The following is a 68,230-nucleotide window of genomic DNA, read 5'->3' on the forward strand; positions in this document are numbered from 1 at the left end:
TATGTATTAAATGAGTGACAGTTTTAATTATTATTTAATATTTCTATTTAAGAAAATGGGACACAGTCTGTCCAAAATCTCCCCTTGCTTCACCCTTGGATGCATCCTTAAAACTTGGTTTAAATTTGGTGGTGACTCTATGTTGAAACGTAAAATGAGGCAATATTGTGATCAGTGATGATCTCAATATAAATTGCTATAAAATCGATTCAGGAATTATAACACCATATTGCAGTTGATATTTAGCTGGAGGGGGGAAAAATGGGATCAGGTGGAATATGTTAGCACTTTTGTCATTGTATCAGGACCCAAAAAGTCAGACAGTGCAGGTTCTGGGAAGATAATATTCAATAAATGTCAATCTCACAGTTGATTGAAATAGCCTATAAAGTTTACAATAACTGAGGAACAAAGAAAGAAAAGAGGTAAGGAAAAGATGAAATTACAGGCACCTTGGCTACTATTTTGTTCCCTCTTCATAGATATATACGGGAACAACCAGTTCCATTGGATGTTCTGACCTGGACACCAGGTGCAGATCCAAATGTGGAAATATGACTCCCTAAAGGAAAAGTGGAAAGGACCTTACACTGTCTTGTTCCACACCCCCACTGCAATCAAAGTGAAAGGGATGAAATCATGGATTCATTACATCCACATAAAATCAGAGCCAGCAGAAGAGGAGAAACGAGATATACCATCACAAGAAGGAGAAGAGAGAGCTTTGTGGCAAGTTGAACCAACCAACTAAGGACTTGAAACTTGTGAATGTGACATGTAAGGAAATTAGACCAATACTGCTAACCACCCCTCAGCACACCACAATTAGTTTAACTCCAACCCTAGCTGTAAAAAGAGGAATTGACTCTAAAAATTTTAGTAATTGGACCAGATGTGGTCAAAATACAGCTCAGCAGCAAAATACAGCTCAGCACTTGTGGTCTCTTAAATGAGTAGAACTGTTGATGCAGGTTAATGTTTCAGCAGTCAATTCAGAAGTCCATTCCATTGCCTTGGTGTGACAATCATTACTGATTCACTAAGTCAGGCTTATTAGTATTAATGTATCAAAAATCATATTTTATTTGGGCATTAGTGTTTCAGATTAGCAAATAAAGGATTAGTCATCATTTAAATCTTTATGAAAGCCATATATGGTCAAATCAAATGGATGAGTTAGTTCTCAGCAGACTTTTATTTGCTTTTACAGACTTCCAATGGTGTCTGGCAGCTCAAACTTTCTATCTTTCTATCTTTCTATCTTTTCTATCTTTTGATTTCTTAAAATATACTTTGTTCTTTTAATTATGTAACAATTTTATGATTAATGAAATACAAGTGGAAAGATGTAATTTGTATACACTAAGAGCTCAGGAAAAAAGCAAACTGAAGTCTACTGAAGTACTGAAATATGAAAGATACCGGAGTTTTAAACTACTGAAGTACAAAATAGCTTTATCTTAAAAAAATTCAGCTTGGTGAGGGTGTAGTAACATCTGATTAGTTCACCTAAGTACTTGCATTACTCACGTCTTCTTGAACATCCCACAGCTTGAAGCATCTCCCCATGACACAGAGCCATACTAAGGAAACTGTCAATAGAAGTTAGTTGAGCCATTTACTGTTGGCTTTACTTGATATTACAGTGAGATGTTTTTTGGCCAAAAATTAACCTTGCCTGACCTCTTACAGGCTGGTTTTGAGTGTTGCATTGATCAACTTCTGGTCGGAGTTCTCAGAAGTGAAAAAAAACAACCCATGATCATTGCACAAATCTCTCTGGACATAGACACATTTGCTGCTTACAACTCTCTCCCTTCCATCTCTAAAACAACTCACATCAAGCCTGAAAGCAGGAGAAATAGTGTGCTGTATGTGGAAATCCAAAAGTTAGTGTGAGCTTATCAAACAAAATCAGACCAATGTAAAAACAATCTGGTCAAACCCTTCTTTTCTCACAGAGTATATTACAAGCTTGTGATAAATAAGCTTTTGAATATAACCATTTATAGACTACTAAAGAGCGAGCATCCTAAAGTAGAGGTATAATCACAGCAGGTAGGTTGTGATCTGGGTGGTGACTGCCTCATGCAAGCAGAATGCAAAGGGAAAAACCACAGCTGTGACTTTCACTGTTGGGAAGTTCAAGCGAGTCACTGAAAAGCTTATTATCAAAAAAAAAAGAAAAGAAAAAAAAAGCAATGACAACACCAACTTACACACACTCTCACACACATTTAAATACACAACACACAGGTTTACAACTAATAGCTTAATGCAGTTGACATCTAGGATGTGGATATTGGGGCTGGACAAGCCAAGGGGCAGCTGACCTGTGAGCCCACAGGCCAGAGCCCACAGTGGCAGCCTAACGGCCCTCCAGGCCCCAACGATCCCCCAACGGGCAGGAAGGGACACCAGGGGCTTGGGGCTGCGGCTACTCCAAGAACCCCCATGGACCTGGCCCATCCCACCCATCTGCCCATGGTCAGACCTGACGGCCAGGTTGGTGGTCACAGGGATGGTGAGCAGGGCCAAGGTGTCTCCTTGAGGCGGATGGGCTGCATGGAGGGGTTTTGTGATACATAAATTACCAGCTGAACAAAAAGCTGCTGAAGGTTACTAAATATCTACAACTTCGTGTTTAAGCGTTGTCTATGGGCCAGCTGTTGGAAGGATTGCTGTGAGGGTGTCCTAATGCTCAAGTGCTAAGGGAGATGATAACACTGATATATCTTGGATATCTTGTCTCTCCTTATCACGGCACCAAACATGCAGGTTTTCATTTAACTTACGCCTAAATTTTGACATGCTTGGATACTAAGGTGTCCACAATACAAATAGGGACTCTAATAAATCCTGTGTTTTTCTATGTTTTTTTTGAAGCAGATACACATTTTATTAGTTTCTGAACATTTGTTGCTGACAGTTGAAAAGATCACACATTTGGATTGAACATCAGCTGGATTTCAAGTACTTATATTGCTTGATCAGTTGAGTCCTTAATAAATTATTAACTCTATATTTTGACTAATGAATTTTAATCCCTGTGACAGAACAGAAGGTAGATTTTGATTTTGTTTCTGTTGAAGAAACACAAATGGTGTTTTCAGTCTTCTTCAGTTTTCTTTATTAGCTCTTCCATCTTATTATACTTTAAAAATTAAGGAAAAGAGTGAAATCAGTGGGTCATAGTTCTCTCTCTTTTTTCCCCAATGATGTTACACCTCAAGACTAGAGGAGGAGCTGGGAGGTGTTTCTGGAAGGGATCCATCCAGACCCCTAACAGGAGACTCCTAGAAGAGATGTGAGATATTGCTGCTAGGGGTAGTGATTACTTAAGCATAGCTTTTGGTAGTATGGCTGCTTCAGTATCAGTCTTTTTGGATCTATCTGTAATGGGTAAAGAGTTTACCACTACTCAGTGGGAGCTCTCCACTTCCACGGCTGAGATAATTTTGCCTGTGAACTGTACTGATCGACTCTGGTGCACAGTTAGCTCTTGCATTGGTTTGAAACATCTGTTCTGCACTAAATTTATTGAGGAACATAAATGTGATTTCTGAAAGTTTATTGATTGTGGGGATACTAGCTACTATCTGAAGGATACTAAGTGGTAAGAAAACCTCAGCACTTTGTATTCTTGGGGTGTGAATGGTTGTCCTGGGTCTAGGAAGGAGCAGTTTGGATAGGTCATGGCCATCATTTGTTTGCAGCTGCCTCAGCAACTAATTCTCAGGTCACAGCACCTCCCTGTCGAAAATGCTTTAGACTGTTAGAAACTTAGCTTATAAAGTAATACCACAAGAAGCAGCAAAGCGCCACTTCTCACCACTAGTTGATTTTATATCATTGAAAAAAAATAGTTACCAAATGTTCAGAAATAGATTAAACTTCCACATTAATATTAGACCAGTATTAGTAAACATCTTCAGCACATGCTTTACTACCTTGCATGTGGTCTTTAATTCAGTGAGCATATTGACTTGCTGCTACTGTGGATAGAGCTAGATCTAGAGAAGATTGTGTGGTTTCAGAAGAGATCTCTGCCACTGGGACAAGACAAGTCCTCCTTCTGCCCATTTCCTAGTTTTAAGATCCACTAAGTGACTGAGCCATGATGCATGGGGTGAAGGGTGTATCCCAGAGAAACTAGAGAAGAAATTGAGTTAAAGTGATCATCTGAGCTTGCAGCCTCTTAAAACTAAGTTCTAAGGTAATTGTTTTTAATGTGAACTTTCAATTCCAACACTGCGGAAGTAAATATCCGCACACCACCTGATTTCTAAGGTGCCTGCAGATCTTCTCAAGTGTGAAATTCACTCTGAGGACACAGTGGGGAAACAGTCATTACTGCAAATTTAGTTTATTTGATGTAATTTTGCTGTTAGGATGAAGGATGCCAAACCCAGATGGAAGGGCAAACCAAAACACTGAAAGAAAAATTAGTGTCTCGTCTCCGGTTTGAACCAGAGAGGACAGAGGTGCTGCTTATGGTAAAAGGCAGGTATAGCGTGTGTGAACCAGCTGGTAGAAGTAAGGAAGACAGCAGTGAGCAGGTAAGAATGGCTGTTTGCAGCAATGTTAATATTAAATCAATTTCTATAAAACCGATTTTGTTTTCTAATGCACTTTGGGGGATATTGTGGTTTGTTTTTTTTTTTCAAGACTGAAAAAGTGAGTAGTCAGGTATCCTTTGCATGGATAACCTTGTTATATATATAAGGTAGTCCTAGATTTACAATATTTTTACGTACAGCTTTTTTTTTTTTTTAATCTGGCTTTTGCCTGGGAAAATGTTATATAAAAACATGTTGATTACATGTTTTATACCTGTGAAGTCACAGGAGTGAATGTCTTCCTCCTAGGAGCTTTGTATGTAAAACATCAGACTGTCATTTATTGTGAGGCCTTTTCCTGGGGGGAGGATTTGGTATTCAGTAACCATTAAAATATGGGGATATGGCAGAAAAGTGTTTTTTTTTTTTTTTCGTTTTGTTTTGTTTTTCCTTAAAAACAATTCTATAAGTGTTGGTATAATCTGAATTTGTTCATAACTCACTACCCTCTGTCTTTCCAAAGTGGAGTTCAGAGGAAGGCTTTACATTACCAAATTACTCTTACCAAATATGCTACAGTAGTCACCATTTAAAATATCTTCTCTCTGCAGTAAGCTGTAGCTCTCAAATCTGAAGCAGAGGCGTTATGTTCTGTCTTATTTTACACTTTTATCTTTCTTATGCATTTTAAACTCTTTATTGTATTCATTCCTATGAGGTAGAAATGTTCTATTGTATGGTGATAATTGGAATAACCAAATTCAGTCCTCTATGGTTTTTATATGTGAACCTACTACTACTTCATCTATAAATCCAACTAAATGAATCTAATTTCCATGATTAATGGAAGTCTGTTCATTTAGTTAGTGTTTGCCTCAAGTGTCCTGCAAAACAACGATTCATCATTCTAAATTTAAAATTTCTTTTTCTGAAGGTTTTAACTATTTCAGTCTTAGGTTGATGGAAATGGGATTATACAAACGATGTTACAGTCCATATGAAAATACTATACATTTGTTTTAGTGCTCTGAGCACCATTATTTTTAAGTCTTTTATCAAGATTCTTTTCTATAAGTAAATTTTCATGCACATAAACTGTTGTATAATTAAAGTCGGAAATATTCTGTAATGAAAGCTGAGTTCAGCTATCAGGTGGTGCTTTTGGAAATATTTTTCATGGTTTTTAGATACATTTATTCTCTGGCTTTTTTTTTTTTTTAAGTAAAACATGTGATCTCCCCCTCTATAATTATTAAAATTAATGCCCTTCGTTCCCAGTCATCTTCACTAAAGAAGAAATACTCCATTCTTCGCACAGCAGTTTACAGACCAAGCACAGAAAAGAGAAATGAAGCAGAAACAAAAGAGGAAGGCATGTGCTTTGGTAAAATGTAGGTAAAAATATTTTTCTTCATGATAATTTTTTGTTCTTTGCTAGTTAAAACTTGATACTGCACTGGACTTCTACCAAATTATTTGACTCTTTCCCTGTGAATTCTGTGAAACCTGTTAACACTTCAGCACAAACTTTGTAATTTTGGCTGATTGCAATAGAGTTTGATTTTTTTTACATCAGTGAAAACATGGAGAAGTACTAGCAAAGTCATTGTAAAAGGAACACAGTCTAGTAACATACTATTTTTAATTCTGGTAAAATGGGGTAATTATATGCTACAGGAACCTGTGCAAATGTATTCCTGTGTACAGCGTTACTGTCACCTGCAAAAAAGTACAAAAATATGAGTGTATTTCAGATTTCATTAAAATTTAAACATTAAAAATGAACTTCAGCTATTGACGAGGTTTTGTTTAATGGAACCTCAGTTTTCCTCAGTCCCAATGCAGGCAGAAGGGTATCTTCTCAGCTGTTGGGAAGTAACTGACCAGTAAGGAACTACATTCTGGCTAGTATTGCCAGCTGCAATGCATGCTGCTTATTGTCTCATTCAATTAATAGGTGATGTGGGAGAATGCTGAGAGGAGTCCAAGCATGGGAACTGAAGCTGGAAGTATTTCTGGTGAGGGATTAGGGAGTATTAAAACACAGATTAGGAAATGCCTTGTCTTCATTAGTTTCAGTGCTCACAGTACAACCTTATATTTGTCTAATTTGCCCACATCAAATTTTAAGCTTTGTACATCTGTACAGTGTGGACAAAGACTTGTACCAAACCACTGTTGGTTGTGCAAGTAGGCAGGTGACCTGCTAGGCTGCTTCCTTCAGACTAGGATATGTCTTGGACATTATTACTGATGTTTTTGTTCTCATTTGCAAGATGCTGACTGAGAGTTTTAAGGAAGAAATCTCTTGGCATTTATATGGCCCACTTCCACTCTTCAAAACACCAGAGGCTTTAAAAAAGAAGCAGAAACTGGCTGCACCATCCAGCTCAGTGCTGTCCACCTCTCCACTCCTTTTCTAGATATTCCTGAAAATGTTCTGTAAGGAATTTTTCTCAGCTGGAATTCCTTCAGATTTTTTCCTACAATTGTTTGATTTTAGACACCCAGGAAAACATCAAGAAGAAAGAGAATTATCTGCTTGTGAGCCTACGGTAGTATCTGAGCACGAGACAATGAAGCTAAAGAGGAATATAACAGAAGTGACATCCTTAATGTCAAAGAATGAGAATTTGGAAACAAGTTCCGTTTGCAAAGCAGTTCAGCAAGTCTTTGGTTGGTACATCACCTTCTTCCGCTGTATATGGTAAAGTACTTAAAAATGATGGAAAAGTACTTAAAGTACATTTAAAGTACTTAAAATGATGGAAAGTGGAGTAATAAAAAATATGATGTTCTTTCCTCATCGCTGTGAATCCACAGGAAGAAACCTGCATAACTTCACTTTTATTTATTTTTTAATGAATTAGTGGAGATGCAACCATGACTTTAAGTCAGTATGCCAACTGCAGAGTACGTAAGAATATATGTATATTGTACTTTTTAAAAGTTACAGTTATCTATTCTATGCTTCTTCTCTGAGTAGATTTATCAGTTCAAAGTTTTTTTTAAGTGAAAAGACTGTGTAATGGGTATTTTTTAAAAATTATGATGTGAGATCAACTCTCTGAAATACAAAATCAAAGTCTTATGTATGGGGAAATAAAACTGCACACACACTTGCAGTTTGAAAGTTATTGCAAGCTTCAGACTGATTTTAGTGGGTTTCGAGCAACTCTGCAAGCTGGAGTTCTCTTTCCTCATTAATTTTTGCACTATGCTTTGTGTAAAAATTGAAGAAAGGATTTTTAATCTGAGGACCTTCTTTCCAAAAAGTGGCTGGACACCTCCCTAATGGTGGGAAGTGGTGAATGAATTCCTCTTTTTGCTTTGCTTGCACCTGCAGTTTTTGATTTTCCTACTAATTATCTACTTTTCCCTATTACTACCATCCCTGAGTCTTCTCACATTTCTCCTATTTTCTCCTCAGCCTGCAGGGGAAGGACAATGCACCCCAAGGGTTTAGCTTGATACATATCACTAATTATTTCTTACATGATTTGCTGAGCAGGAGTCCTAAAGGAAATCTTAATTGATTACTTCTGTATGAAGTAGGGGAAGAAGGAACATAATACTTGGAGGTCTGAACCTGCTTTATTAAAATTAAATGGTCAACTGACATGTAAATGTGATATAAGAGGAATGCAAAAGGAATGCTAAATATTTTTATTTTTTTTTTTTCCCCCAGAGAATCACAGAATCAAAGAATGGCTGAGGTTGTAAAGAACCTCTGTAGGTCATTTGGTCAAACCTCCCTGTTCATGCAGGACCAGCGAATGGATTAAATAGATAAAATTTCAGAATGGATAAAAAGGTTTTCTAGTAATGAACAAGGATAATAATCCCTTGCTGTAAAACAAATGACAAAAATGAATATTAGTCTCTAAATCTCATGGAATACACAGGAAATAAGTGTTACATTTATTATGCAACCGTTCTGAAGTACGTGATGCCAATTTATACAATTTTTAATGTATTGTCAACAACAAGTAATAGTATCTTGTGTGTGTTTGTGTGTGCATGCCTCTAAAATCATCAGAATGCATTTTGAGAAGTAGAAGTTACAGAAATGTAAACCTGTAGAAGTTCAACTTGAATTAGAAAATGATTGTGCATAGTAATCTGCTTTAAATGAGTAATATTTTCCTTTTTAATGTTTTGGTTGTAGATAGTAGTAGAAGGACTGAAATACAAATGCCTGTGTTTGAACCGAGTTGTCATAAAAATATTTGTGAGCAACCAAAAGCTGAAGGATCTCCTAAAAAGCCCATGAAAACAAAAGTTTATTCATATGATAAAATGGGTAGGTAGTCGTAGCACCATAGGGAAGACTGTGTTCTTAGTTATACATCTACAGCTATTTGTGTCAGATTTACAATGATATTATACTACTCAGCTGCTACTCTTTTTCTTCTTCCCTCTCCTGCTTTAGAGTAAGAGTATATGTTAGGGAAATGCTGACAACTTTATCTTCCATATTCACCTTATGATGGTTTGTTTTTTAATACCTGTCTCATACCAAAATTTACTTTCATACATAATTTGAATAATTGTTTTAAAGTTGTTTGTATCTTATAGTTAGCTACAATTCCTTTTTCTTTTAAATAGTTTCTTAAACAGTAGGTATGTTTTCCTTCTTATCTTCCAGGATTAGTGTGGGGAAAAATAGATTTTGATCATCATTTCTTCATTAAAAATATCCGTGGCTGAGCATGAAAACTGGGAGGGACTCCTATCACAATTGGATTCTGATTTCTTTCTTTCTTTCTTTTCTTTTTCTCTTTTTTTTTTTTTTTTTTTTTTACCAATTTTTTTTTATTAATGAACTTCTTAATAGGGATTTAAAAGTATGGGAACATATTTTCAGTGTTTTCTAGGATTTCTCAAATTGTTTTCCATAACATTACTGAGTCTTTTGTTCAACTGGAGTGTTCTTCTCCTATGCAAGATTAGATTGGTCTGGTTTCTAAATGAACACTGTTTTAATGGATTTTTAAAAAAATATTTTCAATATTACTATTAAAATTATTATTGCTACTCTTTTATTTTTCAACTTCCTTTTTGTTTACTTGAGAATTTTCCAGTCTTCTTTCTTATTTTTTTGGTCTCTAGCACTTGAGAAAGCCTTTGGGCAGTAATTTATGTTTTTTTCTAGTGAGTACTTTGAATTTTGCTATGTACATTACACCAACTGTCAGAGTAAAATCACTGGAAAATTAGATGACTTTTAAGTCAATTGAGCCACTGTTCTTCAATTACAGCAAAATACATCTGGAATATATGATGGTTCATTATTTTTGAGAAGGACTTTCTAATATATGTTTTCAGCATCTTCCAACATGGTATAAATCCTCCTACACCAATTCTCCATACTTACAAAGGCTTATGCAATAAATCAAAAGACTTTATGTTTAAGGATGACAAAAAAAATTCCAATAAAAATACGATTCTTTTTTCTTTTCTTGATGTACCAGAACCAATTGATGATGTTATAATGCATATTTTGAGGCTTCGAGGCAAACTTGGCTGGCAAACGGTGTTACCGTCGTGTGAATGTTTAGCTAGAGAGGCTGCTATGGCCAGACTTCAGAAATATGCACTTACGGTGATTTTCACTTTCCCTTCTCCACATCCTGTGTAGTTGAATATTCTAGAAATGACATTGGTTACAAATCTAAAATACTTATTTTCTGGAAGTTTTTGCCTCTGAAAATGATAGATTTTCCTTTAGAACATCTGGATGCATAGCAGTCACTGTAAATTAGCACTTAGCCAGTGCTTCCCATAGCTGAGGTTTTCTAGAATTAAGCAGAATTGTGACCATTTCTGTCCTGATCAGACATACCAAGTACAAAGCTGGTATTCACTGTGATTACTGCTGGGCAGTCTGATCTTGATGGAGCCAAACAGGACACCTCCTGCATTCTCTTGCTCTTTTGGTGCATTCAAAGACAGACAGATAACTGGTTTCATTGTAATTTTGCATATACATTTTCATGACTTAAATAAATAAATAAAATGTTTCTTTCAGTATGCAAAATGTTGTGATATATTGTGGATACACAATAAAAATAATATCTCTGTCATTTGTCATTTGGGACTTTTGATTTCATACACGGTTGCAAAATTTTTAAGAAACATTCCAGTTGTTCACAAAACTAAGTTATCTTCCAGTAGTAATGAAGTATTTCCAAAATAACTAGATACCACCCGTATATACAGTGCTAGATCTAAAAATCTGGGAACTGTTAGGTATTTGTTACTTCATGGTGTTTTTTAAGCTTAACAATGCTTACCATAGTATTTATAGATGTAGAAAGATAATATGGAGAAATGTAACTACTGAAAAGTTGGTTGTTTGTATTAAAAAGTTGTAATAGGCTAATAGGGTTACATGAAACTTCTCAACAAGAAAGTAATATTTAACTTGCTGTTGGTAGAACTGAAAAATAATTAGTTAGAGTCGAGATAATAGAACTGAGGAACTTGATAATAAAATAATAGTTTTCTGGTCAATTCAGAGTTGTTACTTTTTAAGCTTATTATTAGAAGATTCGGGTACTTTTAATATTTCTTCTCATGGTAAAATCTGTAGACATATAACTTGCAATCATGAAAAATAAATTATACATCTACATATAAATATTTTCTTCTTTTCACAGAAACCTTTATTGCTAAAAGATAGTGGGGAACATATATATGGTCTTCAAAGAAACAAGAACAATCTTAAAGTTCCCTACAACCCATATGATTTACAGGCTGTCTCTACAAATACAGCTATGCACAGTGAAGAATATTGGACTGTTACAGCTTCATTCGTGTCTAAGGTAGTATACTGTACAAAACACAGACAACATGAACTTGGAGATTTCCATAGGAAGAACAATTTGCTCTTCACTTATTATCATGTCCCATTCCCATTGCAATTATGTTACCTTCTTCACTAAAGAGTTTACGGGTCCCTTCTAAAGATGAGTCCCCTGCTGGCTTTGACCATAACAACTCAGCCTTTTGCTCAGGCATTTGTTTGGATATTGAACTGTAGTGTACTATGTGTATCAGAAGACTTAAAGCTTATCTTTAAGTTTAACTTAAAGTTTAGCATCTTTGTAATCCACTAAATATCTGCATTTCCAGGCTTAACAATGCATATCAGGGAACAAACACACAGCCTGTATTTCACAGAAGGGTGGAACAAACACACAGCCTGTACTTCACAGAAGGGCATACCCTCTGCTGATGGTTGTATATGGAAATCTCTAATGTTCATGCCTTATCTTTGATTTTTGTGCTCTTTTATTCTTTGTGTTGCAAATAGGTAAGATATCAGCGACTTACTGGTTATCCTTTCTTCCATCTTACCAATATTTCCTTTAAAAAAATAATCCTAAAAACAACAAACAAGAAAACAAAAAGCAAACCTGGAACTTTGTTCTCTACGTCGGAATGAGCATTCATGGTTGATTTAAACCTGTGTAAGGCTGCTGAGAGCCTGTCTCTAAGCCACCCTCTACATTGTTGGTTTCATGGTCAGTATGTTGATCATTTCACTCAGCTGAAAATGAAGTAAAATACTTTATATGTGTATTTATTTTATTGCCAGATTAATTTCCGGTCATAATGGAGAGCTAATTATATCACCAGTAGCACATACTACTGATACACCTAATAGAAGTACTAAAAACAATACCTTTTAGGAATATGAGCACCACATTGCATTATGTTTCATCAGTTCTTTAATGTTTTTGCAAAGACTGGATTTTTTCCTCAATTTTTGAATTCCTTGTTCTCCTTGGTATCAGTAAAGTTTAGCACTAGTATGACTTTTGCATGGAAGAAGTGATAATTGCAAAATTTGCATAATATACATAATTGAATTGTTGCTGGATGCTAAACTTTTTGCTGATACATGATTTGAATGTCAGACAGTTATAGGTATAGCTTAGAAACTGATGTAATTACTTACATTAAAATGGAGGAGATGTGTTTGCTACCAGTGGAGGTACTAAGCTTTTATAAAACCAGTTTGGAAGAAGAGTATAAATGTTGGAACCTAACTGGGAAAAATGGCTGCAACCTCGTTCCTTTGCCTTCAAGATGCCTGCACTAGTACATACATTTGAAATATGTTCTTGATTTAAATCCAAATTGACTTGTTCCAAAAAGTCTATAATAAAAGATCTATTGCTTGCTTTGTATAAACCACAGAATGATTCATTCAAAACAATTTGTTAGTGCTTAGCAGCTAATTTCTATCTCTTATACTCCTATAATGAAGTTATGTGCTCTGTAATGAAGATAATAAGGATTCATATTTAACTGGCATCTGTCCATTGCCAGTTTGCTGTATTCTTGACAGTCAGATTCTAATTCACATTTTGAAAATAAATTATGCTAATTTTCAATTTGGAATGTTTATATCCTTCCACACAGGAAATAACATTCTCTTTGAACAATTAAAATCTATTTGCTTAAAATGTTATTAATTTGGGTATAAGATGTGGCTATTTGCTTAACATGTTATTAATTTGAATATAAGGTGTGGCTTTCCTATCTGAAAGATATGGCAGAGGTTAAAGTAAAGGTATTTTGGAATTTGTTGCCAAAAAGTGGTATGATGAGCACCCACCAGGTGGACATGGCTTTCCACAGTGTATTGGAAATCTTTCCACAAGGTTAATTCTATTTTACTCTTATTCAGTAATGAGTATTTTACATCCACTGAGGTATCAGTACTTACATTTTTGGTCTTTGATAGTAAGGATTCAGAAAACATTGAATTCTTTTAACAGACAGTTGTAAAATGTATCTGTTCATTTTTTTTCCCCTAGTTTCCTGCAAATCAGAAATTAGGAGAAATGGAAGCAACATCAGTACCACAATGGCTGCGTGAAAGACATCTGTATTACCGGTTACTTAACTTGAATTTGTTTTCCAATTTCAGGTAAGGGAATAAGAAAAAAATAACTGAAGTCTACCAATTACAGTAATAATTTTCCCTGTCTTTGTATGATAAAATGCCACCTTAATATTGTGTTAATTCCTGCATTAGTATTTTCAAGAATTACAATATTTGAAGATTACTCAAAATCTTTTTGTTTTCCTATCTAAATCATTAAGAGAATCAGAAGTCCCCTCCCCTCCCCTCCCCTCCCCTCCCCTCCCCTCCCCTTCCCTTCCCTTCCCTTCCCTTCCCTTCCCTTCCCTTCCCTTCCCTTCCCTTCCCTTCCCTTCCCTTCCCTTCCCTTCCCTTCCCTTCCCTTCCCTTCCCTTCCCTTCCCTTCCCTTCCCTTCCCTTCCCTTCCCTTCCCTTCCCTTCCCTTCCCTTCCCTTCCCTTCCCTTCCCTTCCCTTCCCTTCCCTTCCCTTCCCTTCCCTTCCCTTCCCTTCCCTTCCCTTCCCTTCTATTCTTTCTCCCCCCTTCTTTGTTTGTTTTTTTTTTTTTTGATTATTTAACCTTAGAAAAAAGTATGAATATCTCTAGTAACATCTTCATACACACTATATTTTAAGAGGTGAACTAATTCTGTCACTCTTCTCTCTCACATTATATAGAATGTATGAAAAACCAAGTACCGTTCACCTTATATAGAATGCATTAAAGCAAATTATATAGTGTGAAGTAGAATAAATTATTTAGTGGTAAAGTAGTCAAATTCTTCTGGTTGGCTGTTATGGAAACTTATAAAAAAACATGGCAACTTAAGTTTAACTTCTTGCAAAACTAATATTAAATATCCACTTCTTACATGTTTGTCTCAATATTTTACCTTTATTTTATTTATATGGGATATATTGTTTCTGATTTAATTTTGGCTTTCATCTAGACAATTCAGTGATTCAGTTTTGTTTGTTTTGTTTGACTCTGCATCTTATATGGGATTTGTGTGAAGTTTTTGTGTGTATGCAACAATCACTGCAATGACAGCATCACAAATTTCACACCTGTTTTGAAACTGCCTTTTATGTTTGTGTCACATTTGACATTTAAAAATTAATGAAAGTAGTCATGGCAGTCATCGTTTCATTACATATATATCAACTGGCAAATTAAGGATTGCTACAATGGGAATATTTAGAAGACTGATAAGAAGATTTAAAACCTGTCCACCAAGAGAAGCTGAAACTATAGTGAATATGTCCTGCCTCTTTGCCTACCATAAGCCAAATGGGGATCCTGCCCTTTTACTAAATGTTCTGTGTGTCTGGACACTTGCCCTCTCCTTCTGGGCTAGGTGCTGCAAGATTTTAATGTGTGCTTTCCCCACTAAAATCCCACAGGCTGCAGCAGGTTCATTGTCCTGTAGCTTGTCTCCCAACAACATAAGTACTGTTAATGAGCTGTAGTGACAGCAGGTGTGACAGTCAATTTCACATACTTAAATAATTATTTTTCTTGCTTCTAGAATGAAGAAATTCTTTCTGCTCTGGAAAATCAATGCTAGAAGAAGTAAGACAAAAAAGAGCAAGTCAGTCTGAATGTGAAAATAAATAAAGAATCTTCTGGTGTGCACTGGAGAATAGTCATACGACTTAGTGTCACTGACAAACACCACCCTTGTGCAAAGGGGGGAGCTGAGCAGCTTGATTTCACTTCTCTTGTACAAGCTTTGTGGATGGAGGTCCACAAGCTGTGTGTGAGAGGTTGCCGAAGAAGGGAGTCATTTAGTGTTAGCATTAGTTAGACAAAGTGACAGAAAAGTTAGGAAAAGAAGAGTGAGGAGAGAAAAAAGAAATTGGAAAGCTAGAAGAGGCATTCGATGGGCCGTGCTCTTTCTCCTCCACCAAGACAGGGATGCCTTCATGATAAAATTCACCTACACTTTTTGGTGAGGAATATCCAGGATAGGCTTTTGCTAGAACTATTATCATTTATTAACTCCCTATAACGTAACAACACTTCATCAATATATCTTATTTTCCTTAAATATTTTATGAGGCAACAAAGAATATTATAAAATGCTAGATTACCTGTTGTTTACAGCATCACAGACTTACTCTAATAAATTTTTAATGCGACTTTTATCTTGCTGTGAAGGAGCCTAGGATTTTAATATGGAAAAACCTGAGCTTCAATGTAATATTTGTACAAGTTCAGTAGGGTCCTCATCCATGATAGGGATTTTCAACTATAGATAGGATTAAAATAAGTATTTTTTTTCTATTGTGAAATGAGAGTGGCTACACTGAATCCAGGCTGAATATGGAGTGAATAATGGAATTCAGTCTGTATATTAAAGTGAGTGAACAAAATCCTGTCACATTTCACCTTTTCCCATTAAAGTGTTCCTTACTGAAAAACTGCTTTACTGTGAGGGTGACAGAGCACTGGAACAGGTTGCCCAGAAGGTCTATGGAGTTCCCTTCTCTGGAGATATTCAAAACCCGCCTGGATGTGATCCTGTGCAACATGCTCTAGGTGACCCTGCATAAATGATCTCCAGAGGTCCCTTCCAAAATCAACCATTCTGTGATTTTTCTAATTTGGTGATACTGTGACACTGGTGTGTAAATAATATTTGTATTGTATAGGTTAGATGATGAAAAAGACCTTATTAACTTTTCACAATAAATTTGTTTTCCCCTTTTTATGAAAATGTATCCTATATTCAGGATTATTCCTGCAGATCTTTAATTAGCCCTTGTGTTAGAAAGAGACTTCTAAGTGCTTAGCATTGTGCTAAGAGAATATGGATTAGGACCTGTGAAAAGATTATGTCCATTCTATTCCGTTTGAACAGACAAACAGAAAAGGTATAGATTGTCAAGTAATTCTGTGTCAAATTTTAAAGTTACTGAAACAAGAAAGGTATTAGAGTAAATACGGAGGTTAAAAGCATAAAATCTGAAAGCTGTCATTTATGAAATTAATCATTAAAACAATATATGATGAGTCAACTTCTGAAAAAGAAAAATCATTTATGCTTTGCATTAGTCAGAGATAAGTTTGTTAATTCATACATTAATGCTGACATGTAGCACTTTCCCTAAAAGAAGAATTTTTGTAGGTGGCAAGTTCATCAACATTCAGTTGGTGCACTTTAAATGACCTAACAATGGAATATTCTTAGATATTTTTTTTTTCAAAATCAGATTTGTACAATTCAAATGAGATGTCTTTAGAAACGTTTTTATATCCTGAAATCATACATCCTTAAGCAGTAACCTGTTTATTACCTAGAAAGTGGTCAACACTCTCCAAACTTAAGCATTTGAGTGAATTTGTGAGTGAGCTAGTCCTATAAACAAAGATGGTGAAAGATTGTAGTCCCTGCAGAGTCCACACATTTGATGTGTTGAGTTTTTGATTTTGTTTTGTTCCTCTGTATATTGCTGCTTACATAAAAGTATTGGTCCTTCATATGGGTAGCCTAGAGCAGGCGACTTTTGCAAAAAGAAATCAGAAAAGGACTTCTAAAGCTATGTTGGCTATTCAGCCTGTTTATGTAATGGGTTGTTCCTGTTCAAGGTTTCTGTTGATTTAGATCCTTACATGTTAAGAAAGGCAATTTAGAAGGGTTTGTTCTAATCCTTTATATTTCTTCAATGCAATGTTGAAGCAAAGCTCTTTGAAGATTATTCATGCAATAAATAACTTTGGTTATGCTGTTCAGTAAGGTAAAGCTCCAAATGTAGATAGTTAAACAAAAAGAATCATTAAGGTTGGAAGAGACCTTCAAGATCATCTGGTCCAACCATCACCCATATCACCCACTAAACCTTCCTTTCAGGCAGCTGTAGAGAGCAATGAGGTCTCCCCTGAGCCTCCTTTTCTCCAGACCAAACAACCCCAGTTCCCTCAGCTGCTCCTCACTGGCCTTGTGCTCCAGGCCCTTCACCACCTTCGTAGCCCTTCTCTGGACATAAGTTGCTTATTGGCTGTCCTTTCTGTTTTCTGTACAAAAGTGCTCACATTGCTTCATGCAGCTCAAACAACAAAACAAACCAAAAACAAAACAACAAAAAACACCAAAGAGTGGATATGTTTTGATGTAGAAACCATTAGGTTTCAGTACATGCATAATCATTTTGATTTAATATTTTTTCTTATAGTTGGTTTTAAGAAAACAATGTGACACTAGGTTCATAGTACGCTTATAATAAACTATTAGGGACTTCTGGAAAAGCAGACATTATTCATTTATTTTGTTTGTGTCAATATATATTTAAATGCATACATTTTCTTTAGAATTTTTAGTAATTCTTCTTCAGGTCAGATTAAACCATTTTCACAATATTGTCATTGATCAATCTTTACTCACCCTGAAGTTATCTCATAGTGACGTTTTCTGGAAGAGACAATGAAGAAGGGTGAAAACATTACTTAAAATCATGATCTGTTTGGGTAATACTTCTTGTACTAGACCTGTGATACCAAAACGATATATGAATCACAAGACTAAGAAATGTGACTTAAGTGGCAACTGTAGAAACTGTAAAAGAATAATTTCAGAAAGTCTTTATTTAAGCCTCAGAAGTGTGTGCACTGTTATATAAAACAAAGCTATGTCTGTCTGGAAAAGTTACCAGTATAATAACAAAACATTGGGGGGCACCATTGAGAGTTAAGTAATACTGAATATTTTTAGGCAGGATTTGAGATAGTTTAAAATGATTGTTCAGCATAACAAGTTGAATGTATGTAAGAAAATACGATTTTGTGCTCTTTGCAGTGGTATGTCTTTTTTCACAGCTGCAGTAATTTAGAGTGTTTAAGTAATTGCTTGAAATTGGGCTGCTTATTCCCTCTTATCTTACATATGACTGTGCCTGCTTTGAGAACACTGCAATTCCAAGTATGTTAAAGTAATTCTTTCCTCACCAAAATCCTAACGATTCTCAGTAAACAAGTGGTGTCAGTTAAGAGTTAGGCACTTTTATTGTACAGAATAAAACTCACAGTTTTTGTTCTTCCAATGTTAAATCTGCATGTGTTGAGTCCTCTGTTTCTTAGTAGCTCAATGTCACAAATATAATCCTACAGCACAAAATTTATATCATTAATTTTAACATGGTTGCTAATGGTAAAATTGCAAATATCAAAATCAGCAATACAAAAGGAAACATCTTCAGAAGATTTCAAGACCGTTCTAGATAGGTATGGAAATGAAAAGGAAGAAGCTGTAGGAACAGTTACTGAGAAATACAACATATTAAAAAAAAAAAAAAAAAAGTCAGATGCTTTAACTATAAGCAAGACCGCTTTCTTTCTTTCTTTTTTTTTCTTTTTTTAAAGAGTCAGTTAATTTGACACATTTGTCTATGAATAATAAAATTGAAGAAGTTAATGCACATATCTTTGAATTGAGTAGGCTTATAGCTGGTAAGACTTAAACACTGATGGAGATAAATAAGAATATCTTTCATGATCATAGAATCATAGAATAACCTGAGTTGGAAGGGATCCACAAGGATCATTGAGTCCAACTCCTGGCTCCACACAGGACCATCTGAAAAACAAACCACATTTCTGAGAGTGCTATCCAAGTGCTTCTTGAACTCCAGCAGGCTTAGTGCTTCCCTCAGTCTCCCCTTATTCTCTTCTTCTCTAGGCTAAACAAGCCAAGTGAATTTAGCCATTCCTCGTATGTCTTGCATTCTAGACCCTTCTCTGTCTTTGTAGCCCACCTTTGGATGCTCTAATAGTTTTGTGGCCTTTTTATATAGTTTGTGAAACCCCAAACTGTACAGAGTACTCAATGTGAGGCCACACAAAGCATGACAATTGCGTCCCTTGACAGGCTATCAATGCTGTGCCTGATGCACCCCCAGATACTGTAGGACTTTCTGTCTGCCAGGGCACACTGTTGACTCGTATTCAACTTGCTGTCAACCAGAGTCCTTTCTGCGGGTCTCCTCCCCAGCCCCTTGTTCCCCAGTCTGTAAATGTATCCAGGGATGTCTCCTCCCCATTGCTCTTGTAAAACTTCTTGTGGGTAGTGATTGCCTGGGCCTCTAATTTGTCAAGATCACTCTCTGCTGAAACTGATTGTATTACGTATTTAAAATTCAGTGGTACTTTGAAATCAGGATCTTCTTCTTGACAATGATGTCACTAGATGTTTAAAATCAAATGCCTGATTGGCATTCTGAGCTGCATTTTATATAAATCAGTTGTGTCTTGAAGGGATATGTGCCATAGCCTGTATGCATGTTCATGAAGTAGTTATGCATGTGTCTTTTCTGTCAAGACCTTTTATCAGGATACTCTGTGGTGGGTGCACTGATGTTTCACTTCCCTTTTTCCTGAATACAAACTTTTTTAGTTCTCAAGTAGTGACAGACCATTTCATGTCTACGTTCTTCTAATGATTCAGCCATCGTGGTTCCACCCATGTCTTCTTTAAATATTTATGAGCTGTCCAGCACAGATACAGTACTCAACAAAGTGGTCCCAACATAATTTCTGTGAAAGATTTCAGAATCATCTGCCTTGTATAACTGTTTAAGGGCTTATTTTTGGAATCATCCATCATCCGCTTTTGCTTAAAGATAATATGCCCAGTAACTTTACTGTTTGAAGTCCATAGTCTACATTTCCTGCTCTTGTTCAAAGGTCTCTTTGAATGGCATCCCTTCCTTCTTTGCTATCAACTGTACCACTCAGCTTGGTGTCATCTGCAAACTTGCTGAGGGTGCAGTCAACCCCATTATCTATGTCTTTGATGAAGATATTGAAAAGCACCGGTCCCAAGGCAGACCCCAGAGGGACACCATTCATTACCAAACTCTACCTGGACAAGAACCAGTAACCGCTACTCTCTGGGTGTGGACATCAGGCCAATTCCTTATCCACCGGATGGTCCACTCATCATATCCATCTCTCTCCAATTTGGAGATCAGGATGTCATGTTGGACTGTGTCAAAGGCCTTATAGAAGTCCAGATGACGTCAGTAAATCTTCCCTCGTCAACTGTTGCAGTCGTTCCATCACAGAAGGCCATTGGATTGGTCAGGCACGATTTGCCCTTGGGGAAGTCATGCTGGCTGTCCTGGATCACCTCCTTGTCGTGCATGTGCCTTAGCATAAATCATTAAGTGATTTTACTGAGTGTTCTTATGAAATTATTTTCCTGCCTTTAGGACTTGAGCAGTACTTATAATGATGCAGGCTTGAAGCATGTGTGGTATCCAATGACTTCAGCTACACTGAAATACAAATCTTTGTAGGCTCAAAATCTTATACAATATAAAGAAAACAATCAGACAACTGAGTAGTAAATTAGCTGTTATGCTTTTTATTGCAAACCTCAAATTTACAATAAATTGCTTCAAGGGAATAATATAATAGCCTTACTGCATTTTAGAAAGAACTGTTTTTTCAAAAATATTAATGCTCCTTTTCAAATATAATCTTCTGTTTGAAATGGCTGTGTTTTTTATGAAGATTTTTTATGAAATGTGAGTAAAACATAATGTGCAACTTGACAGTTTTAGGTATTTTTGCAATATCCTTATGGTATTAACCACGTACATTTTGTTTACATACAGGACAGCAAGCAGAGTGATCATCGCTGTGGGTAATTGGACAACGCATGTAGAGAAGTTTAGATAGTTTCACAATCAAATTTTGTGTCCATATCAGATCAATAACTCATTATCTTCTTAGCTGAGATTCCTTGAAAGTACATTCTTGGGTTAATGAACAGCTATTGACAATTTCAAATTTTAGTAGCTTTTCGGTAGAATTCAATGCATGTTAACAACAAAATTGGGTTTAACTTTGCTTTATTCATTTGCATAAAAACTGCTTGCTTCTGGCGTCATGTTCTCCTTAAATTTCTGCCAACGTTTTATGAAAGCCAATTAAAGGAGTGGGCAGCTGTATTTTTGGGCAGTAGAGACACCTTTTTGAGCTACTATTATAATCTGCAATCCTTTTTCAGGCATATTAGAAACCTTACACACAAAATATACTTTTGAGACACTGAGATTTTTTCAAAATTATAGGTAGATATGCTTCTACCTGTAGAACGGACTCCAAGAGTTCTTAAACTCTTGGTAGAACTTGCCTGTTCTACCTTTTACAGGTTTTGAGAATGGTTACTTCCTTTCTGTCAGTGAAGACAGTGTTAAAACTGCTCATTTTGAAATCTCAGATATACTTGATTTAGTATCTTTATTGTAGTGGACAGCTCCACTCTTGTCCTTTTTTCAGCTTCATTGAGATATTGTGCCCAAAGTTAAGAAAATATGTCATAAAATATATTATAAAACTTACATTGTTACTACTAGTAAAAATAATAAGTTTAGAAGAAAATGTCTATTTTATATATTTTGTCTGAATCCAGTAAGAAGCTTTTATAGACAATAGAGGAAGAAAGTTGCTGGAAAAGCAACTGAATTTAAAACTTGGGTTCTCTTGCCAAGCAGGAAATCCAGCAGAAGGGTTTGATTTTTAATTTTTATTTTTTAAAGCTTTTTCTGACAGTTATATTTTTTTAAATTAAAAATCCTTAAACTGTTATAATGCAGGCTTTTGCTTTTATTGGAGACAAATACAGCATCTGTATTTTATGCTGTATTTCTCAGGACATGACATTCAGTTAAAAATACCTTTAGAAAAACATGTTTTTCTGTGCAAGAAGCATTACAAAGGCATGTTTTTCTTTACAAGCAGTATTATAAAAGGGTGTTTTCTTGTACCTATTTTGAGCTATCAAATAGGTGATTGGTATAACAGAAATTTTTAGTAACAGGGACTGATGTGTATCTTACTTGCAATACCCAAAAGAATGCTGCCACACAGATTCTGCACTAAGCAATACAGTCATTCAAGGACATCTTTCTATGTTGCAGGTCCTGTCCATTTTTTTTTTTTACTGTGTTATGATGCTGCAATTTGACTTTTTTTTCTCTATATAAAAAATAATCTACTGTGCCCTAAGGAACAACTAGAAGTTGTAGAAAAGAGGTAGCATGATTAAAGCTAGGTTTCTGCCAATCTCTTCTTCCAATTATTCTTTGAAAATGAGGAGTACATATTCATGCAGTGGCTTTAAGTAACTGTCTAAGTGGTTACTTGTGTTTGTTCAGTGTCCTTTTGGAATCTTTAACACAAAGCATTTACTCCAAAATATGCAGCATTTTCTGTGTGTCAGAACGATGTTGTAAAGAACTTGCAGAAACCTGGAGTTGCTGGACAGAGTAAAGCACAGACTAAATAACAAATTCCTTCCAACTAAGGTGATCAGGAGTTGTCTTGCATTTTTAAGAATGGGCTACCATGACATTATTTTTTAGGGAAGTTCCTGCTGTTGCAGTGTACTCTTATCACTGAAGGACGAAGATAAGCCATGTGTTAATTAATATTAAATTAGTGGCATTAAAATAAGTGAAGCTTAGTTACTTCATTGAATTTCTTAATGATATGTTCCATGGTGTATATGGTCTCAGCACTCTTCAGTGTAACTCTAGCCTGTCATTTTTTACACTGTTTTATGAAGTCCTTTTCCTATCTTTTGAGAGTACCTTCTGTTTTTCTACCATTTTGTTCCAAATTTCTTTAAATACAAAAAAGTTACATAACTGTTTTTTATAAAGTATCTGACCTCCAGTATTTGATTAATAGTGGAGTAAAAACTGTACTTTTAAAAATAGTTTTATCTATGGTATCTGGTAATTTCAGTTGTGTCAGTTTAATTTTCATTCAAGACTCACCTTCTTGATACTGTCAGTTTTCAAGGACTGTAAAGCGTGCTGGAAGATTGCAAAGGTGAAGACCAGAAGTAGCTGAATGATATTCTGTAGACCCTATATCACCATACATCTTAATTCCAGGCATATACCAGGCACTTGAACTCCTGGAGCTCTGGTTGTATTTTCCCATGAATTACAAGCTCATAGAAGTTTCAAGATTGGATGTTTCATCAGGGAAAGTAATCCTTTTTAAGCTGAACACTACTTTAATATTGTAACCCATGGGATATATGTATCATACATACAGAACAAATAGTTTCAAGATGAAGGCAAAGTAATTGACCAGAAATTTGTTCAAGATGGTGACATCTTGAACCACCCGTATGGTGGACCAAGGGAAACCAGCTGATGTGATTTTTTTGGACTTCAGCAAAGCTTTTGACACGGTTTCCCATAGGATCCTACTGGACAAAATGTCCACCATACAGCTAAATAAAAACATCATACGATGGGTGAGCAATTGGCTAACGGGCAGGGCCCAAAGGGTTATGGTGAATGGGGCTGCGTCAGGCTGGCGGGCGGTCACTAGTGGGGTCCCTCAAGGCTCCATTTTAGGGCCGGTACTTTTCAATATTTTTATAAACGATCTGGATGTAGGAATAGAAGGCATTTTGAGCAAGTTTGCTGATGACACCAAACTTGGAGGAGTTGTGGACTCTGTTGAGGGTGGAAAGGCCTTGCAGAGGGATCTGGATAGGTTGGAGAGCTGGGCGATCGCCAACCGCATGAAGTTCAATAAGAGCAAGTGCCGGGTCCTGCACCTGGGACGGGGAAACCCTGGCTGCACGTACAGACTGGGCGATGAGACGCTGGAGAGCAGCCTAGAAGAGAGGGATCTGGGGGTCGTGGTAGACAGCAAGTTGAATATGAGCCGGCAGTGTGCCCTGGCAGCCAAGAGGGCCAACCGTGTCCTGGGGTGCATCAAGCACGGCATCGCTAGTAGGTCAAGGGAGGTGATTGTCCCGCTCTACTCTGCGCTGGTGCGGCCTCACCTCGAGTACTGTGTGCAGTTCTGGGCACCACAGTATAAAAAGGACATGAAACTGTTGGAGAGTGTCCAGAGGAGGGCTACGAAGATGGTGAAAGGCCTGGAGGGGAAGACGTACGAGGAACAGCTGAGGGCACTGGGCCTGTTCAGCCTGGAGAAGAGGAGGCTAAGGGGAGACCTCATCGCAGTCTACAACTTCCTTGTAAGGGGGTGTCGAGAGGCAGGAGACCTTTTCTCCATTAACACCAGCGACAGGACCCGCGGGAACGGGGTTAAGCTGAGGCAGGGGAAGTTTAGGCTGGACATCAGGAGGAAGTTCTTCACAGAGAGGGTGGTTGCACACTGGAACAGGCTCCCCAGGGAAGTGGTCACTGCACCGAGCCTGACTGAATTTAAGAAGAGATTGGACTGTGCACTTAGTCACATGGTCTGAACTTTTGGGTAGACCTGTGCGGTGTGAAGAGTTGGACTTGATGATCCTTAAGGGTCCCTTCCAACTCAGGATATTCTATGATTCTATGATCTTTGCACATTCTACCTTCTGTCCCACACAGCCTATTTTCAATCTGATTTTCAATGAGAGTTGATAAAACCTGGTATTCTGAGGTTAGGAAAAAAAAAAAAAAAACAAACAGCAACAACAACAAAAAACAAACACACACAAAAAAACAACACAGATGTTACCACTGGGACCAACACCAAAAGGCAACCAACAAGAAAACAACAAAAACAACAACCTCAAACTGGTGAAGACCATGTAAAAAGCTGTAATGTATATCAGTTCATGGCAGGCAAATATTTGAAAGTGATAATAAACTGTTGAAATTATTGATTTTTCTCTGTTTCATTCATTTCAGGGGAAAAAAAAAAAAAAAGAATTTCTGGAAAATCATTCTGACAAGTTGCAGTCATTATTAGGAAAACTTTGTGTATTTGCATTTACTAGGGCACCTGGAGGTGTTTTGAGAGGAGAGGATGATTATAAAGAAGATTCACTGATCAGCATAAAGAGGCTGTGTGAGAGTGGTAAAAATAACCTGAATAACATTTAGTTTCAAAAGTCTTGTGCAAGACTCATTTGAAGGAGCACCACCCCTTTGTAATCCTTATATATGAAATATATGTCATGTCATTCATTAATATTATCATGTTTCTGCTATATCGTTTCATTTTTCAAGACTGAAATGTAATTAATATGCACGACTGGTTTTGAAAGCCTTCTATTAGAATATGACGTTGTATATTTAAGAAGAAAATCCAATGAGTAATTCTCTATTTTCAAATTCAGTGCCAGATCATCTTCTAGAAGCCACGACTGTCATTATGAGGATTAGATGCAGTCATATTCACACTAACAGTAAGACTGAGAAAGGGTAGAGCATTAGGATAGATCAGCCGTGGTTGCTACTTTGGATGATATTTATAGTGACTTGATGAATGTCCTTCATAAAGCAGAATATTAAATTCTAGAGCATTTAGTGACTTTAACATGTAGCCATTCTTACCTCCCCTTCTTTGGATCAGTTTGCTGGGGCATTTTTAACCATGCATAAAGAGACTCTGCAATCAGGATATAAACAAGTTATGGGTAGAAAGCAGTAATTTGTTGGTTAGCACACACACATAAGATGCTCAGGGTTTTAATGAGATACAGACCTCTCTGTCTACATGGAGATCAGATCAAACATCAGGATCTGTTTTCTCCTTCTGGCATGGATGTTAGACAGCTCCAGGGCTTAGTACAGAGCTGCCACAATCCTGCTAGAAACATACTACTGTAATAAGGAAACTGTCAAGAAGAGCTTATTGTATGGAAGTGGCTAAGTGTTTTTTACAACCAGGTTGTGTTACTGTTTCATGGCATCAACCCCAAACTCTCTTGGAACTGGAAGCATCTCCTACCATGTCTCTATTAGGTTATTCAAAGTTCATTTTGCTGATTTTTTACTCTTATATCTCCAGACTGGAGACTTTTCTGTTTCTCTCATGGTAGATTTCTGAGGAGTGTCTGAGGAGTCTTTTCTAATTCAGTCCACCAATGGCACTTCAATCTTATGGCAAATCCTATTTACTTCTTAGTAGGAAAGCCGCTTAAACCCCTGGCAAAATTTTCCCATCTTCATTTGTTTTTCTGATATCAATTATACTTGCCAGAGAAGGAAAAAAATCAAAGCTCTGATAGCTGATTTTCTTTACACTGTTGTTTATTTTTAAGGATGAAGTAACTCAGGACACTTTCAAGCATCTTACATGTCTTTATTCTAAGTAAGTCAAAAAACTTATTTGCCTGTGATTTCTTCCATTATTAATCTGGTGCAGGAGCTTTCTCTCATATGCTGAGTATTAGTTGTGTTTTATCTTTTTATACCAACAGAACAAAATCCTTTAAAGGCTTTCCTTATCTTTTAGGGTCAGATGCTGAGAAGTCCTAGGATTTACATATTTCCTTAAAGAGAATTTCTCCATAAAGAGAATTTCTCCTTAAAGAGAATTTTGCATAACTGACTCGTACAAATATGTTATGAGATTGTTGAAATGAAATCCTCTGCACCAGTTAGGGCTCATTCAGTAAGAGCTCAGGCCAAAAAAAATGGGGTTTTACACAGAGCATGCTTCCAGTTGAAAACTGTGAATCAGATGTTTGAAACTCCACTTAAAATCTTAAAATGCACTTTTTGACAATCTGAACCCAAGCTCACAGGAAACAGGACTGCAGTTTTATCCACTGCTTTGGAGCCTGCCTCACTGCCTCTGGATGTTGGGTTATTCTCAACATTCAGCTTCTCTGGCTGAAATACTATTTAACACAGGAAAAAATCCCAGAAATATGGTGAAATTAACCTTGAGTTTTTATGTGCTGCTCAGGAAGGTTCTGTCCCTTTTTAAGAGCTCTCCTATCAACAGTATCAAATTTGGGGATGCTGTTCTTCAGTCCTCCTAAGGTACATTTCACAGACATTTCTGATTATCACCTGCCTAAAACAAAATGTGATACTTTCCTGTTTGACCACAGTAAGATTTCCTGAGGCTTGCTACACACACTAGCTAAGGACTTGATACAACAGAAATTTGCATTCACATCTTTCAGCCCACATGGGGAAATTTTTCACTTCTTTTTTTTTTTTGTTTGTTTGTTTGTTTTACACTTGTTAGTGTCCTTCCTTAACATTGCCTCTTCCAAAGCAGTAAGAAGTCCAAGTTGCTGTAGCTGATCTTCACTTTCAGGATAAGATTATTCCTAGGACTTCTCCCTGAAGTGGACCTTGAATTTTGCCAAAATTATTTTGCTGTCAGTCTTTCCTGGAACTTGTACCATGACAGCTGCAGCAACATTTAGTTTTTTGGATGCCAGACATGCCCATTTATTCTGCTTATGAAGTAAGAAGCCTTTCAGCAGGACACCTTGTTGCTTTGTTGCCACAGAAGAGATGTTTGGACACACGTGTATGTGAACAACATATCTCCGTGGGCTTCCAAATACTGACAGTAATTGTTCTAGTTTTTATGTCCATTTCCTGTTAAAAACAAACAGACAAAAAAGTAATTTCTGTCATCCACTGTGTCTTTTTGTCTCCAAAATACTTTATTGTCATCCATTGTTTCTTTTAGATTACAAAATCTTCTTGGCTTTGATACATTCGTTATATGCATATTCTCCCAGCATGATGACACCTCTGATTATCACAGCAATGCAAACTTAGTGGTAATACAGGTAGCTGGACTGATTCAATTTAGTTTTAGTTTGGTTTAGTTAATTCAATTTATTTTTCATGAGCATAAATCACATTCCTGGCCTATGACGGTATTTGCCTGTAGTGGGAGAAACCCTGAAGAGCACTTCCTGACAGAGCAGTTCAGAATAAGCCAGTTGAACAAATTAGGTGTGAAGGAGAAAACATTTAGGAAGAGAGACAGATTGGGAGAACCCAGCAGATATAATACTTCAGCATCTATTTCACATGTTCTCTGACAGTTGCTATTTTAAACAATTATTACTTAAAAGCTGTTTTGTTGATGAGATTTTTATTCTAATTTATTATTTTCTCACTGAACAGTTCACTTAGAAGAAGCTGTGAAAATTATGTATTTTGGTAATAGCGCACACAGGCACCATAGGACTAATTTGATAAAAGGAATTTTAGGAAACAATTATGGAGCAACTTGAGTATCACTAATCTTATATTCTTTAACATCTCAAAATAGAGGTGTATGATGGAGAGACCTGGTGAAGTCTTGAACATACATGTAGAATTGAAAATGTTGCATTACTGTAATTCAGTCAGGCAGAATAGCTGTACTACCATTACTATTCCAATGGTGACTGATGATGAATAAATACTTTTATTTCTTTTAGTTCCATTTTATAAATGGCATAAAATAATACCAGGTAGACTTGATAAAACAATGATTATAATGGAACAGACTGCATTTTTATATTGCCTTTTTTTTTTTTTTTTTTTAATTTTTACAATTACATCTCTGCTTAAAGATACGTGGTGTGGTATTGCGGTAAAGGCTGAAGTAACTGGGAGTGATGCCCAACTAGCCACGATAAGTCTGGTTGTGTTCAGGGTACTGAACAATCACAAATAGGCATTCACAAACTGTGTAATACACCTTTCTAGTGGGTTTACATGGCAAAGATTTAGTAGCAGGGGGCCATAAGGGTGGCTTCTGTGAGAAGAATCTAGAACCTGCCCCGTGGTAGGTAAGGGCTGTCCCCCTGCAGTCCATGGGTCCCCCATGGAGCAGATCTCCACGCTGCAGCCCCCCAGTGGGTGGAGGAGCCCCCGGTGGAGCAGGTGGATGTGGCCTGGAGGAGGCTGCGGCCCATGGAGAGCCCCCGCAGGAGCAGGCCCCGGGCCGGAGCTGCAGCCCGTGGAGAGGAGCCCACGCAGGAGCAGGGGGTCTGGGGGGAGCTGCCCCCACCCGTGGGGGACCCGTGCTGGAGCAGTTTGCTCCTGGGGGATGGACCCCGTGGGACAGAGCCATGTGGGAGCAGCGCTTGAAGAGCTGCTGCCTGTGGACAGCTCATGCCAGATCAGTTCGGGAAGGACGGCATCCCACGGGAGGGACCCCACATGAGCAGGGGCAGAGAGTGACCAAGAAGGAGTAGCAGAGACAAAGTGCCATAGACTGACCACAACCCCATTCCCCCGTTCCCCTGGGCTCAATGGGAAGAGGTGGAAGAGGGTGGGTGGGGAGAAGGCGTTTTTGGTTTCTTTCCTTTGTTTCTCACTTCTCTAGCTCGTTAGTAATAGGCAATAAATCTTGCTATCTCCCTATGCTGAGTCTGTTTTGCCTGTTACAGTAATTGTTGAGCAATCTCCCTGCCCTTTTCTCAAACCTTGAGCCCTTTGTGTTGAATTTTCTCCCCCTTTCTCTTTTAGGAGGGGGAGTGAGAGAGCAGCTGTGGTGGAACTCTGCTGCCCACCTGAGTAAAACCACTGCAACCCTCAATCTAGTCGAGCTCCATGAACTACCATGGCCACACTTAAACAGTTTGGTTGCGTTCAGTGAGAACTACCATGGCTAGATTTAATGAGAAGTGCAATTTATTAAAGCAACAGGTACACAGGTTCTTCAGAGTGCCAGTGATACTGTCTGCAAAGCACATACAAATACCAAAATTATGAGTAATGCAGTCTGGCTATAAATGCATTAAAAGGTATAAAGTGACTCTACAGAGATTACTAAGTTTCCTGCAGAGGCATTTGTTATATATATTTATATATTACATATATATATATGTATATATATGATGTTCAAATCTTACCCAAAGGCATCCCAAGGTGGGGGAGAGGCTCAGTGCACTGACTTATCCCAGAAGTCAGAAGGTATCTTTCACAATGGCATCTTACCTTTCATCCTTTCTCTCGTAAGCCAATTTATATTATTTTCTATCTTTTAGGTGGAGCTTGAGTGATTCTAGTCATGCATATCTTGGTTACGATTGGTTCAAAAGTGTCTTGTTTTTGTTTAAAGGTATAGATTCAGAGAAATTCAGAGTGCATGTTCAGCGAGGGGTGATCACATCTTGGAGGCAGGTAGCCTTTGGGATCATTATATCATTATATAATGGTTATATGTATATTATATATATTATAATGATTATATAATTATAATCATAATATATAATATATATTATAACTATTTATTATTGGTTTATTTTCATTTATTATTTTAATTATATAATTATAATATATAACACAATATGCAATATATAATATATATATTGTAGTTATAGTAATAAATGAGATAATGGCTCATTGTATGGACAAGCTGATGTAAATTGTATGGGGCATATTATCAGCTGGGGGAACACTATAGCCAAAACTTGTAGGTCTTTATAAGGTACAGCTGGTGCAGCTCAAATGATAGGCTCTTACTTGAAAAGTTCCTGAAGCTTGTAGCAAACTACAGTTTAGACTGATGATAAAAATTAAGCATTTAATTTTTTAATTAAGCATTTTCTTTCATTTTGCTAGTATTTTATAAAAATATAAACTGTATTAAAGGAACAGAACCCCAGATCTTCACAGACATTAAAGAAGCCACATGTCCTCCAGGTGAAACCTTTTACCACTCATCACACTGCAAAAGAAAGCATCAGCTGAAGAAATCAACCAAAAAAAAAGACTGAAGTAAAAGTTTCCATAGAAAGCAATCTCCATCCCTATGTCAGTCCTGCCACAAAGGTGCCAGGGATTCCAGCTGGCTTAGGCTAAAGCTCAGACTGTGGACATTATTTGAGTGTTTATGGCATGCTTTTGTACTGTGCCCTAGAGTGGTATTGACTTTTCCAAGCTGCCACAAAAGCCTGACATATTGGAGCCCTCTGCTGCTCATTTTTAGCAAATGGGAAATACTAGCACAATATAATCGCTTACACAGGCAAACACAGGAATTCTTGCTGCATAAGATGAATAAAGAAAATGTATGAATTTTTCTGATGCTCTTACAGATTCTGTCCTAACACAATTCATGCATCTATGCAACATTTCTTTTCTGGTTTAAAAGTTTTGATCTGATGCTGCCTTCAAGAGCATTGCCCTCTCTTTGATTTGATTATGCCCAAACATCAGGAAGCAGTTCTTCACTGCACAGCTGACTTGAGCACTGACACCTGAGATTGCCCAGAGGTTTTGGGGTCTCCCTCCTTGGACATCTTCAAAAGCTGCAGGGGGGGGAGCTCTTTTCAACCACTCGTGCAGCATCCCCTCCATGGGATGCCGTCCTTCCTGTATGGGCTTCCCACATACAACAGTTCAAGAATAGGTACACACCACAGCGCGCATCCTTCTGGAAGAGGCAGCTCCAGCACAGCTCCCCTACAGGCAGCAGCTCCGGCCCGGGGCCTGCTCCTGCGGGGGCTCTCCATGGGCCGCAGCCTCCTCCAGGCCACATCCACCTGCTCCACCGGGGGCTTCTCCACCCACGGGGGGGCTGCAGCGTGGAAATCTGCTCCATGGGCTGCAGGGGGACAGCCTGCTCCATCGGGGGCCTCTCCCTGCACAGCCCGCAGGGGAACTGCTGCTGCCTGCCTGCAGCACCTCCTGCCCTCCTGCTGCACTCACCTGGGGGGCTGCAGAGCTGCTTCTCCTCTCTTTCTCCCTGGGAAGCAGCTTTTTTTTTGTTCAGTTATTTTTGTTCTCCTTTCTTCAATATGCTCTCACAGAGGAACAAGCGACATCGTTTCTTGGCTTGGCTCTGGCCAGCAGGGGAGCCGTTATCTAACGTGGGGCAGCTTCTAGATTCTTCTCACAGAAGCCACCCCTATGGCCCCCTGCTACCAAAACCTTGCCACGTAAACCCACCAGAGCAACTCTTTCGGTGAAGAAATTTTTCGTAAGAACCAACCGAAACCTCCCCTGGTACAACCTAAGGGGTTTTGTTCTTGTCTTGTTACTTGGGGCTTGGGAGAAGAGAACGATCCCCACCTCTCTGGAGCCTCCTTTCAGCTTCCTGTAGAGCACAGGAAGGTCTCCCCTGAGCCTCCTTTTCTCCAGACTGAACAACCCCAGCTCCCTCAGCCGCTCCTCACCAGACTTGTTCTCTAAACAATTAACAAGCTTCAGAGCCCTTCTCCGGACACGCTCCAGCACCTCGAGCTCTTCGCTGAACACAGTGCTCGAGGTGCAGCCTCACCAGAGCTGAGCACAGAGGGACAACCGCTTCCCTAGTCCTGATGGCCACTCTATGTCTGATACAAGCCAGCTGTAGAGATATTTATATACATAGATATGCAGCACTAGTACATGCTCCTTGGAACACTGGTCAAACTCTCTTCAAACCCCATAAATTGATGGTTTCCTCTAACTGGCACTGACGCTTCAGCTGGATCCTCTAAATCCCATGTTACTGCTTCTGCTTCCTAAGCAGGTGACAGAAACTCCTAAGCGGAGAGCAGAGGAGTTGTAGTTCTGCATACAGGAAATATTTGGAAGTTTGGAAGATGCTTCCCTTGCTCAGCTGCCTTCCCTACGTTAATCAATCACCCGATCTTTTGCCTTCCAGCAAAAGTCTTGATGCAGTTCTTAAGGAAAGTTCTTTCTGAAAATCCTCAGCCACCTCTGTGCACGCCAAACCTTTCATGGCACTGTGCAAGGCGCGGATGGCAGCGATGAATCAGGTTGTGGAATGAATGGCAACGCGTGGGGAGGGAATTTTCAGGTGGCTTCGCGCTGTTTCGCAGGTCCCTGAATTAGAGGTAATGAGGAAACAAGCGGTAGGAACAAAACCTTGAGCCAGGCTGAGATCAAGAAATGGCTACAGTGCTAAAGAGGACCTTTGGGCAGTGGGCAATTGCTGGCTGGCTCCAGGTGCGTGTCTGAGGGTCTCTGACCAACTGTATGATAGATTCGGGCGCGTGGACAGCACGTGGGGCTACGGGGAGAGGACATGTAGGAGTGAAAAAGGGCAATAAACGCCTCCTGTTCAAGAGCCATCAGGAGTCTGTGTCTTGCATCCCTTCAGCAACACAAATATTTGGCTCCGAGTCCAAAATGTCATGTATTTGGCAATTTTATTTATGGTAGCATTCCCCACCCCTCCCATCCCCTCTTTTCCCCCCCCTCCCCTCCCCTACGCTCCCCTCCCCTCCCCTACACTCCCTGTCCCTACGCTCTGCTACACTCCCCTCCCCTAAACTACCCTACACACCCCTACACTCCCCTCCCCTATACTACCCTACGCTCCCCTTCGCTACACTACCCTACATTATTACCCTATGCTCCCCTCCCCTATGCTCCCCTACGCTCCCCTCCCCTATCCTACCCTAAACTCCCCTAAACTCCGCTCCCCTACACTGCCCTATACTCTCCTACGCTCCCCTCCCCTCTACCACGCTACGCTATGCTACCCTACGCTACGCTATGCTACACTACCCTATCCTACCCTCCCCTAACCTCCCCTACACTATCTTACCCTCTCCTGCCCTCCCCTCCCCTTCCCTCCCCTCCCCTATGCTCCCTGTCCCTACACTCTGCTACACTCCCCTCCCCTATACTACCCTACACTCCCCTCCCCTATCCTACCCTACACTCCCCTAAACTCCGCTCCCCTACACTACCCTATACTCTCCTACGCTCCCCTCCCCTCTACCACGCTATGCTATGCTACCCTACGCTACGTTATGCTACACTACCCTATCCTACCCTCCCCTAACCTCCCCTACACTATCTTACCCTCTCCTGCCCTCCCCTCCCCTATGCTCCCTGTCCCTACACTCTGCTACACTCCCCTCCCCTATACTACCCTACACTCCCCTACACTCCCCTCCCCTATACTACCCTACACACCCCTACACTACCCTCCCCTATACTACCCTACACTCCCCTTCGCTACACTACCCTACATTACCCTATGCTCCCCTCCCCTATGCTCCCCTACGCTCCCCTCCCCTATCCTACCCTAAACTCCTCTAAACTCTGCTCCCCTACACTACCCTATACTCTCCTACGCTCCCCTCCCCTCTACCACACTACACTACGCTACGCTACGCTACCCTACGCTATGCTATGCTACACTACCCTATCCTACCCTCCCCTCCCCTGCCCTTTCCTCCCCTCCCCTGCCCTTTCCTCCCCTCCCCTTCCCTTCCCTCCCTTCCCCTCCCCTCCCCTTCCCTCCCCTCCCTTCCTTTTATTCCCTCCCCTTCCCTCCCCTCTTGTCTTCTTCTCTCCTCTCTTCTTTCTTTCGGGCAACTTCAAATCGCTTCAGTCGTTCTCATAGCTCATATCCCTGGCTGATTCACGGGAACCCATCAGCAGCAACCAGAAGTGCTCCAGCTGCTGTGTCACTAGGCGAGCAACAGTCTGCAACTGGCAATCGCTGACTTCGTTCTGTGGCTCAGACAGGTGCCTTGCAGTTCCACCGTGGCCTGGACGTGTCCTCTTGCTGTGTCCCCACCTACATCGCAGTTCTGCTTAGAAGCAGCAGCAGGCTTTTGAAGATGTCCCACTCCTTCCATTTTCAATGGGTTAGCTTGGCTAGCCGGGTGGTGTCTGTCAACACAAGACAACAAAGAGATTTGGGTTAGAAACAGCTAACTGAGTAGTTCCTTTGCACAAGGGCAAGGCATATTTACCGCTTCCTAATGGAGACTGCAGTGTCAGAGATAATGACGGGTCCTTCAGAGAGCTTTGAAATATCCCTTGGGGATGCTGAGTCCAGAGGACCAGAGGAAATCTGTCTAAAGTACACCATGGAAGCACTCTGAATTACTTCCTAGCACAGAAGCATCTATGCTGATACGGCTTCAGCTGGTTTCAGTGTTCTTCTTCACCTACTACCTAAATTCAGATAAGAGGTCTCAATGCAGATGGAAAGATTGAGAAATAGAGAAATCACTGATGTGCTTTGAGAACTTCTAAGAACTGAGAACTAAATAAATCCAATGTTGTAACATTAAGGATTGGTTAGAAAAGTAAACGTTAAAAACAAGTAAAGGAGAAGGACAAGTAAGCTTTCTTAAAGGATCTACTATATTTAAAGGATCTTTAAAAAAGTAAATAAGTAATGAAATATATGCGCAGAGAGAGAGAGAGAGAGATACAGAAACCTAAGAAACTGCTGCGCAGGTTAGCTTCTTGCTCTCTTTTCTAAAAGTGCTAGTGAATACAGCATCTGTGTGCGTTACAAGCATTACCCTCAGTCCACCACAGGTACACACGAGAGGACAGCCTGCAGGTTGCGGAGGCGAAGAAACTGCTCTGGCCGGATGTGAAGAGCCAAGACAGAAGTTGCTGTCAGGGAAAAGATACACAGAGGGGATGGATGAAAAACACGGAGTGTGCTTCCGACCTTCACAACTTCTAAGCAAGCGGAGATGAGGTTGTGGAACAACCAAATGAGCTGTTGATCGAGAAGCAGCCTGAAGACTGTCCTTAAGCAGGGCCTTGCATTCTTCCTTTTTATAGCATTGCTTGCCTTCAAGCGCACGATCATGACTTTATTAACTTTCTACCACTACAGAAATGCACCGGATTCTTTCACAACACTTACGGGTGGTAATTGGAAAGACTGGTCAGCATTCTCTATTTCCTTCGTCATCTCAATTCTCTTTTGGCCTGTGAAGCTTTTCAGATCAGAGGAGAAGATCCGCTGTAATACGGAGTTTTGGATACTGCAAAGGAAACGAAGAATCGTACTGACAACTCTTTTCAACCTCACCTGCAACCATCACAGAAGAGAATACCGGAAGAACGCCGCTTTATCATGGGAAGCATAAATTTGAGCATAGGTGTCCTAGAGCTGAAGCGAGGTTAAGCAGGCTCCAAACAAGGGGAAGGAGCACACCCAGAAGCATTTCCATAAAGCTGTGTTTTCAAACAAATGGTTTAAAGACTTAGATTTTCTTACAAGTGAAGAATGAAAAAATAAAAAGAAAGAAAATTACCCAGACATACAGTTTTCCTCTAGCTTGCTTTGCTGCTTTCAGAATCTAGGGCTTTGATACTGCTGCCTCCTCAGCAACATCAGCAATTTCCTAGGAAAGCTGGTGTCCACCAGGTCAAATAGGAACGGGAAACCCCTCTTGCCACAACTTCACACTCGCACCAGAGTTGGCAGGACAGGCCGATGGACAGAGAAGTGTCTGGAAGAGTGTTAGAAAACAGACTTTAGATTTCCGTCCACCCAGGAAAAATTACTTGCTCATCCCTTCAAACTGAACTCTCAGTAGAAGGAGGTGATCCCAAGCTGCATTCCTGACATCTATGCTGCAAAGTCATCAAATGTGACATGTTACTGTACCAGCCTGTTACGAACAGAAACAGGACTTTGAGGTTATGCTGTTTGATTAGAATTAAGCTCAAAGAGTTAGTCCTTTGGTATGTTTTTTGTCTGCAAGTGTTTTCACTGTTTCCCAGACAATGTCTCCAGCAAGCTGGCTGCTTGCTTCATTTGTTCTGTTCCGTTCTGTTTTGGTTTGTTTTCTCAGCAAGGATTCTTAGAGAAATGAGATTAAAGTGATCATATTGTATGTCCATCCATCCCTCCCTCCCCTTCGCTTGTCCAGAGCTTTTACCTTGTCCACCAGCTTGAATGAACTCGGTCATAGGCGCAGTTGTGTCCAAGCCATTCTGTTGCTAGACATGTTGTGAAAACAGACAGCCACGTAGTGGGGAGAGGACGTGCTGCTGTCTGCAGTGTGACCTCAGCGCTTACCAAACAGTAGGGAATACACAGAGAAGGGCGTTAGGAAAACTTCAAGCCCCAGACACATTTATGTGGAAAGCATATCTCCCAAGATAACGCTGGACACAACTGCATAATCAAAATGTATTCATTTCTTGGTTCATCCAACTCCTAGGCTTTAGTTTTAAAAAGTTTCTGTCTTGGCTTAAAGCACTCTTCCAATCTCTATTTCCAGTTACTAGGATTTCCTGAAATAGCTCATCCCATTTTTTTCTTTGTACAATCTCCCAGCCTCTTTGTTTTCCTCTCCCCAAGAAACTTAGCGCTGCTCTCTTCATACTTGACAACTAGATATGGAGCTGTATCAGCCAGAAGGAAGTTTCCTTCACACCTTCCACTTCTTACGGTATCTGGACCTTTACTCTTACTCGCCCTTCCTACATTAGCACAAAGAAAGCTGTTTGGGAGATCTGATGTCTTGTTTTCCAGAAGCTACCCTGAATCACCTTTACGAGAGCTGTCCCACGCTGCGAGCACAAGTCTTGCAGTCTGGCCAGATATTTGCCTTCTAAGTCGATAATCAAACCTGTCAAGTTAAGAACACGGAACTAGTGGAAAGGAAATCCTTTTATTTTGATCCGAATTCACTTTTTTTTTTTTTTTTTTCCCTAGACCAAGACTGAATGGTGGGAAACCAGCAAAACTCTGGTGAAAAATGAAATGACAAATGTTAAGGTCAGGCAGCTTGCCCACTGCCATTGCTACCCTGAAAGCAGATGGAGTGCATCTTCATACCCCACAGCCTGAGACACTAGTCGACAGGCCAGCCCATGTGATGAAGTCCATTGCTGTCCTGAATTTTAACGTGACAGGGGGACTCTTAAGCCTCTTGTTTATGCTTTAGGACTTGCGGTCTATGGGAGGACCACAGCACACTCTTCTCTGTCTACCCTTATTTGTTGATCGTCTGTAGGAAGAAGAGAACGTGCAGAGGCCCTCACCCGTACATTGGGTCTGTTCTCACTCTGAGCAGCTCCATCATTGAGCAAAGTACCAACCTTGAGGCTTCTCTAAGGGCTTTACACAAACTACAGAATACTAAAATGAAGCATTCACAACAAAACCACACTGTTTTCCCCAGCCAAGCATCAAAACACTTACAGAAGTGCATGGGCCCTCTCTGTGCACCTCGAGGTGAGATCCACAAATCCTCACGTGGTTTCAACACATCCAGCACCCTTCTCTGTCCCTCCCGGCTAAACGTGTGCAGAGGCAGCTGTTCCCAAAGTGCTGTGGTGACATAATTCCCTTCTGTTTCTGAAGTCATCACCGCAGGCGCCTCCCAGTGACGGCACAACACTCTCTGTTGCTAACGCGTATGTCTCAGAAACAGCTAGACAAGTACCACTATGCCCAAACTGACTTGAATTAGGGTAGTTCAAAAATTATTCCCTGCTCCCCTACATCTGTGGAAGGTGTGTGATCAATCTTTTCCTTGAGAAAGGACTACAGACCAAAAGAGCTTGATTCTGATACTTTGCCCGTACTTTAGAGCAGTTCACCTTTTATTTCCATGTAAGAAAAAAGAAGGTGAAATCAACAATTCTCTTCCTCCGAGCTGGGCATATGAAATAACCCCAAACATCCAGGAAGCCTCAAAAAGGAAACTATGCACTTCCTTGTTAAACATCTTGTTTCTTCGGAAAACTTTTCCAGTCCTTTGCAACTGCGGTGGTCTGAATCGGGTGGGCAGCCGAGTTCCACCACGGCCGCTCTCTCCCTCCCCCTCCTCCAAGGGAAAGGGGGAGAAAATACGATGCAAAGGGCTCAAGGGCTGACATAAGGACGGGGAGATCACTCAACAATTATCGTGACGGGCAAAGCAGACTCAGCATAGGGAGACAGTAAGAGTGATTGCCTACTACCAACAAACTAGACACGTGAGAAACAAAGGAAAGAAACCCAAAACGTCTTCTCCCCATCTGCCCTCTTCCACCTCCTCCTCCTGAGCAGCGCAGGGAAACAGGGGACTGAGGGCTGCGGTCAGTCCCTGATGCTTTGTCCCCGCCGCTCCTTCTCGCTCCCTCCCTGCCCCTGCTCCCCGTGGGGTCCCTCCCACGGGATGCCGTCCTTTCCCAGCTGATCCCACACGGGCTGCCCACAGGCAGCAGCTCCTCAAGCACTGCTCCCACACGGCTCTGTCCCACGGGCTCCATCCATGCATCCCCCAGGAGCAAACTGCTCCAGCACGGGTCCCCCACGGGTGGGGGCAGCTCCCCCCAGACCCCCTGCTCCTGCGGGGGCTCCTCTCCACGGGGGGGCTGCAGCTCCGGCCCGGGGCCTGCTCCTGCGGGGGCTCTCCATGGGCCGCAGCCTCCTCCAGGCCACATCCACCTGCTCCACCGGGGGCTCCTCCACCCATGGGGGGGCTGCAGCATGGAGATCTGCTCCATGGGAGACCCATTTTTTTTTATTTTTTTTTTCCTAGACCAAGACTGAATTGTGGAGAACCAGCAAAACTCATGTGAAAAATGAAATGACAAATGTTAAGGTCAGGCAGCTTGCCCACTGCCATTGCTACCCTGAAAGCAGATGGAGTGCATCTTCATACACCACAGCCTGAGACACTAGTCGACAGGCCAGCCCATGTGATGAAGTCCATTGCTGTCCTGAATTTTAACGTGACAGGGGGACTCTTAAGCCTCTTATTTATGCTTTAGTACTTGCGGTCTATGGGAGGACCACAGCACACTCTTCTCTGTCTACCCTTATTTGTTGATCATCTGCAGGAAGAAGAGAACATGCAGAGGCCCTCACCCATACATTGGGTCTGTTCTCACTCTGAGCAGCTCCATCATTGAGCAAAGTACCAAACTTGAGGCTTCTGTAAGGGCTTTACACAAACTACAGAATACTAAAATGAAGCATTCACAACAAAACCACATTTTTTTCCTCAGCCAAGCATCAAAACACTTACAGAAGGGCATGGGCCCTCTCTGTGCACCTCAAGGGGAGATCTACAAATCCTCACGTGGTTTCATCGCATCCAGCACCCTTCTCTGTCCCTCCCAGCTCAACGTGCACAGAGGCAGCTGTTCCCAAAGTGCTGTGGTGATATAATTCAGTCCTGTTTCTGAAGTCATCACCGCAGGCGCCTTGCCATGACAACACAACACTCTCTGTTGCTAATGCGTATGTCTCAGAAACAGCTAGAGAAGTACCACTATGCCCAAACTGACTTGAATTAGAGTAGTTCCAAAATTATTCTCTGCTCCCGTACATCTGTGGAAGGTGTGTGATAAATCTTTTCCTTGAGAAAGGACTACAGACAAAAATAACTTGATTCTGATATGTTGCCTGTACTTGTAGAGCAGTTCACCTTTTGTTTCCATGGAAGAAAAAAGGTGAAATCAACAATTCCCTTCCTCTGATTTGGCAATATGAAAGAACCCCAATTCTCCAGGAAGCCTTAAAAAGGAAACTCTGCATTTCTTTGTTAAACAGCTTGTTTCTTCAGAAATCTTTTCCAGGACTTTGCAACTGCAGTGGTTTGAACCAGGTGGGCAGCCGAGTTCCACCACGGCCGCTCTCTCACTCCCCCTCCTCAAAGGGAAAGGGGGAGAAAATACGATGCAAAGGGCGCCAGGGCTGAGATAAGAACAGGGCAAAGCAAACTCAGCAGAGTGACCCTCAGGGTCCCTCCCTGCCCCTGCTCCCCATGGGGTCCCTCCCACGGGATGCCGTCCTTCCCCAGCTGATCCCACACGGGCTGCCCACAGGCAGCAGCTCCTCAAGCACTGCTCCCACACGGCTCCGTCCCACGGGGTCCATCCATGCATCCCCCAGGAGCAAACTGCTCCAGCACGGGTCCCCCACGGGTGGGGGCAGCTCCCCCCAGACCCCCTGCTCCTGCGTGGGCTCCTCTCCACGGGCTGCAGCTCCGGCCCGGGGCCTGCTCCTGCGGGGGCTCTCCATGGGCCGCAGCCTCCTCCAGGCCACATCCACCTGCTCCACGGGGGCTCCTCCACCCACTGGGGGGCTGCAGCGTGGAGATCTGCTCCATGGGGGACCCATGGGCTGCAGGGGGACAGCCTGCTCCACCAGGGGCCTCTCCCTGCACAGCCCGCAGGGGAACTGCTGCTGCCTGCCTGCAGGACCTCCTGCCCTCCTGCTGCACTCACCTGATGGGGCTGCAGCTGCAGGGCTGGTGCTCACTCCTCTCTTTCTCCCTGTGAAGCAGCCTTTTGTTGTTGTGATTTTTTTCCCCCTTTCTTAAATATGCTCTCACAGAGGCACAAACGACATCATTTCTTGGCTTGGCTCTGGCCAGCAGGGGAGCCCTTATCTAACACAGGGCAGCTTCTAGATTCTTCTCACAGAAGCCACCCCTATGGCCCCCTGCTACCAAAACCTTGCCACGTAAACCCACCAGAGCAACTCTTTCGGTGAAGACATTTTTCATAAGAACCAACCGAAACCTCCCCTGGTACAACTTCAGGTGTTTTGTTCTTGTCTTGTCACTTGGGGCTTGGGAGCAGAGAACCATCTCCACCTCTCTAGAGCCTCCTTTAAGCTTACTATAGAGCACAGGAAGGTCTCCCCTGAGCCTCCTTTTCTCCAGGGTGAACAACCCCAGCTCCCTCAGCTGCTCCTCACAAGACTTGTTCTCTAAACCCGAACAAGCTTCAGAGCCCTTCTCCGGACACACTCCAGCACCTCGACGTCTTCGCTGAACACAGTGCTCGAGGCGTGGCCTCACCAGAGGCGAGCACAGAGGGACAACCGCGTCCCTAGTCCTGAAAAAAAAGAAACTGAGATCTTTTAAATGGATCGATCTACTCTTTTGAAATTTCCAGAGAAAAACCACCAGTGAGAAAGGACCTTTGATTCATGTTACTAGGTAAAGATGCACGTTTTCCATTGTGAGTTTTTAATCAGACACCACCATAAACTCGCAAAAAAAATGTACTACAAAATTTTAAGCAAGAGCTTTATTTTAGCTTATAGGCTTGTTTGTATTAAAAACAATTACTTCAAAATCAAATTCACATAAAACTCAGCATGTAAATGAACAAACTCAAGTTATTATCAATCAAGATCTGTTTCTGAAAGAAAAGGAGTCTGAATTACATTTTAATAATCTTGTATGGCAACAGATAAAATTGGGATGGCAGTAGCATCTCAGAGTTCACAGGGTGAGTTAAAACGTCCCCAGCTCCAGTATATTTTTAAAACACCAGCTGCAGTTAAAACAGCAGCTCGTGCAGATAAATGATTGCTACGTTTCCCATTAACCCACTGAGCAATCATAAAAAAATAATCCCAGTTTCATCTGCTACTTCACAGGAGTGAATGCTCTTCAGTGTTGTTACAGGCACTGCTCTTTTTCCAGCAAGCAATGTACTTGTCCTAAAACATTTTCCTTACAACATTAAAATACAGATTTTCTGAAGACACTCGAAAATCAAGCTCAGCAAGCTACATTATATACACTTTAAATGTACAATTACCATTAAAAATGTCTGTGTACAAAAAGAGGGTTTTTAATTAAAAAAGAAAGAAACTCCACATGCTAAATTTCAATTACATCAACGTTTCAAGAGAACTGACCATAATTAAAAATAGCATCATTCTGATTTGTTAATAACCTTCCCACAAGCAACTGCAAATGTACCTGCAATTCCTTCTCTACTACACATTTAAGATTCTAATAAGCTTTGAGAGAATGTGTGCTATAAACCTCACTTATGAAGTATGTGAAAAGTTATCAGTTGTGAAGACAGAATAGTAGTTCTAGTTAATCAATACAAGATTATTTCAGTAAAATATAAAATTATTCTACTTAAGTAAATACTGAAATGGCATCTGATTTACAGCCAGTTAGACAAAGAACACAGCTAATGACTAGAACACATACATCAGTTAAAAAGTCAAATATATACAAAAATATATTAGGAAGTGGTCAAGTTAAACCACAGGCTCATGTAAAAAACGTTTTAAATAGCAGTAGCAAAAAATAGCTATTTTCTCTATCTGCAACAGTACAAAAGGCAAAACCTACATATGAGGTAGCAATGCCAAATTCAAAAAAAAAACAACTTTGGAATGAGGAGCACTTCCTACATTTTCATAGCATATCTGTCATGAACACTTCAATTGTTTTGAGAATTAATACATTAATTTACAAAAATCTTTATTAAATGAACTTTTTTTAATGGCTGGAAATTGATTTAGTTAAAAAATGTCTCCTGCTCCTAAAAAGGTTATCACATTTTCAAATCCAAACACTGTACAGCAAAAACGTGGAAGCTTTATTATACACACTCAGTAAATGCTATGGTACATTAAGACATATTTTACAAAGATTGGAATAAGCCAACTGTGGTCATTTTACTCTTTTCAATCATGCATCATTGCAACTTTTGCTACCCCTGTGTTTGTTTCTAGATGCAGGATTAGGATTCGCTACTCACTTCTTCAGCTCCATTTGCAGCTGAAGTGAGCGCTTGTATCATCTACCTTCAGGAATCTGAGCCAGAAGTGTGGCGTCCCTCTAGACAGGGCCAGGGGCAGCATAGAGTCCCTCTTGGCCCCTGTTGAAGTTGCCTCAAGAATAACGAGGAAGTATTTGTGCCCTCCTCCTCATTCTGTCCATTCATCCCTTCTACAGACACTGGTCAGAAGGGGGCACCTGAACTTTCCTGACCAAAAATCCCACTAACAAAAAAGCTAGAAGGGGGAGGAATCTTGCAGGGGCTGAATTTTCCACCTGTAGCTCCACTGACCAAAAAGCATTGCCTGCTCCTCCAATTCAGGCAAGTAAGTCAGACATCTGAAGTTAGATGGTACAAGTAACACCAAAAAAAATATCTGGGTGGAACTTCCATATTTATTGTATTAAGAAAATAATATACTTTACATCACAGTGCTTAATTAACGTAATAAAAAAATGTGTAAACTCAGGATTCTAAATAAAATTTAACTTGAAAAATTAGGGCTCCAAGACTTTTTAAAATTCACAATTATTTTTTTAAAATTGAGGTCACAGACAGTCAGTTCACATAACTCACGTATTTAGGATTACTTGCAAATACTCGTTGATGCACTCAATTGTTTGGTCACTTTTTTTTTAAAGCCTAAATAAATTGACCAAGTGCAAAGGTAAGAGGTATATTTTTATTTGCAAAGAAACTTTAGAAGTAATTTGCAAAACAGGTATCTGGAGCGCTCTAGTAAATGTAAGGAAATATGCGGTAGGGTACGCGCCGACAATACCTTTCCCATGCCAAGCCATACTTTTTCTTACAATGATGTTCATCACGAGCTTCCCGATGAACAAGCAAGCAGATGAAATAAATCACATAGAAATATGGCAAAATGTGATTAAAACCTGCAGAAAAAAAATGTGAGGAACATCATTTTTAATACATTAAAAATACCAAAAATTTTAGTTATTAACATGTGTTGACATAAACTCATTACAAACTGAAGCACCTTTTACTCATTGTAGAGTATCAAACATTCATCAGGATGGTACAAATATTGTGACATATTTGCACATAAATGCGCCCCTCCCCAAGTAATAATCCTTAAAATTCATAGTCTTAAAATCCACCAACTTCTCTCTCAATGTCTGTAAAGCTGTCCAATATCTAAGTTCTTTAGCTATCAAGCACACAAATAGTTAAGCTTCTGCAGCACAGGGCTGCCACATACGAGCCCCCCAGGGTTTTCTCTGTTTTGGAAGTAAATAGTAAACTCTACCTTTGCTCAGAGCACACTAAACTTCCCTCCCACTTCCCCCAAGCAGTTACTGGCAGAGAACTCAAGTCCATCATTTTTGTGTAGGAATCCTCTTCCAAGATACAGTCTGCAAGTGTATATGCTAACCAGTATTGCCTAATTTCAATTAAAGTCCAAAATGTCTGGAAGTACACTTCAACTCCAGCAGCCTGTCCTTGCTGATGCTCCTGGTCAAGGCCCTAACCACTTGGTCAAAGACCCACTCTTTTGTAACTCTGTATGTCTTACAGCCTGCAAAAATCCAATTGTGCCACGAGGTGGAGTAGGTCTGCCTCAGACGACCTGCCACGCTCTTTTTTGTGTTTTGATTTATGTGTTTTATACACGTATGTGTTTGTATTTATTCATTTATTATTGCCTTCAGGCAAGTGAGGAGCCCAAAGCCATTTTTCTCACTTGAATGAACTTTGCAACTTTTTAGAAACTCTGCATGGAAACACTATAGCACAGCTAGTAGCCTTAAAACGAAAAAAGTAAGAATTTATTAGCAAACAAACCCCAGCATTATTGAATGACCAAGTGTCAGAACTAATTGTCAAATCTATATTAAGATATAAAGGAGAAGATTTAAGAAAAAAATAGGTGTCATATCAACCTTGCAACACGTAAAACTGCCATTCACTTAATTCCAGCTTTTATCATCTCATAATTATCACTTTGCATTTCAAAACCAGTCAGATGCCAAAACAATTTAAATAAAATCCACTTTCATTTTAGGAACTTACCACAGGGTAGGGACCATGCTAATGCCATGATGATGTCACCGAGATAATTAGGGTGACGGACAAAACCCCACCAACCTGTAACAAGAAGCCCTTTTCCAGTTGCAGTGGGTATGAATTTCAGATCTGTGAAGAGAGTATTGTAGTCAATACAACAACTGAAACGTGCACATCCAATATTCCAAAAGAGACACTGTAAAGCGAGTTGAAGAAATCAAAAAAAATGCACTTACAGGCCAATTTGGGATCTGCTGGATTCCTTCGGAAACTATTTTTCTGAGAATTTGCACTACGGAATATGTAATACCCAATACCTGAAAAAAAAATATTTTTTTTGCGTATTCTGTGCTTTCTGTTTCCTGACCTTCAAAAGCATTCATATGCCTTCTGTCAGTCTTATTACATTGAAATCAGTTATGTCTCTGAGGAAAAGACATTCTCCAGTTCTCAGAGCTCTAGCAAGGCAGAAATGCTACTGGAAAACCGTGTTCTGCATGCTTTCACAAGTTAATGATCAACTTCTAAGATTTAGTAGGAGCTGTATTTTTGCATCGAGCTTTAGATTTATATCTGAAGAGGATCACACACATTAAATGTATGCCTTCGCTTTCTAAGTGTTTCAATTTTGTCAAGCTCACAATTAACTTTTTTATTTCAAGTTCACTACTTAGATAAAAGGAACAAACTAGTAGGCCACATTGGTGCAAATCTAAGGTCCCCTGAAGACACGAGATCCATTCTCAAGTTCTCAGCTGGAAGATTATTTCCACTGAGATGTGTGGAAATAATGCCTATTCCTATGGGCACTGGGGAAGGAGATAAAAATTAACAAAAACAAACAGCAAAACCTCTTTTCCCCTAGCTTCAATAAACTGTAGCCAACAGGGTTTTTTTTGTTGTTTTTAGAAGAAACACTCAAAGTAGGAAGCAATACTTTTCCAGATGTGATTTTAAAACGCAACTGCAACACTCTATTCTATGCATTTTAAGTTGTAACTCTGTCTAGATTGTATCCATCTAAAAATGTTCTATATGAGATTCTCCTTTATCCTTCCTTTAATAATATCATATCACATTCTTTGTTTTAAACAATAGCCAAACACATGCGTCCTCCAACTGTGCTTAACAGAGAAAATATGATTACTGCATCCCAGTGGAAGCTCCCCCACCTTACAACTCAAATTAACAGTTAGTACTACATTGTCACTATCAGTAACGTTAACATCTACTATAACTTACCATTCAGAATAATAATTGCTGCAGCAGCAGGCCAAGAAATTGCAGTAGGATGTCCAACTAAATAGAAGGCCTGCAGACTGTAGACAAATGGAACCCATACCAAATCTCCAAATGCGAGCATGAATCCAAATCCATCATGGGTAATATCCATTGTAGTCAGAACAGCTTCCTAGAAACATGGAAGATGCAATTTGGAATTCACAAAGCCTCATTATGTAAACACTGCGATTAGAAACGGTTTCAGTTTAATACAAGGTTGAAGGTTTATTTACCTCATTCCAAAGAGCATCTACCACATAAAGAAGCTGAAAGCTGTTCACGAGTATCATTGACAGAGATGGCATACTCTGATTATGTATCTTCATCTCAGCCAAGAGCATCACCAAGTTTATAACAACCTAGTTAAAAAAAATATTTTATTACAAGTTTTCCTTGTAAAAGTGTTTTTTCTATCATACTATAGTACATTTTAATACAGATGGTTTTGACTGATACTTAAAAAAAAAAAGTAAAAATCCATTCAGACAACAGTTTGTAACTAACCACTTTTCTGAAGCAGTAGCTTCAGCATATGAGTACTTTAAAAAGAAGCTTTCATTTTTCACAAAGCAAAGATGCATAGGAGTTGTCTAAAGTAAATAAAAATGGTCATTACAAATTTATCAACAGAAAACCATATAAGTATTTTTCCTGTTTTTAAGTAAATATTGTATTCTTAGCATCTATCATGGAAAAAAGTCACGAAGTAGCTCAGATTACTGACTCACCCAGCCAATTAATCCTGGACGCAACTCACAGAAGTATTTGAGGTCAAAACTCCCAATACGAGGGTTCAATTCATGTCCAGTAAAGAAGTCGTAAACAAGATACCCTGCAGATGAGACACGCTCCTTGTTGAAATATCAGTCCTTTTATCCATCACTATATTCCCTATAAGGCACTTGCTACTCTATACTAAAAGTACTGTCATTATAAATAAAAAAGCAACATTTTGGCAAAAAATATTTGAGAGTATATGCAAAGTATGAAGCAATAGCTTGTATTTTAAGAGATGCAGGTATCTTATTTATTAGAAGGGCTAAACGCTTCAGAAGTTACTGTAGTCTTATCTCTCTTTGACTTTATTCCTTGTTTTCAGCCTTACCCTGAAGATCATCCATGATGATCTTAATACCAAGTTATTCCACTTTTCTTCCTACTTCTTTACTCTTCTCTGCGAATAATTCCTTTAGCCATGACAACAACCCGCGTATCAACAGAAGGACAAGGAAAATACTACCTGAACTTCTAGACACCCTGCATTGAGTTAACAGCTAACAACCACTGTTACTTCTAGTTCTGTACCCAACTTCCCACTGCCAGAATGTCTTAATGTCTTAACTGAAATGTCTTTTCAGTTTTTCCTTCCAGTCGTTTCTGGAAAAGTCTCACCAACTGGGGTACTATGAAGATAACTACATAAGCCACTTCACAAATACAGAAAAATTAAAAAACAAAACCAAAACTCTTTTCTCATAAGTATAGGACTAGACCAGCCAAGAAATTTTTAAGTGTACCAGTTTGGGTGGATATAGTGTGCCAGTTTTGGCTGGGATATAATTAATTTTCTTTAAAGTAACTTCTATGGTGCCAAGTTTTAGATTTGTGACCAAAACAATGTTGATAACACATTTTTGCTATTGTTGAATAATGCTAATATAGCATCTAGGTTTCCTTTATTTTTTCACTCTGCCCCTCCCCGCACATAGGTTGGGTGCAGAGAAGAGTCTGGGAGGGAACAAAGCTGGGGACAGGTGACCCAAACTGACCAAAGCAATATTCCATATAATGCAACATCATGCTCAGAAAAATTAAAGGGGAAAAAGGGGGGTAGGAGGAGTATGGGGGACTTGCCAGAGGTTGCCATTACTCGCCATTACTCAGGGACTGGCTCAGCATCAGTTGGCTGGTGGCAAGCAATTGCTTTTTCCCTTTTTTTTTTCTCCCCCCCCCCCTTTTTTTTCTTCTCCCTCTTTTACTTGTCTTTATCTCAGGCCCATGAGTTTTTTCCACTTTTGCCCTTCTGATTCTCTTCCCCACACAAACAGGGAGAGTGAGCAAATGCATGCATGGTAGTTAGCTTCTTGCTGGGGTTTATCCATACCAGTAACTTGTGCAAGATAATCCAACAAAAAAATTTAAGTGTTTTACAGTATCTGCATGTGAACAAAAATGCCAACTTGCAACATTAACACTGCATTTGGAAAAAGAAAGAGTCAGTACTACAATAACCTGCCTTAAATCTAACCTTTAATTCATAAATACAAAACAGTAGCAAATAACTGTAGGGAAATTATCCAAAATATTAACTCACCAGAATTTCCACCTGGTGCTAGGTCTTCCTCAGGTGCTTTCAGGGACCGGATATACAGATAAATGCTCAATCCCATAGAAAAAACTGCAGCTGATACTGCGAACTGCAGGAAGTGTTCGTACAAATAATGAAGTTCGAATTGAAAATATAATAATATTCCAATAATTGCAGCAGTCAAAACAAAAGCATAAAACCCTAAAGGATGTACAAGAAAACCATATTAGCAAAAATTTAAAAAAAAAGTTAAGTCATTCTTAGAATCTACCCAGTCCTACCTGTCTGCATATTTACTTCTGAGATTTAAGTGTTTACCAGTATTGTAGCCCTATTCCATCTTAAAGCGAGATTTAAAAATGGTGCATCTTACAAGACTATGACAAAACACCATTGAACTTATTAATGTAATACTTTAATTCTTTTACCAACAGGCAGTGTCTTTGAACTGACAATCAATCAAATAGGTGGTCTGGAATACCTGGTGAGGCATCAAACTACACTTTCCTCTTTAAGCCAGGAAAAGCAGGACTGCTCAAGGGTCCATACTCTAACCTTAGGTGAGAAACTTGCCTGATAAATAGGAAGTGAAATCATAGCTGAATAAAGACTCAGAACTGTTCTTTGATCTCAGATGTTCTTCTTGCCTGTCAACTACAACATACTTTTTACTAGTCTGTAAATCAGACATCCAAAAAGATGACCTAAGAAACATGGGATAACATTTCTTCAGATCATTCCTGAACATCTCCTTTCAAGTAACAGTCATTGTTACACAAGCATTCTTAACAATCCAATAGGTAACTGCCTATTTAGCAATTATGTGATGAATACGACAAGTGTCACCAAGCACAGCTGGATGGTAAACCAGATGCCCTGCATAATCTAATGCCTTGCTCTTGTGGCAGTTAGTTCCTTCATTACTAACCATCCTGCTCCACGAAGAGCCTCATGTTTCATGATAAATTTACAACAGATACCTAGTTTAACTATTGAGTGCATCTTTCTTCATTTGTTATCATTAATTTGTGGTACTGAGCACTACAAATCAGGTAGGGGATTCAAATTTCAGAACGAGCACATCTTACCATTTATCCTGTACTGCAGTTTTGTTCCATTTGAAAGAGGTAGGCCTTCCACAACCTAGGAAGGACAAAACAATAATGTTTCAACAAAATACTTTGAGAGCACTGGAAAGGGAAGGACAATCACGGACATCTCCATCATCACCACCACAAATCAAGTTAACTAGCTGGATGTATTCAAATCTCAAGACCATGCACTGCTTTTAAAAGCACACTTTGGATATCAAAAGAAAAAGGGTACCAGTTTCAAATAAAAAAATAAAATCTTATTCCTAGCATCAAGAAAACAGAGCAGCAGCTCCAGTCATTTTTAACAGGTGTACCAACAGAACAATTTGACAGACTGATCAATTTATTCTAGTATTCTTTCAGAACCTGGCAATATCCCTTAAGTCACAAGAAGACTGTAATAGACCATTTGCCTGATTAATATGGCTAGAATAGTTAATATGATCTTCCATGCTTTAGAAAGTAATCTTAATTTCTGGGAAGTTTTTTTCTACTGGATATCAGTAACTGAAACTGGGTAAACAGTCTTCGGGTTTAAAAGTCAGATACCTGGAATTCTTCTAGAATTCTGCTACGTAAATTTTATCCATGCTTTGAATTGCTATGTTATGCTTTCTGCCTCTTCCACTATAGAACTTATGAAATGCATAGCCATTAATTTCCTAACAAACTGTGTTCTCTTAAGCTTACAGAAATCAGCAGTAGCTATCTGTCAGCTTAATATGAAAAATATATTAATTTGCTTTCAAAAATCACTGCATTATGAACATACCTCATCTTTCAGCCTAACTCACAAATCAACTATCCATAAAGACACAATTGCTACTGAATAGCTTACCTTTCCAATCGGCAGTAAGTAGAACAGAGCTTGAAGGAAAAACCACAGAAGAAAGACACCAAACACCCTAGCTTCCCAGAGACTTTCAAGTGCTGGCATAGGAGGAGGGAAGTTCATAAGGCTGGGGTCGTCTTGTTCACACATCAACAGCAAGTAGAATACAGTAGCAGGTAGGAAAAATATCAGCACGAAGGTTCCTGTAAACAGACATAATGCAATATTAGAAGATAAGCATGGGAAAATTAAAAAAAAAACTACTTTCAATCCCACTAATAAAGCTTGATACTAACATCAGTAGCAAAGAAATCATCTATTCCTACAACAAGACAGCAGCAATCCCTCAGTCACATAATAGGATAGAGACATTCCTCTCAGTCCCACAGGGGGTCACATAACCAACCCAAAGGATTGCATCCATTACATCCCTTTAAAACTGTCAAAACAACAACAAAAAAAGTATAAAGAATCACGAATCAAACTACCAGGTTTGAAGCACTTAGCTTTAAAAATGTAAAAAACTTTGCTAGTTACTTCCAATAAGATTTATAAAATACTCAAATCGCACTGTGCAGGATCAAGATCTCCACAACATTTCACTAGAGAACCATATGTTAGAGCACTTCTTTGACTTTTACCAAAATCACTCTAGACTGTCACTGAAGCACTGTCATATGATTCTGGAATCTGCAACTAGGGCCCAGAAACAGGAAAAACAGTCCTTCATAGGACAGTATGGTCAATAACTAAAAAATGTGACGTTCTACTATTACTAAAATTTGCACACATACCAAATCTTCCACCAAACTCCAGCTCTTTTGTTTTTGATGATACTTTCTCAGTAGTTTTTACCATCTCAAAAACCTTTTTCTCTGAATATATCTCTTCTTTTTTCTTTTCCTCTTCTCTTGGACGCAAGCTGTACTTATCAAGCACACGCTCTATTTCCAGGTCTGGTTTCAATTTTTGCTGATAATGCATGAATGAAAAGATTTTACTAAGATCATCTAGTTACTTTACCTTATTTTACTCAGGACATTATTCATTTTAACAGAACAATATACAATATATTCTACTTCTACACACTACTTAAACATACATTTTAAATTAAGAACCCACTAAACCCACTACCACTGCAATCATGTAAGCAAAATTAAATACTCAGTATCTGTTCCAGTATGGGTTATCCATTCCCACCCTCTTCCCTTCTGGTCTAACCATCAGTTATTCTGCTCCATGCATTAGCTAGCCACCAGGAATAAAGAACTGATTTGACTGAAAAATTCACTTTCTGTGGACAAACATTAAAACATAAGACAACGTTCTCTGCAGTTATACCTCCAAGATTTTGCTGGATGTGTCATTTCTCTCTGTGCTGTCAGGTTCACCATTGTACCTTCTGGTGTTGTTCTCACTTGGTTTCTGGTTAAAAGAAATATAATTTTAGCTTTCTGAAAATTTTATCTCCATTAAGTGCAAGTATAAAGTGAACAATTAAGGACACTAAGGATCTAGTTTGTTTCAACTGAAACTGCTCTGGTTTCCTCCACATGAAAACAAGCAGGTTCAACATCCTAAGCACAGACAGTTTCAGCTCACAAAGAAGGGAAGAAAAGCCATTTAAAAAAAGGAAAAGGTTGCTATGCTTTTTGCTTTTTTTAATTAAGAGTGGAATTAAGAGGTAACTTGGAAACACTATTTTTAATTCATCAGTAGGAAGTGCCAAGTACAAAATACATGCATATTTAGTAATATTATTAAAACAGAGGAAATTTTAGAGTCCTGTACATGGCAGTGCTATGCAGGAGTGTGAAAGTTGGGTTTTCTATTAAACAACCTTCTAAGAAATTCTCTTCAAAAAACACTCTAGTCTATACAACTGAAGGAAGACAACTCATTGTTGTGTTTTATTTTAACACAAGCTTTGTATAAAAGGACCAGGTCATTACAGTCATAAAAAAAAAAAAAAACAAAAAACAGATCAATCCAACTTCTCAATTAAAATATCGTTGTCCTTATGGCTTTTAATCTTTTTGTCCAAAGTGTAACCGCTGGCTACAAGCTACTTAAAACGAACACATGGTCCATTTAATTTAAGGTGGTTTGGTTTAGTTTAAGCCCAACTAAAACTAAGATCTATTTTCAATAGCAAACAGCAAAATAATTTCCGGTTCTAGGGACCACATCTCAGACAGGTATTCATGTGAAGACATCTTAAGACTACATGGGGCGGAAGAAACACTGTTTACAGTACCACCAAATTCACACAGAAGATTTCAATGATTTCTTCACAACTTGGAAAGCTAGAAAGCCTATTTGCTAAGTAATAAGGCATTTCTATGATACATTTTTGCAGCTAATTATGTTGCTCAGGAAACATGAAGTACACCTGGCTCTTATAGTAATAAACCCAGTATACATAAAAATATGTTTTTGGGGAAAAAAGTGATGCTGCAACCAAGAACAAACAAGCAAGCAAAACAATACCAGTAGAGCTAAATTGGTTTCCTGAATAATTTTCTTTTTGTCATCTTTACGTTCTCTGCTTTGGGAAGAAGAACGGCGTCTGCCTTTTGCTGGCCGACCAGGAGATCTAGATCGAGACCTGCTAGTACTTCTTCTGGAAGGAGAACTTGAAGAAGACTGGCTCTTCCTGGGCTTGAATGATGATTGGGACTAACAGAAAAAGGGGAAGAAAGCAAAATCTTGTCTTAGACACTCCAAAGAATAGCTTTCGAAGCATTATTTTTTTGTGAAGACGACTCTGGCATTTAGTTTCACAGAACTATCTTTTTATTTTTTTAATAGATACTGTACGACAGTGTTAAGAAAGAGTAATTATAGCACACTCATTTTGCTGGTAATACCTAAATAATTCTGTCCAAAGTCCAACTGCTGACAATTCCTGTCAAAGCTACAGAAATCAGGACAATATAAATGTGAGCACCAAACTCATAAGCCTACTATTCACTTAAGCCTTTGTGTATGACTTCTATTAAGGCTACCGTTTCATTTACTTGGCTTTATTAATACATTTGCCATGTCAAGATGCAATGATCTGCATAATGCAACACAACTCAAATGTAAAAAAATTAAGTCAGCTAAAAATCATTATATTAGATATGAAAAGTGATTCCATAAGGTTTTCCCCACAAGTATACATTTTAATTTCTCAGTGGAGTCTGTAATTCTGATTTTGTCATGTAACATTTACACAATACAACTTTCATAAGACACAAACACTTTACAACAAAGGAAGGTACTTTCTCAGTTAGAGTTAGCTAACCTGCAAACAAAGTAAACAAGTTAGAAACTCTTAAAGCAATGAACAACTTTTTCTAGCTCAAGCCCAAAAAGAAGCCAGTTGCTCACACACACTGCCAGTAAAAGGTAAAAGTATAGTTCACCTACATTAATATCAAGCCTCTAATTACTGGCTTTCTAAGGTACCTGAAAATAATTTTTATAAGCAATCTCTGTATTATAGAGTTCCTGAAGGACGTTTTTCACCCCAAAGGTATCACTGCTTTTACAACTTAAAGAAAATAATGATGCTTCTTTAAAACCATGGACAGTGTGCTGAACTTGAGATATCCCACAATGAAGAACTATTGTTTAGCACCAATTCCTTGGAGACAGTTAATGAAAAATTTGCAAAACAACTATCCAATCAGAAGTTGTATTCTTATCTACATCACAAAAATCAATACAACCTTCCATTAGCAATACTGTTATTTCTATGAAGGCATACTCACCTTTATATCACTTTCTTTCAAAGCAAGTTCAGTCCCATCTTTGTACTTAACGGTATAAAGATGAGTAACATCATCATAATTAGTCACTTGTACTTCATAATACAGGACACTTCCTGGCCAACGACCCATCACCACCTCGCCATCAGCAAACCTTCGGTTCGGCATTTTCCAAATCCTAGAAAATAAGTAAGTTAATAGTTATGACGTCCAAATATCAAGCTTATTTTTTTCCCCTACTGTCTACACATCATTTAGGCTGGAAGAGGGAAGCTTTAAAGTAAACAACTCTTCAGCTTAAATATGCAAAAAGCTTCCTGATTAAAAAAAAAAAAGTGATATATTTCCCAAATACTAGACAGAAGAAATAGGTTTAAAATAGATCAAAGACTGTAGTTAGATGCTATGAAAAATGTTCCAAATGCATTAATAGTACATCTAGGTAATTCTTCTACATAATCTCCATCAAAGACCATCAAAAGCAGGCTATATATTTGACCCAGTACATATATGTAGTTGATTCTATCTAGAGCGGGGAAAAAAAGTAAATGAGATGACATCTAAACATCCTCTAACCCTCCTTTTCTGTGGTTCTAAAAAATTACATACGCATTCATCCCTAAATGCGAAAATAACATGTTGTTATTTTAACCAGTCTATTCCATACACGTTACTTGCCCAGGTTGCCCAGAGAAGTTGTGGATGCCCCATCCCTGGAAGTTTTCAAGGCTGGTTCAATGGGGCTTTGGACAATCTGGTCCAGTGGAAGGTGCTCCTACCCACAGCAGGGGGGTTGGAATTAAGGGATCTTTATGGGGACCTTCCGACCCAAACCATTTTATGATTCTGTGATTAGCCACATTACTTATGCTTTTCAATTTGTTACACCAAACATTCAAAAGCTAGGGAACACCTGAATTCTGGCTCCTATCTGGATTGAATGTTTTCTCTTTTCCACCTATTTCATCCCTGTCTGCACCATAAGGTTTTTACTTGATTTTAGCAGAATATGGCTTAACTGACTACTGCCCTTAGTCCCCTATGCTGGTGTACTGAGAAAACTGTAACTTGAAATCATGCTTTTAAATATAAAGCCCTTTGAAATACTTTGAAAAGTTCCTGATATTAAGCTATTGCCATCTAAAAATAAGTAACTATACTAAAAGGTATTCTTATTACTTGAAATTCTGACTCAGGTCTCAACATTGAGTGAGGGTATCTTACTAATCTAGGGTAAAATACACATAAACTTACATGCTATCACTATGTGTATAATGAACTTTGGAACTTGAAATAGGAAAAAAAAAAATCAGCAAAAGTTTCTGTTTCAAAGCATTTTTTAAATCTTGTTTGCTATGTGAAGCCCCACAAAATGATTGGAAAACAAATATTGAACTAGATACTCATTCATTACACATTAACTAACCCGCAGCAAAAAATCAGGTTCTTTGGCAAACCATCATAACGCACTGGGGGTAGAGCTAAAGAAGGCTGTTCAGTCAGCTTTAATTTTGGCACTGCCTGATGTTCCTGCTCTTGGTACATTTTATACCTGTGTAGGTCTCCACATCAGAAAGAAAACAAGAACTCAGCAAAATTGCCTCATTTCCTGTTAATATCGTGATTTGCTTCAGAACAGAAATAGCTGACCATCCTCTTCGCTGTATAATATTTCAGGAAGTTAAGACAGTAAGTTTTATCAGTTAATTTCACTGCTGCTTGCCAATCAGTAAAACTGGCACCTCCACAAACTTAAGAGGTCTAGTCCATGTTTGTACTGTAGGCACAGGCTCTTCCAGCTCATCTGTTTTCTACCAACAGTTTCTTGCCACAACCTCGTTACTTTCTTACGCTTTCTGAATTTCAATTCATTCAACCCTGTCTCTTTCCAGAGAGTTTAACCCCCTTAAACTGCATACCCTTGTTCCTTACGACTCTATGAAATACAATTTCTCTACTTTCATCTGAAATTCTTTTCATTCTCTCCTTGGTCCTACTTAATTCCCTGGGGGTTACTGCCTCTTCTGCCCTTGTTCACTGAACAAGTTGCACTTCCTCATCACCACATTTGGGCTCAAGATTTGATCTCAATGTCACATCTGTTTCTGCATCCAGTTCTCTTAGCCACAAGCCAACTCTCTCTAACAGGTTTGTGTCTACTACAGCTCTTCCCCCAATCTCTTTCAGTTACAGCTTCCTCCTCCTCTTCCAAACGTAATCTATGTTCTAGTCCTCTATACCAAGTCCAGGCACGAATTTCACCAGATATCCTAACCTGATCTATGCCTTAAAATTGGTTCTTAAGATTTATAACAATCACTTAAAAATTAGATACATTTTTATAGGGATAATAAAATGCAACTCTCTGCCAAACTTCAAAGCTCAGCGTTCTAGTAGACAGACTGAAGATAAGGAAACCTTATTTAATTCTTTTTAAAAGGCAGTAAGACCTTTTCCTCCTCCAATCTTGCACTCAAATGGAGCTGAAGTTGGCTTTGAGAAGTTAGGAAATGTGGTTCAAGCAGAAGAGTCTAAAAAAAGTGTTATGTTATTCAGCCTGAGATAGATCACAGTGATACAAAATTCCAGACTAGTAAATTAATCTAAGCAAGTAAAAAGATTCTTTTCTGATTTGAAAGTAATGAAGAGTATTAATAATGGAAAGTTTGTTTCTTCCATTTTTTCTCTAAATATTAAAGCTTCATAATGATGCCAAACCTTAAACACTAAAAAAAAAAAAAAAAAAGTATTACTTGTTACCCTGTCAGAAATTACCACCTCCTGCACCAGTGTACCCTGTGCAAGGGAGGTGTGCAATCCTCATTCCACATATCCCACTTCAAAAACCTGCATCATTTAAAGGCAACTTTCATCTCTTCAGATAACAACAATCATTACTGGCATCGGAAAAAAAAAAAAAAAAGAGACAGAAAAGAGATAGGATGCCTTAAAAACAAAACAACAAAAAATCTTGCATTTTAGGAATTAATTTTGAATTTAGCACTCTTTCAAGCTCAAACACACGTTCCTGATAATTTTCAGTGTATCAGAAGGCATCAGCTTACTGTTCACTGTGGTCCTATGCAAACCTTTTATTTAACTCAAAGGGCTTCAATATGTATATATTGAACATATATATATATATATTCTTATATATATATATATATATATATATATATAATTATGAACTTTCTTAAGGAACTCGGCATCTAAGTAAATGGCTCAAAAGGATTTTGCATCCTCTAACAAGTGAATTAATGCAGAAATGTCTGGAACCTAAATTTGGTCAAGAAGAAAATAACTACTGACTGAACCACGAACTAAACAGAGAAACATGTTGCCCCATGGATCTATTACTGGTCTTTCTTAATGACCCTCCCACTATATATGTAGAAAGGTATTTCAGTCAAGAAAATACGAATAGAAAGATGACTACAGCTTGTAGTCCCTAGGAGATCACACCACAGCAGGTGCTGTGTTTTGAGAGATTAAAAAAGAAAATAATAGCGGGGTTTCTTCTTGGAAGAACTGTGGGAAGTTCATATATCGCCCGTGATTCTACACATTAATTGTGACACCTCAATGCTGGTGTATGTCAGAAGAGGGAAAGTCGCTGCTGAACTCAACAAAGCGACCGAACGGCTAAAAACCAGCCAACCGCGGTCTCGGAGCCGTGCTTTTCACCGCTGACAGCGGAGAGGGAAAGCGCCTGAACCCCGAGCGCCCTGGGGCGGCCGCGAGCCCCGGCGGCGCGCTGTTGACAGGAAGGCGCCCACACGCCGGAGGCGGCGGAGGCCCGGCCTCCAGGCCCCGCTGGGCGGCCCCGCCCGCACCGCCAGCCCGGGCCTGGCGCGGGGCCTCCGCCGCGGGGGAAGGGAGGGGAGGGCAGGGGAGGGGCCGCGCCGCGCCAGGCCGCCCCTCGGCGCCCCCCCACGAGGGAGGGGAGGCCCCCGGGGCCGAGCGGCGCGGCCCGAGCGCGGGGAGCCCTCCAGCAGCCTCCAAGCGGCGGAGCGGAGCTGGGCCCGGCCCGCCAGGCCTCCCCGCGGCCCTGACGCCGGCGCAGAGAGGCGGCGGCGGCGATTGGCCGGAGCGCTGCCCTCGGGCAGGCGGCGGAGGCGGGGGTGTGTCCGCGTCCCCCCGCTCCGCTCCCGGCGCCGCCGAGCCCTTACCTGGCTGCCGGCCGCAGCGGGCCGTGCGGGCCGTGCCTCCGCCGAGCAGCGCGACCGGGCCCCGAGCGCCGCGCTCCTCCTCAGCCGCGGCAGCGACGGTTAGGGCCGCGCAACGGTCCGGCCTCCGGCCACGCCCCCCTGCCCGGCGCCAAGCGCGCCGATTGGCTGGGCCGCGCGGTTTGAATCGCGGGGGGCGCCTCGCCATTGGCTGCCGCGCGATGGCGCGGTGCGGGAAGGGGAGGGGTGGGGAGCGCGGCCTCCTCACGGCGGGCTGAGGCGACGAAAGGGGGGGGGGGGGGGGGGGCGGAGCGGGCTCGCCTCAGGCCGCCTGCGCCGCACGGCCCCGCCGCCTCCCCGCCAGCACAAAGGCGGCCGCAGCGTGCGCGGGGCTGAGCCGTAGTGAAATAAACAGAGAGGCACTCTTTAAAAAAATAAAAAATAAATAAAAAATAAAATCAATAAAGTGCGGAGGGAGGGAGGAAGGGAGGGGACGGCGCGCGTTTGCGCCGTCCTTTTGAGGCAATCTTTCTAGAAAGGTCACCGAAGGGGCTGGCGCGTTGTGAAATCAGGAAGTCTCAGCCCTGGTTTTGGGCACAAAGAGGTGGCGGAGGAGTTAACGAGTGCAACGGGTTTTAAAAGGATTGCTCCCAAGTGTTGGGATCTCGGGACAACATCAAGTCCTTTCGTAACACCATACAAACACGTTTGTACCGAGTTTATGGACCTCCTAAATTGTTTAAATTCTAGGTTGCAGGTTGACAAGTCATAGTCTGGGTTGAAAAATCCCAGGCACAGGCAGATCCCAAGAGGACAAGAGCACTGCTTTGCAATATAGGAGGCTAACAACGCTACACAAAAACAACAAAATTATCAGATTAAAGAACAACAACAACAACCAAAACAAAACCTAAAAACCCACACACCCATAACCATAAATAGGGCCCTTTGTAACCATAAACTAGTTTTAAACTGAGATTTCTCGCTTGCTTTTATTTGTGAGTTAACTGCACTTTAAAAAAAAAAAAAAAAGTTCACAAAAAAAAAAAGGTTGTAGCTATTGTGTTTGAATTAGGAATATGACAAGTTTTTCATCTATATAAATGAATGCAAAAAGTGGGCCTTCATATATGAACTGTTAAAAAATTGTCTTACCACTTGTTCTGCCTAATTTGGCCTTGAACTTTTAAGTTTTCGTAGAATCATAGAATGTTCTGAATTGGAAGGAACCCACAAGGATCATTAAGTCCAACTGCTGACTCCATGCAGCACCACCAAAAAATCCAACCATATGCCTGACAGCATTGCTTAAACACTTACTGAACTCTGTTAGCCTTGGTGCCATGACCACTGCCCTAGGGAGCCTGTTCCAGGGCTCGATCACCCTCTGGGTGAAGAACCTCTTCCTAACCCCCAGCCTGACCCTCCCCTGTCCCAGCTCCGTGCTGTTCCCCCCAGTCCTGTCACTGTCCCCAGAGAGCAGAGCTCAGCGCCTGCCACTTCACTCCCCCTCGTGAAGAAGCTGTAGGCCATGAGAAACTCCAGCTTCAGCACCATGAGAACGCCCCTCAGTCTTGTCTTCTCTAGGCCAAACAAACCAAGAAACTTCAGCCACTCCTCATACATCTTGCCCTTTACACCCTCCACCACATTTGTAGCCCTTCTTTGGACATTCTGTAATAGTTCTACGTCCTTCTTGTACTGCAGTGCCCCAGATAGCACACTGCTGAAGGTGAGGCCGCACCAGCATGGTGCAGAGGGGCCAACCCCTTCCCTCAACAGACAAGCAATGCCATGCTTGATGCACCCCATGGTAGGGTTGGCTCTTTTGGCTGCCAGGGCACACTGCTGGCTCAGTCAACTTGCTGTCAACAAGAACCCCCAGATCCCTTTCCACAGAGCTGCTCCCCAGCCTCTTGTCCTCCAGTCTGTGTGTACAGCCAGGGCTGTCTAGTCCCAGGTGCAGAATCTAGCATGTGCCCTTGTTAAACTTCATATTGATGGTGATTGCCTGGTTCTCTAATTTGTCAAGATCTCTCTGCAAGGCTTCTCTACCCTTAAGGGAGTCAACACCTTCTCCCAGTTTAGTGTTGTCCACAAACTTACTTAGTATACCTTGAAGTCCTACATCCAAGTTGTTTAACCTATTAAGCCAAAACCATCAGCTGTTTGTTCACCCATTGTATTACCTGTTTATCTAGCTGTATGGTGGACATTTTGTCCAGAAAGCTACTGTGGAGAAACAGTATCAAAAGCTTTACTGAAATCCAAAAAGATCACAAGTGGCTTCCCTTGGTCAACCAGGTGGGTGACCTTGTCATAAAAGGAAATTAAATTAATTAAATAGGACTTTCCCTTAGTGACCCCATGCTGGCTGTGACCAATGACCCCATTGTCTTTCAGGTGTTTTTCAGTAACTTCCAGAATAATGTTCTCCATAATTTTACCAGGCACTGAAGAGAGACTGTCAGGCCTATCATTACCAGGATCTTCTTTCCTACTCTTCTTGGAAATTGGAACGTTTTCCAGCTTCCAGTCAACTGGGACCTCTCCAGATTCCCAAGACCGCTGAAAAATAATTGAGAGAGGTCTTGTGATGACATCAGCCAGTTTTCTGAGTACCCTGGGATGAAGCCCGGCAGGTCCCATCAACTCATATGCATCCAGCTGGAGGAGCCAATCCCACACAAGTCCAGGGTTGGTAGGAAATTTCTCATTACCACAGTCTCAGTCCTGCAACTCAGGGCTCCAGGGGTCCCAGAATCCATCACCAATGTCGAAGACAGAGGCGAAGAAGGCATTAAACATCGCTGCTTTGTCTACATCTCTATTTGTGATCTTATTTTCCCAGGAACTATGTATTTATTTTGTATCCCTCCTCTTTAAAACAAACAAACAAACAAACAAACAAAGGTTGTATTTTCATAGTCATTCATGTCATTTTTCATTATATAATGAAATAAAAGACATTTAAGTGAGATTAATGGTTTGATAAAAACAGAGTAACGTTTAAGCATCAATTTAAATAAGTGCTGTCAGAATAAATTTGTTCTTTAGCTGCATGAAAGCAATCAGCTTTTATCTGAAAGACATTTAACAATTTACTATGTGAAAGAATGCAATCGAAGCTTCATTTCTGGCTTCAAATAATAAATGGTTTTAGTTCCAGCTAACTTTATGTTTGTTTGTTTGTTTTACTACTGCACAGTTTACAATTATAACATTAAGAGCTGTTTACAGTAGACATCTAATTACAGCAACTAATGCTTGGAATGAGTCTGCTTCATTCTGTTGGCAACAGAGGCCTGCAATTAATATACTTAAATATGAAGGTTTTCAGTTGTAATCTCATTTAGAGAATAAATATACTTTCAGAGTAATGTTTTTCTTTTGGATTTGTTTATTGAACCTGGATTAGGGAGCTGTGGTGCCATTTAGAGCTGGTTATTATCAAAAGGTTTACTGGCAGGCTTGTAATGGTATACATTTGACAGATTGTTTTAGATATATTGATTGGACCATCTCAGATCAGCTATTAAATGGGACAAATGTGAAACCAGTCAGACCTTCGTCTCCAAGATATTACCTGTGCACTGCTGCTGGTTAGGTTGTCTGTGTCTCTATAAAGAACTCAGAAACATAAATTTGCAATCAACACACAAAGCATCTTGATCCCACAACATAAACCTGAGAAAAGAATTCCCCAGCTTTTAATTTTAGCAATAAATATTAAGCACTACAATATCACACCTACCTGAAAAAGCAAGACACCCTTGCTCCCTTAAGATTTTGGTACTTCACACTCTAAGACTAGAGGCACTGAATTTAGTGTCTTATCTGTATTATCTTATCTTAACTTTAGTGTCTTATCTGTATTATCTTTAATTTAACGATTTAATCTATCAAAAGATATTTTTAAAAGCTTGTGAACTTTAATTGATGTTAATATTCCAAGACTTACAACTCAGAATTGGTGACATTTTGAGTCCCCTGAATTGTTATTAACCAAGTTACTGCTGCCTGCAATATTTTAAATGACGGGTAATATCGTGTGTACCAACTATTTAGCTAATACATCTGGAGGCTCATAAAAGCATCCTTTTTAAATGCCATATGAAAACTCAGGTCCCACAAAAGGGGCCTCAGCTAAAGTCAAGTCTATGGAACTTAACTGAGGTAATATCCAACCTGTTTTCTTTAGTTAATGATCTGTAAACACTTCCTGAAATGTGAAGTTCTACTATAAATCCTTTAACCTTTATTTTTCATTGTTACATAATAATTTTTACAGTGTATATTTTTTCTCTTTCTGTTTTTCGTTTTACAGAAAAATCTGATACTAATATCAGTTTATATTTCACAGGGTTAAAAATATTTTAAATTCATCAAACCACTTCAGCAGCATTAAGGGTACAAAGATTTGCAATATTTGGGAAATACAACTGTAGCACACTGCAGCAGTTGGTGCTGATCATGAACTCTCCTCAGTTTGTTTAGCTCTAAAAACCCCTCCAACATTTCTGTTCAAAGCTGATGTTTTTCAGTCACACATCTAATAGCCTAACTGCCCAGTGAATGTGCATCCGAACCATACCTAGCCATCTCTATGCTTAAGACAAGTATTGCTGATACTTTCTGGGGTATTTTGTTTGCTTGTTTGTTTTGGTTTTAACCACTATTTTTATAGGTAGTCTAGAAAGGCTTCAAAATACAGCCCTCCTATAAAGTTGCCAACCCAAGCAAGTTGAGAAGCGTGATGATAAATGGCTTTAACGGAGGCTTCAGAGGTGGGTGGGGTAATTAGCTTCTATTTCCTCTCTTGATTAGCTCTTTGCCTCTGTGGAAGAAAACACCCATATGGCTCACATACTTAAAAACTCCACCTTACAATAAACACAAACATTTATATACGTATGTGTCCTATATATATGTGCCTATTCTATACAGACTATAGAATGTGTGTGTATATATATATATACACATATATGCACACACACACATATATATACACACACACTACACTTTCTCTCCTTCTCTAGTATTATATATGATCAAATTTTCCTAGCCTGTCTAGTGAAAAGATCTCCACTATTTGCATTAGAGGAAGAAATCTCCCAGATGGCAGCTGCCTTCCCAACACGCACAGCTGCTGCAGATGAGTATACACTGATGAACACATGCACCATGCATTTTGAATCATAAAATATAACATAAAAGAAAAGGCAGACTCGATTTTGCTCATTGACAAAAAAATAATCACCTCTGTTTCTGAAAATGCTGTTGGAAAAACTAAGGACAATACATTAAAAGAAAAAAAAAAACATGATTGTGAAGATTAAAGAATGTGAATGTGATCAGGCACTTTAGGGATAGTTTAGATTAGTGCATAGAATTTTATTTATTTATTTTTCAGTGATAGAATGGTTCTTTAAAAAGGAGCAGAAGTTTTGGGATTAACCTCTGAATTTTGTTGAACAGAATCTGTAGAGGCTTTGTTTCCACATGCCTCAGTAAGGCTGGGGTTTCACCCTTAATCAGGGAAGAAGCTTCCCATTATATCTTAATTTATAGCACAGAAAATTTGAACTTAAAACCATATGAAGAAACTGCACACTAACAGACAGTGTGGCTCTGGGTAAATTAAGATGAGCACTTGCATTCTGGGGAGTTTTGCAAAATGTTTATCTTCAGAAACAGCTTTAAAAAAATTGTCCAAGGCTATCAACAAGTGCTGCGCTCAGCAATAAGGAGAGGGATACAGACACATGCAAACCAACGTCAGTTCTCTAAACAGGAGTAAGAAAAAAAAAACGTTGAAACTTTGATCTCCACAGTAGTCCAAACTTCCTTTTTGTATTGTATATGAATTTATAAATAAGGCTCAGTATTGACCAAGGGAAGTTGATTCTTAGATTCTCTAAGCAATGAGTATTGAAATAAGAGTTTTAGCTGCTTTGTCTTCTGCTGGGCTTCTTACCTTCCTATTTTTGCAGCATGATTGTTAAATTATTCCAGCAGGAAGCCCTTGAAGCAGTCAATTTTCAAAAAATTACAGTAAACACATACTACAGTATTTCTTAGTATTTTTAAGACATGTCAGAGCTACATGCATTGTAAATGTTTAAACAGAAAGTGGTTTTAATTCTAGAATAACGACGAAAACTTAATTACTTTAAAATATTTTTTAAAGGCACTGCTGGGTTTCAAGCATCTCTTGACTCACAAACAGATTCACAGTAGGCTTCTAGTTCTTGAATCCATTACCTTTAGTCTTCAAGAAGGCATTGCAGAGCAGAGAGCAACCTCAGCTGATGTGCTGCAGCCATCTGGAATCTCAGCAGGACAGGAGGGACAGAAGATACCTTCCCCTGCTTCTTGTGTGACAAACTGTGCTGGATGTAGGGAAAAAATTGGCCTCAACCCCCAGCACATTAACCATATTGCACCCCTAAATCTGTTCTCTGGTGCCTGGAAAAAAAATAAATTGTCACTTCAGAATCTTTATATACACACATACACAGCTCTGCCCACAAAAATGTTGGCTGTCCAGCTTTATTTTTTTAACCACTTTATGATTCTTCTGCCTGTCGCTGACAGTAGGCACAACTTATTTTGATAGCTGAAAGTAATATTTAACGGGCTTTGTACCAAAAATGAAGAGTTCAGCATGCTGCTGGTACCAAGTTCACAAATGGCATGGCAGCCTGCAAGAGCTGCTCGTGCTGATCCATGCAGGGATGGACAGCGGGGCTGCAGACTGCTGGAAAATAATTTGATGATAAACAGAGATGTAAGCTCAATGCACCAAAAAAAAGATGAACTCACATACCTTGGCTTTATGAGCTGCTATTGCTGCATATCTACTCTCAATTAAATTGACTTATTTCATAAAACCTGTTCAACTGGTTTTTTATTATTATTTTTTACATACAGTAATTTACATCTTTTAAACTTTGAACTTCAACGTCTATGTTTCTACTAGCATGTTGAAATATATCCATGTATGTAGGTTTTCCAATCTATTTTTTCAAGATGGAGTGTTTAAACAGAAGCATTGGCAAGAAACAAAAGGAAGATTCGTTCAAATGCGGTCACCAAAACTGAAAACCCTGCACTTGGCATTTGGACTTGGTTCACTTTTTTTCCTGTCAGTGCCTGCCACTTTAAAATTGTTATAAACTTTTAAAATTGTCATAAGAATATCTGCAGAAAGTTAGCTTCACCAGGAACAATTCCAGTAAATGAATCAGAACCCCTCAGGGCTTGCCTTATACCACCCTCATTTTCATAAATCTTTCTTACCTTCCTTCCCTACCTGTAAAGATTACACATCTATCCTACCACCAACATGTGATATGGGGACCATTTAGAACACACAAATTGACCTTCAAATTTTGGCTGAGCACTGAGCAGCTAACACCCGGAACAGGAGTGATGACAGACAATACTAATATGAGAAGTTTCAGTGAGCCAACACTTTGGAACAGATAAAAGGCAAAGACACTTGCAGACTTCAGTCTTCTCTTTTCTCCTCTTTCTCTTACATTCTCCCCATTTATCCCTGGCTGTTAATGCAACAGCCATCTGTACCCGCCATGGGTGTATATGTAATTTTCACGTTTTCGGTGGCAATCTCAGGCATTCCCAAGGCAACAAGTCATTGAAACAAGTGATTCAGACATTAAATAAATACATACATTCTGTTACTACCAATTCCCACACAATGTTTATTTGTTCTACACTACTTAACCACATACACACAAAAGGAAACTACACTTTGTTCTCAAAGAAAGCATTGCTGCAGACATCAGTGCCTTGGTTCGGTGTCCTGGTAGGGTGGTTCAGCCAGCTAACAAACAATTTGCCCGGCTCTGCACGGACCTGCACAGTCCCAGAGAGCTTTGACAAGTATTTTAGGGCCAGAAATAGACTGCTGCGCATACAGCGTATTTGGAAATCTCATGGGCAGTAGGTTACAGGGTTCTGCTTTAAGATACATATTTTTAAAATACAATATCAAATACAAAATAAATAGCGATACACCAGATGCAAGCACATGGCATCGAGTTGCATGAAATTACAACCTCCTCCTAGCAGGCTGCTGGGCAGGATAACCTCAATGATTTGAATACAGGTGGGAGGGAGCCAGAGTTTTGTTGGCTACAAATGAACCTCAGTGAAAACCTGACCTGAAAGCACCCTCCCATGCACAAACACGAAGATGTTTCCTGGTCATACATGCTTTGCATTTATGCCAACAGGCAATACGGCTCACTCTATTTGCTTCAGAAGTGTGCTTTCCCTTCAAAATTACTCCGGCTAACCTAACCTGGATAGATCCTTCCTACTGCAACACACTTGCTATGCTGAGCCCTTGCTCTGGGGGACCCACAAACCCTAGCATTGCATCAGACTGGGTTTTTCCCTTTTTCTCACTCTATTTCTTTAAGGTGAAGCTGCTGTTGTGTGGCCCAGGGGTTATTACAACAAAGACCTGGAGTTACTCATCTGCCACACACACACTTTTGATGATGAAAAGAAAGGCAGGAAACCTTCCCCATACAAAGGCTGTTGGGGAACCAAGTATGAAAACCACACAGCAACCTAAAAAATAGCCAATTCACTTTATTTTCTGTTCCTCTTCCATTAGCTTTACATAAAAATACTATCTGGAGCACATCTCCCTGATGTATGACCTTTGCCAACATTGCACCAGCTTTTTGGTGAAGCTGTGGTCTGCGCCAGACGGCTGCAAAATGATTCCTTGGACTATCCAAGTTCCCAGGTAGAATAGCAAAACAATTGCCAATGGCAAAAACAAAGCAAAACAAACAACAACAACAACAACAACAACAACAAAAAGTCAGGGCTGCTTCTGCAGATAGCTTTCAGGCAAGGCTAAACAGAAATGAAGAGATTATTACGGCACCCCCCAGCCTTGTTTCAAAGCTGGGATTTTAAAGCATTTTCTAGTTTGAAGCACTCATCCTTTCTCTGTGCAGACAAAAAGGGAGGAGGATAAAGCAGCATCACCCAGAACCCTGACATGAAAAAAATCTCTTTGTATAGTCATGAGAGCTTTACAAAGGCTTGGGGTAAGGGGATAGAGCGGAGTTGCAGAAGTTTTCCTGTTCAGTGTATCTGGAAACACCTTACAACGTTCAGGACACAAAGGACAGTTTTTGAAACACTCTCACTTGCAGTCCCACCTTCCCCCTGCAGTCCTGCACGTTGGCTGGCAGCTGCAGCCCTCATCCTAAAAACATCTACTTCATGAATACACAAAGTGCGGGGAGGCTTCTTGCATTACTTCAAAAGAAAATCTCTGGGAAAGATCTTCCTCCAAACGCTTTCTTACCTGTGTATTGACACTTAAATAAACATGGGT

General features: G+C 39.8%; 1 protein-coding gene and 1 long non-coding RNA gene across 2 annotated transcripts; both read right to left on the reverse strand.

The window, feature by feature from the left end:
- Positions 1 to 35,259: 35,259 nt before the first annotated feature.
- LOC137852973 (uncharacterized) lies at positions 35,260 to 37,661 on the reverse strand. Its single transcript, XR_011094113.1, has 4 exons — positions 37,391 to 37,661; positions 36,775 to 36,835; positions 36,155 to 36,342; positions 35,260 to 35,871 (listed from the first exon to the last, which is right to left on the reverse strand). It is a non-coding gene; the product is annotated as an uncharacterized lncRNA (long non-coding RNA).
- Positions 37,662 to 41,848: 4,187 nt separating this feature from the next.
- On the reverse strand, positions 41,849 to 59,002 carry LBR (lamin B receptor). The gene is made up of 14 exons (XM_068676100.1): positions 58,846 to 59,002; positions 54,680 to 54,854; positions 53,412 to 53,600; positions 52,263 to 52,346; positions 51,716 to 51,893; positions 50,928 to 51,124; positions 50,084 to 50,138; positions 49,002 to 49,196; positions 47,416 to 47,519; positions 46,921 to 47,046; positions 46,649 to 46,817; positions 45,643 to 45,723; positions 45,413 to 45,535; positions 41,849 to 44,274 (listed from the first exon to the last, which is right to left on the reverse strand). Exons 2-14 carry the CDS (start codon positions 54,842 to 54,844, stop codon positions 44,114 to 44,116), a joined length of 1,827 nt encoding a protein of 608 aa, XP_068532201.1. The 5' UTR covers positions 54,845 to 54,854; positions 58,846 to 59,002; the 3' UTR covers positions 41,849 to 44,113.
- Positions 59,003 to 68,230: the final 9,228 nt, after the last annotated feature.

Source organism: Anas acuta, chromosome 3, assembly GCF_963932015.1.
Source record: "Anas acuta chromosome 3, bAnaAcu1.1, whole genome shotgun sequence".
Classification (NCBI taxonomy): Eukaryota; Metazoa; Chordata; class Aves; order Anseriformes; family Anatidae; genus Anas; species Anas acuta.

Bases quoted from the DNA above. Each gene is read 5' to 3' on its own strand.
- LBR (XM_068676100.1), bottom strand. From the start codon at position 54,844: ATGCCGAACCGAAGGTTTGCTGATGGCGAGGTGGTGATGGGTCGTTGG. The intron at 52,347-53,411 runs GTATTGTTTTGC...TCTTTTAACCAG, and splicing joins AAACCAATTTAGCTCTACTG to AAACCAAGTGAGAACAACAC. The intron at 47,047-47,415 runs GTGAGTCAGTAA...TTTTTTAACTAG, and splicing joins GTCCAGGATTAATTGGCTGG to GTTGTTATAAACTTGGTGAT.